Source organism: Rhinopithecus roxellana, chromosome 10 (assembly GCF_007565055.1).
Source record: "Rhinopithecus roxellana isolate Shanxi Qingling chromosome 10, ASM756505v1, whole genome shotgun sequence".
NCBI classification, from domain to species: domain Eukaryota; kingdom Metazoa; phylum Chordata; class Mammalia; order Primates; family Cercopithecidae; genus Rhinopithecus; species Rhinopithecus roxellana.
Window position 1 is genome coordinate 111,452,328 of NC_044558.1, and position 72,089 is coordinate 111,524,416.

General features: G+C 35.1%; 1 protein-coding gene and 1 pseudogene across 2 annotated transcripts; both read right to left on the reverse strand.

Moving 5' to 3' along the window:
• Positions 1-2,666: 2,666 nt before the first annotated feature.
• On the reverse strand, positions 2,667-3,356 carry LOC104655972 (annotated as a pseudogene).
• A 15,901-nt stretch (positions 3,357-19,257) lies between these two features.
• Positions 19,258-51,573, reverse strand: RASSF9 (Ras association domain family member 9). Of its 2 annotated transcripts, none has more exons than XM_030938405.1 (3): positions 51,374-51,573; positions 50,622-50,912; positions 19,258-20,671 (listed from the first exon to the last, which is right to left on the reverse strand). In XM_030938405.1, the coding sequence occupies exons 2-3, from the start codon at positions 50,666-50,668 to the stop codon at positions 19,411-19,413; spliced, it is 1,308 nt and encodes a 435-aa protein (XP_030794265.1). In that variant the 5' UTR covers positions 50,669-50,912; positions 51,374-51,573; the 3' UTR covers positions 19,258-19,410. The 2 variants fall into 2 exon arrangements, with proteins under 2 accessions (XP_030794265.1, XP_010353836.1); XM_010355534.2 differs by having other exon boundaries at positions 19,270-20,671; positions 50,622-50,671.
• Between the last annotated feature and the right edge of the window lie 20,516 nt (positions 51,574-72,089).

Sequence of the window (72,089 nt, forward strand, 5' to 3'; positions counted from 1 at the left end):
ACATAAACTATCCCAGACCTTCTTCACTCTCCTGAAAGTACATATCTCACTTTGAAACCCTAAGAAAATGACCATGTCTTATAATTTTTAGAGAATTCAAAGTCATTCTTAGAACATATGAAAAAATACGTCAAAAATAAAACAAAACTTAAAAAAAACAAAACAATACAAAAAGTCATTCTTCCTAATTCATTTTATTACCAAGAATATGGCACTATTCTATTCGCCAGGACTAATCCTCTGTATGCATTTGCATATCTCACTGTTCCTTAGCTTTCTCCAGGACTCTATTTTATTGGTCTTCTTTTGTATACCTGTTTAATCTTTTTCTTTTTCTTACCTCCTTCCCTTCAGTTTTAACTGTTCATACGTCAATCATCAGGAAATATCAAATTATTTCAATTCATTTCTTTCTTCCTCAGCCCCCAGACCACTTCTTTTCCAAAAACTAGTTCACACATACTAACTCCCCTTTTCCAACACTCATTCTCTCAATTAATAGTAATATGATCTTCACCACATTCCTGAAAGTTGATTCTCTAGTCGACAGTTAACTTCCTTTTCAACAAACTTGATACCTCTTTCAGTTCTTATCCTAATTGTGGATGAACAGTTGGCCTATTGAGTTTCCCTGATTATTTGGCTTCTTTTCTTGTTTGGCCCTCAGGATCTTGCATTATTCAGTTTTTCCTACCTCTTTGTGGTTTCTTTTTTGTCTACTTCACTGATTCATGATTCTACTGTGTGTATTTATGTACTCCACCAGCTGCTGATCTCATCCATATCCATACCTTCAATTTTCATGCTCTATGGTATTGCTTCTTAACTTTGGCTGCATATTGGAAAGATTTTTTAAATTATTAATGATTATATTTACCCCCAAGTATCCTGATTTAATTGATCTGGGTATAGCATAGATATTGGGATCTTTATAATCTTCTTAAAGTCATTATAATGAACAACCTAGGCTTAAGTAACTACTCTGTGGATTTCTCTTGGTTATAGCAATTGACTTGTCAATTCAAACAATGCCTCAAAAATCAATAAATCTAAATCTGTAATATTTTATCTGTTTGTGATCATACTAAGTTCTGATGAATTTACAATTTTATATTATTTTTTGTCTTCTAGCTCCACTATAACCCACATATTCAAATGCTTTCTTACAGATAATATTACTGAGCATCTCATATATTTTGCTCAATAACTCCAACCATAGCCACCTGTTGACACCATATTGCCCCCTGCTTAGACTTTTACTATTGTATCTATTCAGTATACCCTTTCAGAATAATATTTTCAGAAAACAGTTTGATCATATTATTGCCAATTTGTTAGCTACTAAAATTAAATACAAGTTCATGCAACATATACATTCTCAGTCCCCAAACCTGTTTCATTGAACAAGTCTAGACTCCTCAGATCTTTTGCTTCTTCACTCATCTTTTTATCCCATTGCTTATACAGTTTTTTTCTCTTTATTTCCAACTTTCCAAATCCCTTGGGGTCCAAACTAAGATCTTTGATTTAGTTTCATATCTGATCTTGTTATAGTGGGAAATTTGCTTATCCTCTTTTGGTCTCAGGTTGGTTGCTGGGGTTTTATTTTACATCTGTAAAGTTGAGATGAGATCTTTCAGAGTTGTGAAACTGTAATAAGATAGTAATTGCAAAGTTTCTAGCTAAATATTAGTCCTCAAAAATGTTAACTACCTTTCCTGATTTTTTCTTCCATACAGTCCTAAAATTTGTGTCATGTTAATTTTTATTATCCTCACTCAACTCTTTTATGGTTGTGTGTTTTGCCTCCTCAACAAGCACTTAGGGACTGTGCCCAGTCTTGAATCATACTTCTTTTGTTACTACCACATACTTAACATGTATTATATTCATTGTAGGGCTCATCAAATATTTGTTGAATGGATTTTGCTAAGTAAATTAGGAAATCTTCAATCAGAGTACAACCCAAAGCTTTACAAGTCTAAATTATGAAGGATTTTTGTGGGAGCTTCTAATTTGTGGCTGAAAGAACAGAGCCAAATAACTTCCAGTATTAAAACACACACACACATACATACATACACACACACACACACACACACACACACACACACGGAGAGAGAGAGAGAGAGAGAGAGAGAGAGAGAGAGAATAAAACAAGGAAAGGAAAAAATAAATTAAAATAATTTCTGGAAATCAAAATGCAGATATGCTTTAAAACTGGTTCTTATTCTCTGCCTACAGTTTTAACCATATGGAAATGCTGGGAGAAAAATAACTGATGTGTCTTAGTTTCAACATCACTAAATGTAGGTAAATTGTTTTTAACTTTCTTCCATATGAGTTATGATGGTTGACCAATGTCATGAATGAAATATACTTTGAGATTTCTGTAAAGCATCAAGAAACTGCTGTATTAAAGTGAGATTATTACTGTATATACTATAAATATTATGTAGGTGTGTTTCTTCCAATATTTACAATATTCAATTTCTTCTTCTAATTTTTTTTCAGTGTTTCATTTCTCTTTTTTACTTCATCAAGACAAGCAAAGTACCAGTGCTGCACATTAAAAATACACAAATACATCACTCACACCGCATCAACTCCTACAGGCAAAAGGGCTTTTACTAAACATTGCTCCTCTTCGAAGCACATAATCACAGCTAAATGTATCAAGAGCCATCTGCTGGTCCAATGTAGCCAACTCCAATTAGCAAGATGTCCATTAGTGTCCATATTTCCAGGCCACTGAAGCTGGAGAGCTTGCCAAGGCCTTCTTGCCACTGGTCGAGGTAGAAATGGTCTGCTCCAAAGCCACCAAGGGTGATGCTTAGAGCCAGAGCAATTGACCACTTACAGCCTCCAACCCAATTTCAGTACAGCATTTTGAAAAAAGTAGTTACCCAAGTCATGAATGTGTTGATCAAGCAGTTAGCAGCTTGAGGTAATGCCGTTGAGGACAGGACCTTATGCATCTGGTAGAATTGAAACATTCATATTCTGTTTCTGGAAGCTTCCAGCAAAATCAAGTCATGTTGATGATAAAGTTACTTTGGTATTTTAATTCTTAATCAACACAGGCAACTGAAGGTTTCACTGTACAGTCAAAAGTGACTAGCTTCCCATAGACACAGGGGACATTTGTTGTGCAGTCTATAAAGTCTGCAGAATATCTGCTACACAAACCATTGCTTGAACGTAAAAGGTGGAATTTCGGTACTTTCACTGCCCAACAGGAAGTAGCACTGTGAGAGTAAAAGCAGCACATGGCACAGGCAGTGGGCATCCCACACCTGAGCTGTTACAGCCACCCATAATTTTGATTTATTAGTCACAATTGTTTTTGTTTTCATATCATTTATTATACTATGATCTACTCTCCCTCCTCTGACTCTCTTTGCTAAATGCGCTACCTGAAGTTCAGGTCTATCCAAATTCAGCTTCCTCGCCCATCCCGTGTTGTGTGCTTTAGTTTACCGATGAAACCTCAAGATGTCTTTGTTATAATTAGAGTACAGTCAACTCTCAATTATCTATGATAATGGATTACTGGGAGAGCCTGAATAAACAAATTGGTTTGGAGATTTGTCACCTTGAGTGAACTCTTTCTCCCAAGCTGTCCCTTGGGAGTGGTAGAAAGGGTAGGGTGAGGGAAACAGGGAGGCCAACTCCTCACAGTGACTCATGCTCCAGAGGGTAGCTTCACAGATAACTTCTGGAATGTCCCTGTGTCACTCCTCTCTTAAAGATGAAAGGACTGAAAAAGCTGAGAGCCACTAGCAACAAACATTTACTGAGTGAATGAATGAATGACAGGATTTACTTGATGTGGTTCCTGTAGAGAAGAACTGTCATCTTTCACTTCCATTACAAGTTTGGAGTGAATAAATGCACTCACTGAAGAAACACTGTGGTAGTGCAAATGCTTCACTAAGGAGGCTCTACATAGATGAGGTACATTTCTGTCAGTGCTCATACATCATGGGCAATTTAAATATATTCACTGCAATAAAGCAACAGACCAACAAGTAAACATTTTAAAATTAATGCTATATATGGAACAATGCTTCTATAAATATTGCCCAATGTTTATAGTATTTATAACCATTTCTCTTCTGCTACTTTGGAAATAACTGGTATTTTTCCATAGGAGATACATGGAAAAATGTGAACTGTTTGTTGAAATAGATAAAAAGGTACAGATCTTCTAATTGTGCCTCTAGTTGTCAAATGACCAATGATTTGAATCCAATCAATGTTCATCAAACATTTGTCAATTGTAGGCATTTTTCTAGTGACTGAGTGTTTTTCTAGTGACTGAGCATGAAGAGATAGTTGAACAAAGATAAAGAGAGTATTGAAACTGTCCGTTCATTGTTTCTATGGATACCTGGTGTAAGTAACAGGGGAATTAAACTCCAGGCTCAAGTTCTTCCTAGGCAATGTGATACTTTCTATGCATTTTTTTTCTAAGAAAGAGAAGATTATATTTAAGGAAAATATTATAATTTAGCTACAGTTGGGTATATTTTTCAGAATTAAGACAGTAAGTGTTGCATTAACAGAGAATTGTGAGGAATCCACTTTCCTTGAGGCAATTTGAAGAAGAAAAAGCCCCTCTGAGAGTTCAAAGGTCTTAATTTCAGTAATAATTTCACTATGAACTATCTATAAATCTTCAGTTGTCTGGGATTCTTTTTGCTCTTGTAACATGATGGATTTGGAGTACCTAAACTCCCAGACCTAACTTTAAAAAAACTATGATTAAAGAAAGATTTAATTTTGGATAAATAGATGACAAAAATTAACAGGTCTTGGAGACATTCAATATGAGTATTTGGTAGAGTAGTAAGTCTAAGGAGATTCTGAAAAGGCCAATTTGAGTAACTGATATCTGGTTAACAGAGTTAACTGTTAAATCTCTGAAAATGCAGGCAAAATGAGGAGAAAGCAGCAGCCAGGGTGATTCACATATTTGACAATTGAGCACTGATTGCTTAGGAAAGCTATCATCAATCTTTTTTTTCTTTTTTCTTTTCCTGACTTGTGTATTCTTGTTCTAACCATCTAGAGAAATTTCCTTGGCATTATGCATAAAAACTCATTACTCACATAGCATGGACAAAGCAGATACTCTTCAAGCCTCATTTAATTTGTGTCTATGAGGAATGATAAACACTAATCATTGGCTCTAATTATAAATTTAAGGTAGTGGGGTAAAGCTTAAGGTAGTGACTACCCATGAGCCTAACTAATGGTGGTTTTCGGTGCAATAAGGTAGAGATGAAAACTTACAGAGCCAGTTTCAGCTGAGCTTCCATGGTGACAGAGACCTTCACAAGGTTCTATTAAGTCTATCTGTTATGACACATCATTACATCAGGCTTTGAATATTTAACTCATATCACATACTTTAATTTCATTATATATGAGAAGCTGTTTTTTTTTTGTGTATGTATGAAAAGTCTGAAAGATTTTAAGTTCAAAATAAGCAGATAAGTTTTTATTTTTATAGTAATTTGGGGATTCTTCATTTTCAGTCTTGCAATTCATTATTTTTTTGTGTGAAACAATGGCCATGTAATTTTCTTTCTAAGAATGGTATATTACTTGTATATCTAACATGTTCATTGCTAAAATAATCCTTTAAAAATTATACATTAAGATAAAAGTAGGATCTAGTCTCTTTCCAACTGTACCATATTCAAAATGTAACTCCTTACATGCCAAAGTTCAGTCATAAATTGCCTCCTCTCTAGCTTAACTAAAGTGAAGTAACATTAGAGGAAGATGGTTAAATGTTGTTGATAATTATTCACAGATATTAAAAAATGTTATAAATGTTTCTAAAGATTACTGGTAACTCACCCCTATATTAGGTCAAAATCCATGTCTAAGATGCATCTTAAATGCTATTTGATCCTTTTAAAAATTGTTTTTCTTAAATTTGTATAATCTGACTACCTCCATCTTCTTCGGGCTTCTGGAGTTATCTTTCCTTTTGATATATAAATAAAGCCACTTGAAGCTCTCCTCTCATGTGCCATAGGTAATAAGTGTTCTAATATTTCCTACGATTACCAGATGAAATGGAAACTTGCTGCTTCCATCTTTTTCCTCCAGATTTCTTTTCCTATATTAGATTTTTTGTTTTTAAGAATCACATTGGGAGATTTTTGTTAAGTAAAATTGACATTTTAAATTTTGTTTGCCAGATTCTTACCAAATATGCCTCTATTCGATACAAACTTATTGGTGCTGCTTAATATCATAGAATCATGAAGACTTTAAGTTATCAGTGTTTTGTAGTTGTTAAAACAATCCTCAAATAATTAATAAGTTATTTCATTGAAATACTTTTAGAAAGAATATTCGGGAGAGTGTTTGAAAGCTCTTTTTACAAATAGAGGTAATACGTAGTGTATTTCATGTTGAAGATAAACACTTCATATGAAACATTGATTTCATACATTTTTCTAATAATAATTCTAGGTATTAGATATATTTCCAAGACTGTAGAATAAAGCTTTAAATTCATATTAATATTTACTTTTCCCTGGCCTTATCAATGAAGAACTTTGTATCCAACTAATAAACAGGTATACTGCACATGACATTCTGTAGGAGAAGCAAAAAGGAAGGATGCAACAAAAGAAACTAGACAACTGCGTTATCCATCTTTCACGCAAACAGCCCATTGTGAACAGTAGAGTTAATTAAGTGCAGACCAGATGCTTTTAAAAGTTTGTTTGCCTAAATGGCAATTACAACCTCCACATACAAACAAGAAAATTAAAAATAATACAGGACACCATATTTGTAATGATTATAGTACACATATCACTTTTAGTCATTAACTGGGTTCTCCCATATTATGATTTGTTTTCTGCTCAACATTTTACTTTCCCCAGCTTCTCTCAACTCCACTTTTTCTGAGAGGTGGACATGGAATCTTTTTTATTCTCCAAAATATTATAAAAGAATACTTCTGCATGAAAAGAATGCTAATGAGGTTTGAGGATAATGACTCAAGTGAAGCTCAGAAAAGGAAAAATTCATTTCCAATGTGTGACCACAAAATCCATTGCCAACTTCTCACTAGGAGTTACCTGCCTACTATCACTTTATAAGGCTCAAACTCAATATTGCAGAGTTATTTTTAATTTTTGATCACTTTTTTTTTATTTTGCATCCCTTTGTTAAAATTTGAATCCTCTACTCCACCGTGGTTTCTTAAGCAATTTTTTTCAAATAAACAAAAGTAATTACTCATACAGAGTACCTAAGACAAAACAACACAAACCACTGAGATAAATTTTTACACTTGCCACAGCAAGTTTTTCTTTGTATAGCCATTTAAATTTTGTCCTGATCGATAGATTTACATAATAATTTTTTTTGTTACAATCTTTTGTATTTTTTGGAAATTGAAGTTTTTATTGTGACACTCTTGATGTTATCTGTTACAAAATATGTGTTTAAAAATAAGATATCTGTACTGTACTTGTAATAATACAGTTTTTCTAAAAACAGCTTTTGAAGAATAAAAGAAATACATGCTGTAGTATTTTTAGCCAACAACCATATGCTTTTTCTTCTGTTATATTAGCAATTTAGGTCTAAGTGTTCTCATTAAGAATTCTAAATTGTTCTATATTACTTTTAAGCATTGAGAATTATGATTAATTTGTATGTATATAAAATATTGGTTTTCATAACAAATATTTATACCCTTTATTAGTTTATTTTGAGAAAAACATGGAATGTAACAATCTGTAATTCTCCTTGACCATAACTTGATTCCTTAACATAATTAAGTATTACTGGAAAAATGATTTTTCTCTAAAAATAAGGCAGATTTTTTTTACAAATTGTCATTTGACATCTGAGCAATAGTTTTTATAATACGTAAGTTACACTAACCTCTCTTAACTTTGAAAATTCTGTGGTTTATTCTGGGATACGTGGATGTTTCTACTGCCTTTAATTGCTCAGCTTGTTTTGTGAATAGAAAATCTTTTCAATGACCATATACAGTGCAACTTTATCTTGTCTTATCAGGTGTTAGAAAACTTTTGGCTATTGCCCCAAATTAAGTATAAACATGTGGTCATCCTTCAAGGAAGAACACATGCATTGCTTATAATACCTGTGTTACATCTGATCTCATAGCTCTGTTTTTGTTCTATTTTTATCCACATACAAACTTTTTATTTCAGTGATGGACTGTAGTAAAATATTTTAAATAAACTTTTATGATGGAGTGAAAGTTGCATAAATACCCAAATGAAATATCAGTAGAATGAACAGATAGTTACTCTATAAATAATCCCCAAGAGCTAAGAGCAGAAACTGCAGCAAAACCTACTGTTCAAACTGATGGGCACTTAAATATTTTTTGACATAAGTATAGTGATGCACCCTTCATTATAAAATTAAGAAAAGGACGGGCACGGTGGCTAACGTGTGTAATCCCAGCACTTTGAGCGGGTGGATCACGAGGTCAGGAGATTGAGACCATCCTGGCTAACATGGTGAACCCCCGTCTCTACTAAAAATACACACACACACACACACACACACACCCGTCTCTACTAAAAATACACACACACACACACACACACACACACACACACACACACACACAAATTAGCCTGGCGTGGTGGCAGGCGCCTGTAGTCCCAGCTATGCTGGAGGCTGAAGCAGGAGAATGGTGTGAACCCAGGAGGCGGAGCTTGCAGTGAGCTGAGATCCGGCCACTCCACTCCAGCCTGGGCAACAGAGTGAGACTCCGTCTCAAAAAAAAAAAAACAAAAACAAACAAACAAACAAAAAATCAGGAAAATATTGGACTAATAATAGTTGCTATAATGATAAGAGTCTACTGTATACAAGGTGAGATGCTGAGTATTTTTCATGCTACATCTCCTATCCTTAAAGCATTCCAGAAAGTTAGGCATTATTATTATCACAATTTTCCAGTTGAAGAACTTCATGAACAGAATAGTTGAATAATCTGATTAAAATCATGCAAGTAACTAGGGCTTGAACTCAAATTTGAACCGAATATGTCCGGCTTCTTAAAGGAGACTTGTCTTAGTTATTTTGTAGAATAAATTACTTTTAATTTGAGCCTAGAAAAACAACACTTTTGGACAATTAACTAATATACAAGTCCTGTTAATGTCATATTTGAGGAAAATAGTGTAAGACACATTAAAAAATATCTGCAGTACTCGTATGATAACAGGAGTTTCCACAATGGTCTAACTTCTTCTATCATTTTCATCTTAGATTAGACACCATTTAAAAAAGAGACAATAAGTCTTGGGTACCTGTAGTCTTTGGAGCAGCCCTTTAACACATTTCTGTTTCCCAGTTACCCTTGGCTTGGGACATAGTGCTTTTTATGTTTCCGAGTCAATGAGCTCTATGGATCACTTTAGGAATGCTTGCTCTCCACATCCTTCATTTAGCTTGGTAAAGGGTTTAGTCATCAGCTCTGCTGAGTTAATAAACCACACTCTAATGCCATTTCTTTAGAATCATTTGGCTAGATATTTAAAATCACTAAAGTTAGGGCTGCAATCCAGACCACCTCAATCAAATTCACCAGGGCAAAGTTCAGGAATCTGCATTTTTAACAAGCACTCTTTGTGAATTTGTTGTGGAAACAGGTTTGGGAATTACCTCCAAAAGACTCATGACTTGGCTTGACCTATTTAAAACTCCAACTCAGGATATTTTCCTCCTTAGTCTGTCTTACTTTTGAACGATAGATCCCAGGTACCATGACCACCCTCATCCTCTGTGAAACTGCTATTCCTCACATTATTTGACATTTTTGTATTTTATAATTTTTTGGACGATGACTGCAGGAGTGGGGTGCTATGGGTGGATGCTAAAAGAGGGATATGTAGCTTTGATATCCATCTTCGGGCTCTTTCCCTCTAAGGTAATTTAGAGGTTTTGTGATGAGATTCGTACTTGGAAAGCAGAGCAATTACCAATCACCATGTCATGCACCTGCACTTACTTGAGAAGAGTGACTTGCAAATTTCACAGAATGCTAACAAACATTTCAAAATCTTAGTTTCAGTTCTGAAAAGGTATAAAACTTTTCTGTTCCCTTGTCTGGGATATTGCTACTTAGAATAATTTTTTGTTGTTGTTGTTGAGATGAAGTCTAACTCTATCACCCAGGCTGGAGTGCAGTGGCACAGTCTCAGCTCACTGCAACCTCTGTCTCCCGGGTTCAAGCGATTCTCCTGCCTCAGCCTCCAGAGTAGCTGGGACTACAAGCACGTGCCACCAAGATTAGCTAATTTTTGCATTTTTTTAGTAGAGACAGGGTTTCACCATATTCGCCAGACTGGTCTCAAACTCCTGATCTCGCGATCTGCCTGCGTCGGCATCCCAAGGTGCTGAGATTCCAGGCATGAGCTGCCGCTCCCGGCCTAGAATAAATTTTAAAACTTCAAAAATAATATTTGAAATGGAAAAACCATACCTTGATTGTATATCTTAGTACCAATGTATTTGCCCTGAGTAATGGAAACAGGAGAGGAAGTAGTGTTCATTTCAAACAAAGTATGTAAGCAATATTTTACCTGTAATAGACATTTAACTTTTCTTTCATTACTTACCATAATAAGGGTTAACATTTATAGAATAACTATAAAGTTCCCGGCACTATGCTTGCCCTTTAGTTATATATCTAATTTTATTAACATTTATTGGTAAATATTAGGTTCTAATCTCTGTTGAGCACTAGAGATATTAAAATAAATAATACAAGTTACTATTCTCTCCACCTCTGTTTTCAGAATAACTTTTTCTGTTCTGGAAACACAAATGCTGTTCTTTTTTCCCTAGCCATACATTGTTTAACTAACATAACCATGACTCTTTTGTCTATCATGGCCAATAATAACAACCCTACAGCCCCACCCTAACTAATCTGAAAAGAAATGAGAGATAAGAGTAAACATATCAGGAGAAGCAGAGTTTTGAGTTTTAACTCCCTCTTTTTCAGTTAGTAGGCTACTTTAACTTCTTTTTAAGGTGGCTCTATGAAGAATAAAATAAAATAAATAGAGCCATGTCCAACAAATAAACACTTAATATTTGTTGTGCATGTACCAAATCTATTGAATGCCTTATTTAATATAATTTGACCAAGCTGAAAACCTTATAGATTATCTAATTTAGCTTTTTAATATTCTTATTTTAAATTATTTTCTAGTTTGGAATCTGACATCCTAGAATTCAAATTGTTTACAGCCTTCAGGTTTCCAGTTCTCAGTTATTTGATTTTGACATTTCCCGTTACACTGTAGCTGTTTCATGTTCATAAAAGTCTTTAAAGAGCCTCGGCAAAGAAATCAGAAAGTTAGAAGGATATTATATACAGGAAACACTTTTAAAGTTTTTAAATTACATTTTTGAAATATATTTATAGTGGAAAAGAAATATGTCATCCCTGAAATCATCAAGTTAATACAAAAACTTGTCGAAAAATTTTGCATTTCCAGTTTCATATGGATATGCTTTTAGTTATGTAGGTTTTATTTTTTAGCATAGTTTGTTTATATACATTTGTGAAATAATTCCTTTTAAAGTAGATTTTACTATGGTATTGTCTTATAATGATAAATATTGATATTTGTAAATTTCAGTAATCTGAACTTACTCCAATAATACCCCAGAACCTACTTAACACTTGCTCTATTATCAGGGTTTTAATTTGCTGTTATGAATAAAGCTAAGACAAGTAATTTCATGCATATATGTTTTCACACATTTTGGAATATTTTCCCTCTACTTATGAAATGCAGGAATGCTGATTGAAAGCTATGAATAATTGTTGATCTATACTATTATTTCCAAATTACTTTCCAATATGTTACACCAATTGCCGTAAGTAAATCTAGGGGTTTACTTATCAAGGAAGGCCATTTCGTTCATTTTATTTTCAAATGGAAAGTTGTTCAATAATAGGAATGGTGGAGCTGTTGCACGATAGAAATGCACAAACTCTAGCAATGCTGAGAAAATGAGAACTAAATACCTAAAATTCTGATACTTACAGACCAGAGTCATTATAGACATATTTAGTCTTAATTTTTTGTTTGTTCTGTAGAGACAGGGTCTCTATGTTGGCCTGGCTGGTCTCAAACTCCCGGCCTCAAGCAATCCTCCTACTTCAGCCTCCCAAAGCACTGGGATTACAGGTGTGACCCACAACACCTGGCCTTAGAGACACATTTAGTATTTATGACTGCTACTTGTTCTCTAATCTCTAGTCTACATTTTTCTTTTCTGTTTGGCCGCTGTTTGAATTTTTGAGTAGTAACTTCTAAGCAACATTTTCTCATCTCAGAATAATAATTAGTGTTTTAATTTACTCCTATAGATATGAATTAAACAAAACTGAAGAAAAATGTTCTTCCCACATTGAGTCTTTTGGAAGTTTTATTTCATCCTAGTAGAAATTATGGAATACTTGTGCTGAGACAACTGTTTCAATAACTGATAATTTGATTAGCACTTTCTGAAGCACCATTCCTATGGAAGCATATTAACAAGATTCTGTAGATTTTGAAATCAACTTGGGCTGCTGAACACCTGGCAAATGAGGATGATGTCAATCATCACTCAAGAAAAAACCTAAATTGTCTCCCATCTTTATGTTTATGTCTCAGTCTCATAAATTATTATCCAGCTTGATCTACTAAGGCCCTCCTTCCTTTGATTTAAGCAGATTGTTCTGTGCATTTGTACTTAATATAACAAGCTCTTGTCATTGATTCTTCTTTTAATTTTACTTTTAAAAGATAAGTGGTATTTTATTCTAACAGTAATTGAACTCCCATATGACTTCATTATTTGCAACCAGGGACAATACTAGCCTCTAGGGAATGTTTGGAAACAGGGGTGAGAGGAGGGGTTAGAGGAAGACAATTTTGCTTGTCCCAGTATACAGTGGTACCATTGCCATTTTATAGGAGGCATCCTGGTGTGCTAAATGTTTTTCAGTTAATGGGAGAGTCTAGCAGACAAAAACATCTCCTGCCAAAGTGCTGATAATGCCACAGCTGAGAAACACTGCAGGTTAAGCATTTTTCTTATGCAAACTTTCATTTCATAGCCTCATAAAGTTCCTAACTGGACCAATGATACAATATTAATAGAAATCCTATTTGTATTTATGTCATGGCCATTACAAATATTACTAAATTTAGGTATTCTATACTATGCAAACTAGGTAAAAATTTTAGACTTCTTTGCATTCAAATGTGTTTTGATCTGAATTTTGTTGGTCAGTTAATTTGTTTTTTTAGGGTAAGGATAGTTGTTTGTTTGATATTCCAGATAATTTCCTAACTTTTTCAGTTTACTTTTCTGGTATGCAAAATAATGTAAGAGAGAAAGTCTACATGCATGAGAGTAAGAATAATTTGAATGTGTGGTTGAAAGTTTAAAACTTTAGCATGAATGTACTATAAAGAATTAATGTACTATTAATCCACTATATTCAGTGAAGTTATTGAATTCAATGGATAAAACATAGTTCTGAAGTGAGGGCTTAAAACAAGCAATGACTAGGGGATTTCCAAATTTTAACTTGGATTAAGATACTTATCAGTTGAATAATTTAATGAGGAGAGACAAACCTCATTTATGACAGTAACACAAAAGGTATGAAATTCAGAAATAAATCTTATACTGCTTGTGCAAGAAGAAAATAAAGTTTTAAATCCTGCTGAGGGACACAACTGAAGACTTGAACAAAAGGAAACACATAAAGCTTTCAAACTATAAGTCTCAATATTTAAGTAGTCAGTTTTCTCTAAATGTATATATCAATTTAGGCTGGGCATGGTGGCTCATGCCTGTAACCCCAGCACTTTGGGAGGCCAAGGTGAGTGGATCACGAGGTCAGGAGATTGAGCCCATCCTGGCTAACACAGTGAAACCCCATCTCTACTAAAGATACAAAAAATTAGCCGGAAGTGGTGGCGGGGGCCTGTAGTCCCAGCTACTCGGTAGGCTGAGGCAGGCGAATGGCATGAACCCAGAGGCGGAGCTTGCAGTGAGCCAAGATTGCACCACTGCACTCCAGCCTGGGCGACAGAGCAAGACTCCATCTCAAAAACAAACAAACAAAATGTATGTATAAATTTCGCATGATCTCAAAATACCAACAGACTATTTGTGTACCTGTGCAAGATGATTATAAATATTTCAAAATGTATAAAGCAAGAACAGGGAAAATTTAAAAACACACACAAATAGTAGGAATATATAAATAATTAAAACATACCAAATCTTAACAAGATTATAAAGTGACAAAAACTCAAATAATGTAGATCTTGAATGTGAATACCCGGCCAAATCAATGGGATGGTAGAAAAAGTCCAAAAATAGATTCAAAATATGTACCAGAATTTGGTTCACAATAAAGGGGTATTTAAAAACAGTGGCACAATGTTATTTGGTAAATAATGTGGAATAACTTATAATCACCTAAACAAGAGTCAATTATCTCCCTACTTTTAAGCGTTGTAACTAACTTAATTTCAAAATGTTGAAAGTTTACAACTAAAGCACGAATGCGCTCTAAAGAAGGATCAGATAAATTATTTTAAAAATTATTTATCATGCAGTGTAAAGGCCTGTTCAAAAACGACCAAAAAACATTTCATGACTTCTTTATCCGTACATTCAACTATATAACTTAATTTTTTGCTTTAAGATAAACAAGTTAAAAGACAAATAGCACACTCTGTGGGTGGGAAGAGTACATTAACAACTTGGGTAATAAAAGATTAATTTTTATAAAGATAAATTGTCAATGTTTATTAAATTTGAAAATGCCTTTGTCACCCTTTAAGCCAATATTCCTACATCTGGCAATCTAGTCTTACAGAAATGCATTGATAGAATGACATTGTTTCTAATAGTAAATTATCAGAAAATATCTAAATTCCCAAAAGGAGCAGATTAGTTAAAATAATTATTTTAATTGATACAATCAATTTCTCTGCTGCTATCAGAGTAAGGAATCTCTGTATGAACAATATGGGGCCATCTCCAGAATAACTACATCTCAGAGTGAGTAAGGAGTTATGTAAGAAAAGTATGAGTAAGAGGCTGTGTAATCGTCCACAATAAATTGGAACAAATATGTGTAAAACCTAATAAATAGCTTTGTTCAATCTTATTTGCTATATATTTATATTTTCACGAAATAACTAATCTTAAAATAAATTGTGCATTAGATTAGCAATTATATAATTTATGGTCGGGCACGGTGGCTCATGCCTGTATTTCTAGCACTTTAGAAGACCGAGGGGGCAAATTGTCTGAACTCAGGAGTTCGAGACCACCTTGGGCAACATGGTGAAACCCCGTCTCTACTAAAAATACGAAAGAAATTAGCCAGGCGTGATGCTGGGTGCCTGTAGTCTCAGCTACTCGGGAGGCCGAGACTCGACAATTGCTTGAAGCCAACCCGGGAGGTGGAGGTTGAAGTGAGCCGAGATCGCGCCACCGCACTCGGGTCTGGGTGACAAAGCTAGACTCGGTCTCAAAAAAAAAAAAAAAAAAAAAAGTAGCAATTACATAATTCAAACTGAAAGAAGATTTATTTTTAATACAGCCAAATAAAACACCCCCAAAAACTGTATCACATTAATGGTATAATTATTTATTTTATTATTTTGGATCAGTTACAACATGAAGAAATGATATATACTTAATATTTGTCACATCGTGTTTATTAAACCAATCAGGCAGCATGAAAAGAAATAGTCTAATAGTTAAAAACTATATATCAGGATAAAATGTATTTCTTTGTCACTAGAAAAATATGTTTTAAATAGAACAATATGTCTACTTGGAAAATAATTATAAAATGCAGCCACAGAAATATATTTTGTCATGTACAGTAGATATTTAAATAAATATAAAAATAAAATTTTAATGGATTAAAATAGCTTCTACACACTAATGAGGTGTTGTTATTTTACTTAAGAAGAAAAATGAAATAGATATTTTGTTTAGGATATTTTAAAGTTACTTTCTGTGTCTACCATTTAAAATCCAACTCTAAAGTGTGTTTCTTTTCTTATAAGCACACAATGCAATAAAAAATTCCAAAATATAACTGTTAAATCAGCTAAAAGAGACAACATATGGGTTTTATTAAGTCAGTAATTCTATGAATTAAAAATAAAAATAAAAACTGATGTCACATTTAAAAAAATCATAGTAGCATGAAGATTTAACTTTTCTTTCTCAAAATTTATAAGCTCAATTACTGTTAATGTTTTAAGTCTTCTAAAATACATATTAATTCATGTACAAAACATACAAGCATAATTTGCCGTGTATAAAACACACACACACACACACACACACACACACACAAAAGCTACAAACCTCTAAAATTTAGCAACTCACTTCAAAAAGGGAGTAGGGGGCAAAGAAGTTAGTAGAAAGAGTAAGGCTAACAAGACAGATGATAAAGTAATATAGTAAGAATTCATTGAAGGAGGGGAATTAGGTAAGTGCATAAATATATATAGCCTAAGCCAGAATAAAAACGCTTCTTATGAGAAGTACCTCTAAAATATTTCTGGGTTCAGAGATTAGATTCCAACTGATTGAATGGAAGAAACATATCATAGAAGAGCTAGCACATTAAAAAGACTGTGGAAAGGGTAAGATTTCAGAGCACTGCAGAAGGAGAAAAAGGAGAATTCCGAGTGGAAGGATGAACAAGGATGAATCTAGGTCTTGTTACAGAAATTAAGAATAGTCAGCTTTGGTTGTTTCTTCTAGCTGCATATAGCAATTTCATAGTTAACCTGTCAGGTTACTCAAGAATTTATACTTTAACATTTCTATAGATAATAACAGTATTTTCTATCAAGTTCTATACTTATAATTCTAATTCTCACTTAATTTAATAACAAATAGTTCATTATTCAGACATGACGGCATTGTATTTCAGTACTTCTATTTGTGTTAATACATTAACATATAACTGTAAATTAAGAGGTTCACCACAGTAGCTGATGAATGATTAAAACTTAATGATTGTAATGATCAAAAGCACAAATGCATTTGTATAACTAGTGAGCAAAGGGAAATTCTAAAATGAATTTAAAAAGCAATGGTACTGCTTTCTGAGACTTGCAAACATTATTTACTGTAAAATGTGGAAGAATTGACCCTTAAATGCATCACTGTGCTTAACTGTATAAAAGCAGAAGTTAATTCAAAGTTTCTAAGATGAAATTATCTCTCCAGGCCTACTTCTTATCAGAACCTTTTTCAAATTCAGATAATTAGTCAAATAGATAAGCATGTTCTTTCATTATTTTCTCACTAAAGATAAGAGTAATTCAAAGAGATTACTTCCACTGTAGGAAAATGTTACAATTGGTTTATCATTTATGATGATCTTCTGAATTTGATCCCCATTAGTGAATATGTCAGTAGCTTATATTGTTGAATAATTTTATAGACTCTTAGGCAGGTGAACTTTCCTTTCACAGATGACTATTCAATTCTTTTTTAAAAATATATATATATATAACCGATGTCAGAATTATTACTCTTTATCACTGTATTTTTCCATGAAATGGAAATTTCTATTTTTCTTTCCAGCCGACTTGAAATAAGACCTGAAAATATCTATTTTGGTGCAAGAAATGATAGTATAAATGCTCACGAAACTGAAGCAATAAGAAAAATCTAAATATCTTCCCAAAGATGAGTTAAAAGAAAGGAGAAGGCAGGAACAAATAAATATGTTAAGAAAATTTAAGGAACAATAGATTTTTTTAAATGAGTTAACAATAAAGTTGCTTTAAAAAATTAAATACTTTACAAATGTTGAAAGTAAAACAATAAGAAAACTGAGTTAAAACCTGCACTGAAGTATGCATAAGAATAAAAGAGAAGAAATGAGAAAGATTGGGATGCTTAATCAATGTCCACATATTGAAACTAACTAAAATAATATTTCTACTTACATGTGCACTGACACACAGGAAAGGTATCAGCTAAATAAAAATAAATCACCGCAGTATTCAGTTAACAACACAATAAAAAATAATTATTTCATTATTATTGCATCATGTGTTCATTGGCAGGAAGGAAGAAAAGGAAAAAAAGAAGAGGGGAGAAGGAGAGATGAAGGCAGGAAAAGAGAGGAAGTAAGGCAGACAGGAAGGCAGATAAGAAGAAAGTAAGCAAAGAAGGGAGAAAGAAGAAAGCACATTTCTAATTAAAAAACAAGCATAGTCGGCCATAATAATGATTGCCAGTCAAGATAAGACCTAAATAATCCCTTCAATTTCTTGGATTCTTACTAGTGTGTCTGGGATTTTGCTAGTACTTTTTTAGGAGCTAAGTTTTCTTAAAGCACTTTAGATGAAGAAATAAGACAATCTGAATTATGGCATAGCAGAATAACCATGTGGTTTCCTCTCTGTAGGTTCAGAGACAAAATGCTAATAATTACAGCAGATTCTATTTTATCCACAGAAGGTTTCCAAATTCCATCACTGCAACTTTTGTAGACAAGACATAAACAAATAACACTTTGACTGATTTTCTCTGTAACCCACACTGTACCTTACTCAGTGAATGAACATGGGTTTGGTCGGAGATCTGAATTGCCAGATAGCAAATACCCATGCATAGCTCTTAATAATTTTAGACTTCTTTATAAAAATTGCTGTTTGTATGCAGCACTTGGTCCTGCCTTATCTATATCCTATATATGTCTGATTCCCTGCCAGTGTTTATACATGTCCCAACAACAGCCTGTTTCATAGGCCTCAACAGGTAGAAGGGTTCAGGAAGTGATATACATGATACGTTGTATTATCAAAGGATCAGTTGAAAGAACCAAAATTTGAATTAATGCAGTTACAACACAGTAGCTTCCATATACTTTACAGATATAAAAATTCCAATGATACAGTTTTGGAAAAATACATATCACTGCACATTTTAATTCTACTTCTTCATGTTTGAATATTTGGGCTGTCCAATATGGAGGATTGCTTTTAAAGTTTACGTAAATCATTTTCCATAGATGCTAAGGAAGATTATCATATGATTCCCATCAAATTATTTCTGTGTTCTCCACCAACAAGCTATCTGTGCTGCATTCGTAGTAAGTAGTTCATTGCTTGAACTTGTAATATTTAAAGTCCCCTTGGAAATTTCACATCAAAAACAACACATTTCTCTAGTTTTTATTAACTATTGAATGCTATAATATGATTTACATTTTTTTTCAGAGTGTTATATTTAAAATAAGGTTTCCTATTAAGTTAAACAAACATTAAAACATGAAAGCAGGTCAGAAAGAAGGCATTGGAACTATGTTGACAACAGCACCACATCTCCCATGGTTGTTTCAGAGTCCTGACTGTGGTTAGAGCTGATACCAGTGTCCGAGTCTGTGTCATTTGTGTAATTGCTAAATACTCTTTGAGTAAAGGGAGGAATCTCCCCATTGCTACTGGAAACCTCAGATTCCTTCACTCTGTTTTCCTTTAACTGGCACCCATCTTTGTTGCTAATATGAAGTGAATTGAATTCCTTGGCCAGGAGTTCATATTCTTTTTCTTTCATCTGAAGCAATGAGTCACTGTATTTAATCTCTTTCTGGATGCCACTCAAATGAGAGTGAATTTTCAAACCAGCTTTCATGCTTTTCTCCAAATCACACTTAACACCCTCTAAATTAGAACTTTCCAGTTCACTTGTAACTGCCCCTTCCGCATCTTCGTTTATATCAATGCAAACACTTCTTACCTCTTTTTCTATTTCAACAGAGAGCTTATCAATGAGTATTCGGTAATATTTCAGTCGTTCTTCCAGCTGTTCAATTCCATCACTTTCGCTCAGGTCCTCCAGAGTCTGGTTTTCCTCATACTGCAAGTCCAGATTTTGCTCAACTTCACTGAAACTGGGCATTAAATATGCATCCTGAACGTAGTTTTCTCCATCATTTTCTACCCGATCCAGATGGAACTTAGCTTCACACTTTTCAATTTCCAGATCCAGCTCTTTCATTCTCTTGACTTGCTGATGAATAGTATGGTCCTGGGAAATGATGAGATGAACTAATGTCTCCATATTATCTCGCTCATGAGAAACTGTGTCCTGCTTAATTTTAGCCAGTTTCCGGAAAGTTTTTCTGACTATTCTTTTTTGTTTATCTGGTGGTAATGTCTTCATGTAGTTTGCTGGGCTGAGCTCCCACATTTTTTCTGTGTTTTGCACTAATTTGGCTTCAGCTGTCCGCCACAAAGGAACTGGAAGAAAAGCATCTGCTTTAACCAAAACAAATTGCATATTAGGCTGCTCATCTCCCCATGCTTTCCAAAGCTTCAGGATTCTAGTTAGTGGAGGAAGAACCCGTTCTGAGCCTCTCCACTTCTCTATGATGCAGTAATCACTGGGCTTCCCCAGAAGAAATCGTTTCTCTCCAAACGTAGCCTCATGTTCCTCAAGCAAAGCCTGGATGACATCAGCAGAGGTCGTGCGTTTAGTCAGCCCACAGACAATCTTCTCTTCTTGGCAAACCCAAACCACAATTTCCTTCTCTTCTGAATCCATGTCTTTAGTTGGAGATCTGAAAGAAAAACAAAAGCACATTATATTTCTGTCATCGCCTGCGTAAATTCAGAAAGACAGTTTAACATTAATACGCTTTCTAGATTTTTACCCTTAATGAGAGAGACATTTTAAAGTTGAGAATAAGAGTCAGAAGATTGGCCACGTGTGGTGGCTCACGCCTGTAATCCAAGCACTTTCAGAGGCCGAGGCGGGTGGATCACCTGAAGTCAGAAGTTTGAGACCAGCCTGGCCAACATAGATAAACCCCGTCTCTACTAAAAATACAAAAATTAGCCAGGTGTGGTGATGGACACCTGTAATCCCAGCTACTCAGGAGGCTGAGGCAGGAGAATTGCTTTAATCCAGGAGGTGGTGGTTGCAGGGAGTGGAGACTGTGCCACCGCCCTGCAGCCTGAGCAACAGAGTGAGCTCCATCTCAAAAAAAAAAAAAAAAAAAAAAAAAAAGAGTCAGAAGATTTAATGCAAGAAAAGTATAAAAACCATGGAAAGAATCTTAATTATCTTTTTATTTCCTAGTGTGCTCTAGAAAGAGCAAACTTTCATTCAAGACAACTGAGGGTATTTTAATTAAAGCATAGGTAGCAATAGTGAAATCATAGAGTTAAAAATAGTACAAAATGGAAAAATAGTCATTCTTTTTCATTAACAACTGTTTATTTCATGCCAACTATATGCCAGACACATGTAAAGGTACTAAGGATAAAGTAATAAACAAAGAAGACAAGAATGCTGACATGAATATATAACTAATGTAATATCAAATTGCAGTAAATGCTATGAAGAAAATTAAACGGGGTGAAGGAATAGAAAATGACCTGGAAGAAGGGCAATCTATTTTACGTAGAGTGCTTAGGACAGTCTTCCCCAAGGAGGTGACATTTGAATAGCAATATCAATTATCAAAAAGAGGCAATCAGAGTTCTCAGGAAAGAATTCCAGGAACAATGAGCAGAAGTATAAGGATCTAGGGACAGCAATAATGTGAATGTAGTTGAAAGCTGAGGATACCAGAGTTGGAAATTGCTGCCGATAGGAAGGAGAGATTAAATAATAGGCAACAGAGGGGATGGAGAAAAGCATCTCCTTTCTCCATCCCCTACTTTGGAGAAAGAGAAAGCTAAAGAGTTAGCTAAGATTTTCCTAAACTCAAGCAACTGGAAAGTTTTAAGCAGAGGTGAAACTAATTTATTCTTTACATATGTCTGTCTTCTGTTTGTGAAATGGACTGGAAAACAGAAAAAAATAGAAGCAAGAAGTCTATTGCATCAGTCTAGAAAAGAGATGATGATTTCCCGGACTAGAGTTTTAACAATACAGATATCATAAAGGAATCAGAGTTGGGATATAGATGGTTACACAGATAGATCCCCCTTACCCAGCACACACAGGCACACACATGTATTTATGTAAATATACATATACATATGGGCTTGATAGTACTTTCCTCTGTACTATAGAAGGGCAAGGGGGAAAAAAATCACGTCAGTTCTCTGGAGAAAAAAATGGTACAGGTAGTAAAAGCAGCAAAAATTCCACGATGTCTAGATCATACCTATCGGAAAATTTTTAAGATCATACTTTCCATCATGACTATACATCAAGTTGACTGTTTCTTTCATAATATCTCTTTAAAAGAATGCTGAGAAACAAATGACATGAAATGAATTATGCTACAATGTGATTTTATGATGGTATAACAGTTTTTAGTAGTAATTGGCTTCTTGTGAAAGTTAAGTCAAAATCATTTATCACTTTACTTATATGGTGCACTCAAAGGATATGACTACAGGAACCACTTACCAAAGAAAATTTCCCTGGCTCCTATAATAATTTAACATTTAGAATTTATAGTGTTTATGTTTTGGTAGCAATAGTGATTAATTCTATGTTGTTATCTTTATTTTAAATTAACTAACTCTTATACTTTGGTTATTAACTCACCTGAAATAAAAAAGTTATTACTAAAGGTGAAAGATAAATCAGGGATGCCAAGTAACACTGAAGATTAGGTCCAACTCCTAACAAAAAATGTCCAGGAAAATGTAAGTATTCACATGGAGGAAGTAAAATGTTATAGTTGATTACTCAAAAAATCACACTGAGTTGTGATAATTCTCTTATAAAATATTTTGCACTTAATGACTCAATATTATTATATTTTGAAGTAAGTATGATATTTGACAATGTTTATAATTCATCATTTAATAATTGCAAGCAACAAAAGAGTAGGTTAGAAATTAGGACACCAAACTTACTTTCATATTTTGATTAGTAGAGAAATAAGACACAAATACTTTGTAAACAAAAACAAGTAAGTTCTTTAAGTAAGTGATACTACTATCTGTGTTATGACTATGTAGCACAAGTCAGCTCTAAATAAATCCTTACCTTGATATGTTTTAATTAAGTACATGCAACATCCAAAATTAGTATAAACGTTTTTGTACCACGTAGAGTTAATTTACTTCAACTAGGATATTTGAAAAGCAGTAAACAATATTCTATGTACTTATTTCATGTTAAATTGCAAAATTTTATTGTAAACTTTTATAAATAATGGTACAAATAAAATTAAATAGTTGTCATAATTATCAACCTTATAATACTAGTAGTTATTATGTTAAAACTAAGGACAAATTTGTTTTATGTTATTTTTTAGTATTTAAGATTAAATTGTAAAAGAAATCCTGTTCAAAATAAATAGCATTAAACACAGTAACTATCCATCATAAAGTATCTACAATGTCCCAGGCACTGTTCAAATCTCTTACTCGTACTAAGTAATTTAATTGTCACCATTCTGTAAGATAGGTAAAAATATTACCCCCATTTTATAGATAAAGTGAGGCACGAGAGGTGTTGGTAACTTGCCTGAGGTCACACAGTGAGTGGTGCAATGAAGGTCCAAACATAGGCAAGAAAACTGGCTCCAGAGTCTGCAGTTTTAACCACTACACTATAAAAACAAATGTATAAGTCTGATAATTTGGATATGCGGATTACTTTGGAAACAAATGAACCACTTTTTTTAACAAGAACTTAAATTAGTCTTAGATACCAAGGGAATGAACCACAGTGCCCCATTAGAGCACTCAATGGATCAAGGAAGAACTTTGTCCACTAGGCAGCCATAAAGAAATGTGTGCAGAAATTATTCTCTTCTGTGACTTTTTAATTTTAGTCAAATCTTGTTTTATAACTCATGCAGTAATAAAAGATTTCTGCTGACCTGGGTATCTCCCTTAGCTGACAAAACTCTCATGTAACCAAAACCCTCTGTTGTTGTCTTCTTAGACCTATCTCCTGTAGCAGACCTACAAATTTTTCATCCCTACACTAGAGCTCTGAAGGAGACTCAGAAATTGAGCATATAATCATTTTTAATAGTAGAATAATAACGATGATGATGATGATGATGATGATGATGATGATGATGATGATGATGATGTATGTGACGATTCCCAAATACTCCCATGACCCCTATTCCTATTGGAATCCTTCCTGCTTTGGAAGGATCAAGTTCTTGTATATTGTGACCTCCTCCAGAGATCTGCCAGTTTTCAGCTCACATGGAAAGAACACTAATGATCGTCATGCACATTGGTTCTATGTTACATATTAAAAAAATAGTGCCTTATTAATAACCTCACGATCTGACTGGCTCCAGTGCTATCATTTTCTGTCTTTCTTTTTTAAATCTGCCCCAAATGTCCTTGTATTTTCTGCAGTCAGCTATTTCTCAATATTTTGGGGAAATTTTACAATCATGCAAACAGAACAATTTTTAAAACTTCTTCTGAACACATTTAAAAGTAATAACCATCTGTTACTGAATTTAGGCAATAAATCATCCACAGCTATTATATGCTTTACCAGGCCTAAAGTCTACTTTATAGCAGAATTAGGATTTATTTAAAATAAACCATATTTATTTTATAACGTGGCTGTGGCTGAGTTTCTATTCATTTATTTCACACATGTTTGTTAAGCACCTCCTCTGTGACTGGCACTGTCATGGGAAATGTGTATGATACAAAGACATGCGTGATTTATAAGAAAATGTTTCTCTCTTATTGTGGGGAAAGTGCCAGGATTGAGAATGGAACATTTGTTTGTTTATTGGTGGTTTCAGTGCTGAATTCCTTAATACATTAGTAGCACCCAGTTGCTAGACTGATATAGACTTATGACCCTCAGTATCATTTCATAAAGTTAAAAAAATTTAAAAATGTAGAAAGGATATGGAATAAATATCCATCAAAATTAAATCAGTTTAGAAATCTTAAATAATCATTACTTTATAGACATAAATGTTTTCATTTGGTCACAGCCCCATGAAAACCTAGTCATCTGATATAATAAATATTTTAACACTCGAACTGGGCCTAAATAAAATGTTCCCACCTCAACCTTTCAAAATGTACTGTTTAGTAGAAATAATGATATCTACAAATGCAAACACAACAAAAGGTTACACATACAAATTTAGATTAGATAGCTTGGTTTGTTATGTAATACCATGTAACAAACAGTTCTTATCTAATGGATTCAGATCTAGTAGTTGAGACACATAACCTCCAATTCTAATGCAACAGCGGATTGCATAAAATATACACCTATATTGCATGTGTAAAATTGTTATTTGTTCTGTGTTACTTTGCTTTATGTGTGTGTTTCTTGGGGCTGAGCAGATAAACATTGCTTTTTCTGTTTTTAATTTATAAAATCTCATATCCCAAGATGTATGTCTATTTTCTATTCTTACCTGTGTTTTGGTTTAATTGATGAACAATGCCACAAGCCAATTTGATTGTTATTGTTCCTTTTTTTCCTTTTCAGCTCACCATACTCTGCTCTTGCTCACTCAATATTTTTCAATACTTCAAATATTTTTCCTGTTCATTGGAAATACATTTATTGATATTTACTATTTTCAATCCAATGAAGATATTTCTATTTTAGAGGTTGATTGGGCAACAGCCCTGAAGTTAAAAACCCATGTATAAGGCATTACTAATGTTATCCCCATTTTACAGATGACATAACTGAGGCAAGGAGAGGGAAAGTCACTTGCCTAGTCACAAAGCTAGGAAGTAGGAGTTTTCCTTCCAGCTCTGGCTTTATACTTTAACCTATAACTAATCCTTGAAAGTGGATTACAATAGCTATTAAGGCTACTCACTTATAAATATTTTCCAATTTATATGAATTGATTACATGTCAATAGTTACTTTTAATTTAACACTTGGAACTCAATGTACTTTTCTTCATAAAATTAATGTTTTACCTACTATAGTTAATCAAACTCCTGGGTTGAATGCTTTTAGGTAAAGTATAATTTTGCCTTCCTTTAACTCAATTATCTTCTTCATGAACATTCGGTATAAAGGCAAGCATTGAGAGAGTCCCCTGTATCTGATTCTGGAATACTAGATGAATAGGGGCTGAGATTGAAGGCAGATGGTAAGACTGATACTGATGTTGGTTCCAGGACTGATCCTCACTAGATACTCTGGAAGGGAGTAACCAACAGGTGGATATCCTGATGGGCACCTCTATAGGAATACCATAATTTGTTTGCAAGTGTAGATTTGTTTAAATTAACTGGTTATAAAATAGATATTTCCTGGATTATGGGATTCCAAATGTATTACTCCCGTATTACATTTCAGAGGAAAAGCTTTTACTCAAAAAATTGTACATTTAACAGAATAAAGTAACTACCACACTCACACTTAATTCATGCCAATTTCAGTTTAGAATTTTAGGTTAATTTGATAACTGTTATCTTCACAATTTGCAAGTGGATATAAAATTTCATAAGCCAGAATTCAGTGGGGTCATGTCTTCAAAGTATAGTAGTTAGCATGCTAATAGCTTATTATCCATGAACTTTCTTTAATAAATTATATGGTCAAAAAGATTTGAATCAGTTATCTACATCATTACTTATAACAAGGTAATGTACCAGATGTCCACTTTAAGCAGGTAAAACAATGAATAAATAAAAACTCAGTGTATCACCTTACACAATGTTAATTACGGTATGTTACATTTTGTTTCTGATTAAAACACATCACAATAGATAAAACTTAAGACATTTTACAATGAAATATACGTTCAAAATTGAATAACATTATAGCTGTGATTGCACTTGATTTGAACTAGTTTGTCCATTTCAAGAATGGTTCCTAACAAAAGAGAAAATGCTTTTTACTCAGATTTAAACTATGACTCCCACCAATTCATAACTACTTCACACAATTATCTTTTACTATGTTTTAGTTATTGGAAATTGGATGAAAAACAATTCAAAACATAATTCAAAATATTTTGTTACACTATATACATATATTATGCTACAACTATAATTACGTAGTATACATTTATAAAATTTCTTATGCATATAACTATCCTTAGTTGTATATTTGAAACCTTGTTAAATTTGAAAACATTAAATACATCCTAAGGTTTTCACAGAAATATTTTGTTGTGTTGCTTAACATACTTCTGTTGATTTCAAAGATAGTTTATAATCACATAGTATGGTTGAAAATTATCAATATATATACAAGAAAAATGTTTAATGTTCATAATGCTATATAATGTACATTATAATTTAATAACCCCTTAAATATTAATGAGATTCATTTGCAAATATTTTGAAATATATATAGCAGGGATGATTGGACTTGAAAATTTAAATTTATGATTTTATCTTAATTTTTATGAACAGATTTACAAAATTCAGCTACATTATTTTTTCTAATTCTATATATTCTTCACTATAAAACTGCAATGTAGATATATGACATATTTCTGCAAGTAAAAATAAGAGTAATAGAGGTAGAAAATTGTGGAAAATATACTGTATAAATACAGGTATTAAGAATGATAATAAAATTACCACTATTATTATTTAATACACAGAATGGTATAGTGTTTTTAGTACTCTTATTCAGTAACCTTCTTGAATTTACTATAGTAGTTAACAATATTATTTTATAAATATTTTCTAACCTATACACAATATTTTTTTCACCTGTTTCAACCAGTCTATTTTTTTATTGGCATGTACACTACCAAAATAAAATAACTCTTAACCAAATAAGAGACATTGTAAAAAATCATTAATATACACATTGGATCAAAGATGAGCCAAGAATATTTTTAATCTTCCCTGATTTATAGTTTTCTGGTTTTGATTAAATTTGTGCTAATGAGACACATTTCACTGAAAAGATAGATATATACCTGGTTATTCGTCTACACCAGTTTCATTATTCAGGTTTTGCCTTTTTCGAATATCTCCATCATAAATTCAAGAGGATTTATATACTACATGAAACTTTCAACAACATGTGTTAGCCTCAGAGGTATTTTTCCAAAACAACTTTGAAATATTAGTGAAAAATTGAATATGGGACTTTTTACATTGACTCTATTGTGAAGCAAGCACTTAAAATAGTTCTCCACTGATAATTAGCATTAATAACACAGAAACAATTACACAGAATTAAAATGAGTTGGCTTCTAATAAAAAAGACAACATTCATACAATCAAATATTCTTTCAAAATACTTTAATTGACTAAGCACAAAGCATCAAGAAATAAATTAGCAGTTTAAATCTTGAAGTTTTAAGATAAAATATTGTCTATGATATTGTAGCATCAAATTGGAGATTCAACAACATTTATATTTACAGAAAAGGAATTTAGTGTGGAGGTAGAGACAAATGAAGATAAGTGGATAAATGTATAAAATTTGGCCATCTTTATTCAGTGTCCCAAAGATAAAAGGCACAAAAGTTGGCCCTGGAAAATCAATCAAAGAGCAAAATTTCTTCCTGGTGTATCATAGACATTAAACTTTGGCTAAAATTTTATATATAAAAGCAGGAACCCACTTTCAAAACAGTAAGAATAAATAAAATATTAAATTATTAAGAATAATTACAAGATATGCTTCTAAAACCCAGTATATGAACACTAGGATGCAATCTGTAAATATTTATGGAAAATATTTGGAACTCTGAGTGTATTTTTCCATAGAACATGTGAAACAACTCTTGATTTCCCAGGCCAGCCTGGAAAGTATAATACTAACACAATGTAGCTACTATGTAAAGGAGTGATTCCAAGGGAAATGCTTTTATTGCTTGTGTCTCTGCAGAGCAAGACTTCATGCTTGAAAATCAGAGTCTGGACTTTTTCAGTTTCAACCTATTGGTTGAATAGGTATGAATAGGTATGAATAGGTTGAATAGGTGGTACCTATGCCTAGAGATTGTGAGGGAAACTTCAGATTGAAGGATGAGACCTGTGAAACTTTGGGGGCATATCTGAGTCTTGGCCAGCTTCCCAAAGACTAGTCTTTGTTTCCTTCTTATTACCATTGTTTATTCTTTAAACTGAAATTTATCTCAGTGGTTCCCTACCAAGGGTGATTTTGCCCCCGGGAGATATGTGACAATGTATAGACACATTTTGGGTTTTCACATCAGGTGACACTGTTGACACACCCTCTTCCAGATTTTAAACAAAACAGAATGTATCCAGTGGGTAGAAGCCAGAAAGATAAATATCCTACAATGCACAAGACAGATTCTCATATCAAATAATTATCTGGCCTGAAATGTCAATAGTGGCACTGTTGACAAGCCCTGTTCCAGATTTAAAATAAAACATACTTTCAGCACAGCTCCCCTTTTCCCTCTTTTTCTTACCGCTTCTAGGGAATCTAATAGTAAAATGTATTAAAGCAAAAATAACAAGCCAGGGAGATGCAGCAATCTCAAGTAGTCTAAAACATATGATGAAAGTTGGCATTCTATTTAACGAAATATGAATAGGACTTTTTTTTTTTTTTTTTGCTCCTTTTCATCCACCATCAACCTTTATGCTTGCTATAATTAATTCTACCCAACTGGGCCTCTTTGTTAACTCCAGAGCAGGTTCTAAGGAATAGGATTAATTTTAGTTCATGGAAAGGCTTCCATTCATAGCCTTGTAAATTTTTCTTTTTGATTAAGAAATTGTATTTGAATATATGGCCAGTATATATGGGAAATGAGCTATGGGACAAAAAGATGTGTGGATGACATGACATACTTGGAATGGTTTAGACCCATGCAGTGATGGTTGTGTTAGGGCTGGGAGTCAGCACAATGGTTTATTGCAATTCTCTTATATGCCTTCCTTGAAGTTATTTCTGTCCTGGACAGAAGGGACAAACATAAATCAGAATTAGGAAGGAAGATTTCTAGGCACTCAAAGTTTAAGGAAAGAGGTGGCCAAGAAATTATTTGTAGTCTTTACAAGGTGAAAGGGAAACCCCACAGACAACTGTAGGAAATAAGAGAGAGAGAAAAAAAAAACCAAAAACCTCTAGTTTAGGGGAACTGTAGGCATAAAAGATAGGTCTAAACAAGTCAGGGACAACCTTTAAAAATAGCCTAGCAATAAAATTAAACTGAATATAACATTATTTTGCTTTTGTTGTGCAGAAGACATTCTGGAATCTAATATGGTCACAAAGTCACCCTTATTCATGTGAATTGGTGACATGCATTATTCCATGCATTGTGCTTTCTGATTGCTGAATATAAAACAATGGTTACTCCTTTGGGTATACACCCAGTAATGAGATTGCTGAGTCTAATGGTATTTCTGATTTTAGGTCTTTGAGGAATTGCCACACTGTCTTCCACAATGACTGAACTAATTTGCACTCCTCTGAAAAGTGTATAATCATTACTTTTTTCCCACCTTACCATCATCTGTTATTTTTGATTGTTTTTTAATAGTAGCCATTCTGACTGGCATGAGATGGTATGATATCTCATTGTTGTTCTGATTTGCATTTCTCTAATGATCAATGATATTGAACTTTTTTTCATATGATGGTTGGTTGCATGTATGTCTTCAAAAAAAAAAAAAAAAAGAAAAGAAAAAGACATATACATTACATTAAACCAAATAAAACTGCCTATATTCTGACTTAAAAAATAAAGTATCTGTTCATGTCATTTGCCCACTTTTTTATGGGATTGTTTATTTTTTACTTGTAAATTTGTTTAAGTTCCTTATAGAGGCTAGATATAAAAACACATGTACACATGCATATGTTCATTGTAGCACCAGTCACAATAGCAAAGACATGGAATCAAACTAAATGCCCATCAACGGTAGACTGGAAAAAGAAAATGTGGTTCATATACACCATGGAATACTATGAAGCTGTAAAAGAATGAGATCATGTCCTTACAAGGATATGAACAGATATGTCCATTATCCTGGACAAACTAACATAGAAACAGAAAACCAAGTACTGCATGTTCTCACTTGTAAGTGGGAGCTAAATGATGAGAACACGTGGACATATAGAAGGCAACAATACACTGGTGTCTTTCAGAGGGTGGAGGATAGGAGGAGGGAGAGGTTCAGGCAAAATAACTAATGGGTACTAGGCTTAATACCCAGGTGAGGGGATAATCTGTATAACAAACCCCCATGACACAAGTTTACCTATGTTACAAACCTGCACTGGTACCCCCAAACTTAAAAGTTAAAATAAAAAAGCAATGGTTACTAATATTATACATTTCATCAGTATTTGACTAAGCTAAGATTAGTGTTATAGTCTGATTTTTTTCATGCTGTGGAAGGTAAATAAATGTTTTCAGCCAAAATTTTCTTTCCATAGAGAAATGGGGACTATCTTTCTCATATTTTCTTAAAACACAGCGCATATAATTCCCTTCAAAATCTTCATTAAATGTCAGTACATTTTATAATAATATAATCCTCAGTAGATAGAAGCTGATTTTACTCTAACACCATTACAGAATTTTTTTTTTGAGACAGAGTCTCACTCTGTCGCCCAGGCTGGAGTGCAGTGGCAAGATCTCAGCTCACTGCAAGGTCTGCCTCTTGGGTTCACACCATTCTCCTGCCTCAGTTTCCTAAGTAGCTGGGACTACAGGTGCCCGCCACCACGCCCAACTAATTTTTTGTGTTTTTAGTAGAGACGGGGTTTCACCTTGTTAGCCAGGATAGTCTCAATCTCCTGACCTTGTGATCCGCCCTCCTCGGCCTCCCAAAGTGCTGGGATTACAGGCGTGAGCCACCGCGCCTGGCCAAATGTGCAATTTTTAATAAAAATTTTATACAAGTAAATTGCATTTATTCTATGTCACTTTGCCTCCAAATTCACTGTTCATTTTAAGCTATGGTATATAAATTATTATAATTTGTTTCAATATGTATTTGTTAATGGAACTTCAGTTTTAACAAATATGATTTGGTGTTAAGGATGTAAGAGAAATGGAAGATAAAATGATCTTTATATTCAGAATATTGTCATATAGCTGGAAAGAAAAAAATACATGTTTAGAGAAATAGATTTTTTAAATTCAAGACCATGCTAAGCACTACTAGAAATCATAAGATATGCTCTGTACAAATGTACTATACAATTTCAGAGAAGAAAGGCAATAATAAAGTTAAGTAGTCTTTAATAAATAATAAAAAAGGCATAGAAGTTGTTCTCAATACCTTCAATTCATTCACAACCTCCGTAACCCTTTGTAGAAAGAGCTTCAAGAGATTTAATGTGGTACGAAGGTGGTAATTTAGATCTTGTCTGTAAAGGGGACCTATTCAAATTGTGCCTTGCCTTAACATGATTAATGTGGGCCTGGTAGCTGAGGAACAGCTACTTAAAAAGTGGTAAGATAACTAAAGAACAGTTGAGGATAGGTAAAAGATACATTGGCTAATAATAACTCATATTTATTGTATGCTTAGTAAACGTCAGCAATTGTTGTAAATGCTTTATGCATACAAATTCAGTTTTCATTACAACCATATCAAATAGGTTGTATTATCAAACCCATGTTACAGATTAGAAAACTGAGGTACAAGAGATTGTTTGTTCAATGCTACCCTCAGCTAATAAGTGGAGTAAAATAAGTTTAGATAAATGAATTAGAATTGAGTCAGACCACTGATGAGCTCTCTAGTAAATCTAATAATCAATATGTTTTAGTAAGTTTTTTTCTGAAAACAAAATACAATATCTGAGTTAGATTTGAGCTTATTTAAAAAATATGCTTTGTGGTATCATAAAAACACAAGACAATATATATTTATTTATCAACTACATCAATGTATTATCAACATACAAGCTTATCTATCAATATTCAATAATAGATTTTCTTGAAATCAGGTGGCTTCTCATACACAGACTCCTAATTTTTTAAATCAGTTTAAAAAGGAACTATAAAATTGACTGGGCACTTTGGGATGCCTAGGCAGGAGGATCACGAGGTCAAGAAATCGAGACCATCCTGGCCAACGTGGTGAAACCCTGTCTCTACTAAAAATACAAAAATTAGCTGGGCATGGTGGCGGGCGCCTGTAGTCCCAGCTACTCTGGAGGCTGAGGTAGGAGAATGGTATGAACCCAGGAGGCAGAGCTTCGTGGAAAAAAAAAAAAAAGAAAATATAAAATTATTTTGTAATTTCCGTGGTGAACAACTGAATAAAATATTGAATTGACAGTTCAATTCAAATTTCTAAAAATATTTTTAAAACTGGATTAAACAAAATTTCTTCATGGTATTCTAAACCTCCAAAACAATATAATGAGTAACTAGGAAGGAATTAAAAGCATGTATGTTTGATTACTGGCTTTTTCACATACTAGGCAATTTTTTTTTACTGCCTCGAGCCTTTTTTTTTTTAATTTTTTTTATTTTTTTTAGAGACAGGGTCTCACTATGTTGCTGGAGCTGGTCTCAAACTTAAGTGATCCTCATATCTTGACCTCCCAAGGTGCTGGGATTACAGGCATGAGCCACGGTTCCTGGCCGCTTTAATGTTTATCATAAAAATCAGCAATATACGGATTTTAAATAAGAAAATTTAAAATGACTTATTCATTCCTGCACCTGGAGATAATTAATATTTAATTATTTTCTAATAAAAATACCAATATTTAATGAACATTTAGTATGTGCTATGCTGTAAGTGCTTTATATGTTTAAACCTATTTAATCCATTTCCCAAACCAATGAAGATGTACTAAAATTACGCCCATTTTATGGATGAGTGCATCAATAAGTACAGAGAGATCATTATGCACATCTAAGCTTCAATTTTCTCATCTACACAACACATCCAAATCACAAGTTTGTGATAAATATTAAATTACACAACATATGTGAAGTTTCTAAGCCAGTGACTGATACATAGTTAGCATTTATAATGACTAGTTCTCTATCTGCTTTAGAAAAAAAAACAAAAAAAAGAAGACAACAATAATGTGGTTATATGAAGACCAGCAGAATGCCAAGTTCATATTTGTAAATATTAGTACTTTGTCTAGATATTTAAACATACAAAGCTAAAATGTCTCTGCTAGTTTTAGAAATGGAAAATTGAAAAGGACAACTGGTTCAGTTATTTTTCTAGTTTTCTTTAGACTTGTTCATTAGTCAATAAATAGGTGATAAGTCAATGTTTTGATGTTCAAATAAATTTGGAAATTATTTGGCTACCACAGTGTTGGCAAACTATAGCCCTTTGATCACATGCAGGCCACCACCAGTTTTTGTATGGTTCATGGTCTAAGAATGTGTTTTACATTTTTTCATGATTTTAAAAATCAAAAGGAAAATAACCAGCTTAGACATGAAAATTATACGATTCAGATTTCAGTGTCCATAAAGTTTTATTGAAACACAGCCATGCTCGTTTGTTTACATATTGTATATGACTGTTTTCATGCTGCAATGACGAAGTTGAGTATGTGACAGAGAGTGATCTTATGGTTCACAAACCTTAAAATATTTACTATTAGTCCTTTACTGAAAGTTTGCCAACCCCTGGATAAACACAGTGAAACAGATTTCTTTACTTTAGGAATTCTAGGGCATTTAATATGATGATGTTACATCATAAAACCTCAAGAAAAGGAAAATGATTTCAGTATACAGTACTTTCTAAATGTATTTGACCTTGGCACAACATTTCACAATATTTAAGGTTTACATGAAACGTCTGTAATGCACAAATTAAACTATTTTTTTACCATATAAAATGAAAAATGTCATCTTTATTCCTCAGAAGCCACCTGTATTTGCTAACAATAAATTAAATAATATTTCCCTCATGTAAATAATGTATGACTGCATAAAATTGTATTACAATGCCGATGGGATCTCTTACATAAAACATTAAAATTTTTTTCAGGAATACGTATAGGATGTCAGTCTAGGAGACCTTTGACTGTCTTCTTTAAGTTTTAGAGAATTGTTCAATTTATTTTTAGTAAGTTTCAATGTTCCCCCACTTGTTCAGCCTTTGAAAGCTACATTGAGGCCCAACGCAGTGGCTCTGCCTGTAATCCCAGCACTTTGGGAGGCCAAGGTGGGCAGATCACGACGTCAAGAGATCCAAACTATCCTGGCCAACATGGTGAAACCCTGCCTCTACTAAAAATACAAAAATTAGCCGGGTGTGGTGGTGGGCGCCTGTAGCCCCAACTACTCTGGAGGCTGAGACAGGAGAATGGCGTAAACCTGGGAGGCGGAGATTGCGTGAGCCAAGATGGTGCCACTGCACTCCAGTCTGGTGACAAAAAAAAAAAAGAAAGAAAGAAAGAAAGAAAGAAAGAAAGAAAGAAAGAAAGAAAGAAAGAAAGAAAGAAAGAAAGAAAGAAAGAAAGAAAGAAAGAAAGAAAGAAAGAAAGAAAGAAAGAAAGAAAGAAAGAAAGAAAGAAAGAAAGAAAGAAAGGGAAAAGAAAAAGAAAAAGAAAAAGAAAAGCTACATTGATCAATAAATTCTAAGTTTGTCTGGCTATTTCCTACACTTAAAAAATAATGACCTCAGAAAAACTGAAGGCAGTTTAGGTAAAGCAAATATGCTACACTTGAAATAGGAAGCTCTGGCCCACAACTAACTCTGCTTAATTTTACCCAGTATGTGGCAAATGTCTTCTGAAGTAACATTTGTTTTTGGATCATACAGCTGCAATACTAGGGAGAGATAAATACAGAACTCATAAATAATACAGCTCTTTTCTTAGGTTGCTAAGGAAATTTGAATCACTGTTTTGATAGATAAAGCATGAAAATTAGTGCTATGAAAACAGTTTCCTCCAAACTCAAACCATTAACATTTTTTAAAAATAGTTTGAAAATTGGAGTCTTTCAGAAAATTAATGACTCTATGAAAACTTTGGACAGTCATCACTTAATAAAAACAAAAGAAGAAATTATCTTGAAAATAAAAATTTGATATATATGTTTGTGTGTATACGAGTGTGTGTATGTATATTTGTATTTATTAGTTCTGAGCTCTACTAATGCCACTTTAATTTTCTAAGAAGTAATATTATAAACCAGACATGTGGGATAAGAAAAACCCTAGACATTCCATAATGGCAGGGTAGCTATACAATATAATTCCCATGTACAGAGAAAAGGGAAGAGAATGTGTAAAGAATGTGTATTGGAAACCACTTGGGGTTAAGTAAACTGAGCTCATAGTTCAGATTCCGGACAGTGATTATAATCAAAATGCAAATATTTAACATGTGGTATTTACCAGATGAAATGGTGAGAATATATCTAATCTTGTTGAAAATTTGAGTGTTCACTTCCCAGTATTACCTGCACCTGCGAGGTTGCTAAAGTGCCCTTACTGTTTGGTATTTTGTAAAGAAATATTTCGCAACAAAAAATAAGTGCTTATTAAAAGGAAAGTCACCTACCCTTAATGTTTTGTTTACTGATAACTATTGTTATTTCAGCTATTAGTACGAGATTTTCTTTTGACAGCCGAATTCATATTGGCTTTGCCTTCTTAGTGCAAGATATTTCCTAATGATAATGATTTTGAGCTTGTATTTACATGCAACCACCTGCTCTTCCCCTCTAAATGTATTCCGAGATAAGCTGGTAAACTTGAAGGGCATAAGTCATATGAAAGAATTTCAGTTATCCAGTTGGATAGCTGAAAACATGAGGTGAACCCCATTATCCCAGCCTTTCATTTTCTGAATATACCCTGTAATGAACTGCAATAAAATAACTTCCAATTGGAAGCTTCATCTGAATAATCAACTATTTACATTAATCACAAATAAATTTCTTGAAGAGAAAAGAAAATAATTAACTTGTAGAAATAAGAGTATATCAGGGCCTGCCATTCTATTTTGTTAAGGAAAAGGAGAGATATTATACTCGGGAACATTATTGATAAGAGAAAAACATGAATCATCTATATCAAAAGTATTGTGCGTTTATTTTTCTTCCCTAGGTTTTAACTCTTTAATATGCTTTGAATTTTACCGTCTCTACCTCTTCTAGGACTTTGCTTTATAATTTACCCCTTCATAAACTCTTTTTATCTTCTACCTTTTTCTCTGGTTCTTTCTACTATCTTGTCATATTAAAAGAACCTTTGCTTGACCACATATTTCCCTCCACTATCTTTCCTTCACACACCAAATAGCAATCCATCATTATTCTCTCTAGTACATCACTTTGCAGAAACTCCTCAACCCACCACAAAATGTCTACTGCCTCCACTCATCCTCAGTAGACACATGTCTTCTTAGGGTTATCAGAAATCTCCTAACTGCCACACCCAATAGCCACTTGCAGAACTGTGGCTTGCAGACCTCTTTGTAACATCATACATTGTGACCTCCTCCTTCCATTCTTGCAACTCTCCTCTCCTTGACTGTTACGATGCCATTCTCACATAGGTCTCCCTTTACTTTTCCAGCTGCTTCTTCCCATATCCCACATGAACGTTGCTTCTTCCACATAGTCAATAGATGTGGATGTCATGCAAGTTAAGATTAGCATGGCCACAAATACTTGGCAGTTCTTCCCATTAAGAGAAGCTGTCTATTTCTTCACCCCTTAAATAGACCTTAGAACTTGCTATGACCAATGGAATGTGACAAAAACCATGTTTGCAAGTTCTGGAGTTCAGGCTTCAAGAAGCCTTGTAGTCTCTGCTTACTTCTTTTAGGAATGTAGTCCTCAGACTGCTATTTGATGAAAAAAGCCTGAGTTCAAAGATTATATGGAGAGAAAAGAGGCAAACCATCAAAATCAAGTTGCTCTACCTGAACTGAGCCCTCAGCCAATCAGCTGCTCATGAGAGAGCCCAGGTGAAGCCAGCAGAAGAACCAGTCCTGCTGACCCACAGAATTATGGAAAATAATAAATTGTTCTTTCAGCCACTAATTTGGAGAGTGTTTTATTATGCAGTAAGTGATAACTGATACAGTTGGCATCCCCTAGGTTTTCGACTGTGACTCATTTCTTGTCTCACTAAACACATTCTTGTGTGTGACTGCAATAATAGTTGCAGTGTGTAAACCAGTTGTATGACGATGGTTCTCAAACCTAACTATTAACGACCTTGAGCTCTAGACCTATATTCTCAGCTGCTTCTTCTTCTTTTTTTTTTTTTTTTTTGCATCTTGATATTTTCATTTTCATAACTTATAGGTACCTCAAATTTGACCCATGAAAACTAATTCATCATATTCTTCCTGCAAATATCAAACTATTCCATTACCTGAGTTCCCATCCTACTGAATACATTATTAATAGTGTTCCCCATCTGTCTACCCAGCTTGAAAAATGAGTTTTCCTAAACTCTTTCCTTTGCCTCTCTCCTCTTCAACAACCAATCACTGCTTATCTTTTCTCTTAAATAACCCAAATATCTGCCCTCATATTCATCACTACCACAATTCAGACAACTCTTTTACTATATATTACTGTAGTAAGATATTGTATATTCTGTTATTATAAAATCTTTCCCCTTCACATTTGTGCCCCATAATCTTACCAGACTGTCATTTTTTTTTCTTTTTTTTTTTTTTTTTTTTTTTTTTTTTTATTATACTTTAAGTTCTAGGGTACATGTGCATAACGTGCAGGTTTGTTACATATGTATACTTATGCCATGTTGGTGTGCTGCACCCATCAACTCGTCAGCACCCATCAATTCATCATTTATATCATGTATAACTCCCCAATGCAATCCCTCTCCCCTCCCCCCTCCCCATGATAGGCCCCAGTGTGTGATGTTCCCCTTCCCGAGTCCAAGTGATCTCATTGTTCAGTTCCCACCTATGAGTGAGAACATGCGGTGTTTGGTTTTCTCTTCTTGTGATAGTTTGCTAAGAATGATGGTTTCCAGCTGCATCCATGCCCCTACAAAGGACGCAAACTCATCCTTTTTTATGGCTGCATAGTATTCCATGGTGTATATGTGCCAGACTGTCATTTTTAAACTGCAAATCTAGGTTTTTTAATTTTTTTGATTGAAGTCTTTAAATTATTTCTGAGTCTTGCATTTTAAATCTGTCTCTGTCTCCCTTTATCCCACTTTCTATCTCTTGTCTGCTCCTAGGATTCCTTCCATAATCTGACTCCTCTAACTCATAGTCAAGCATTAATTAATATACACATTGAGTTAGCCATTCCTTACTTCTTGCTGATCTCTGACAGGTCTACTATGAGAACAACCTGCTGTTACACATATCACATTATTGATTGCTAGACTGGAATGGACCACATCTGCTATGCTTTTATTTTGACTTTGAGCTTTTCCATAACCTGTTGCCTTATCCTGAAACATCCTTGGATCCCTTCTCCATCTAACTCTTACTCTGCTTTAAGTGTTAAGTGTTGCTTTCAGGAAAGTTCTCTGACCTTCTCTGAATAACCTCACTCCCACAAACTCAAATGGAAATGTGTGCTTATTTATTTATTTATTTATTTATGATAGGAAGTGTCACTCTGTCGACGAGGCTGGAGTGCAGTGGTGTGATCTCAGCTCACGGCAACCTTTACCTCCCAGGTTCAAGTGAGTCTCCTGCCTCGGCCTCCCTGGTAGCTGGGATTACAGGCGCATGCCACTATGCCTGATTAATTTTTGTATTTTTAGTAGAGATGAGGTTTCACCATGTTGATACTTCTACAAAATGTAATATACACTTAGTAGCAGCACTTTGTACTTTAGATAATGCTTCCTTTTTTGCTAGTTTGCCAGTCAAGTCCTGGACTAAGTCTCACTTTTGACTAAATGCCTAATACAGTAGGTATTAAACTTGGGAGTGGGGTGGAGATGAGAAAGGGGAGTTGTAGGGAGATATATAAAGGGAATTTCTCAGTCAATAATCTAGATCGAGTGTCTGAAAACTAAGGGCCTCATGGTTATAACTGCCCCACCACCTGTTTTTGTAAATAAAAGTTTTATTGGAACACAGGCACATCAATTTCATTATGTATTGTCTATAGCTGTTTTCATACTACAAGGATAGAGTAGTTGAGATGGAGACACTATGTCTGGGAAAATATAAAATATTTATTATATTTTTTACACAAAAAGTTTGACAGCTCCTGTCCTAGATAATTTGGCTGCCCCAAAACTCTACACTATATTTATTTAAATAATAAAATGTTTATTGAACTTCAATATCTACACAAGTTTTCTCTGTACCATTCTCCAAGAGATAAAAAGGTAAAAATCATGTGATCTTTACACACACACACACACACACACACACACACCCCTTTACAGTCCATTGGAAATAATGGTTATGTTTGAAAGCAATTTCAACCAAAGGTAATAATTAAAGGATCACTAAAAGGGTGACTGCCTCATGTGGCCTGACTGTGATTCATGTAAGATTAGTCAACCTGACAGCCCTGACTGGGAAACCAGTTTGTGTTTTGCCTTGAAAGCCCCACTCCAGGTGCATTGTGCTATTCTCTATTAATCAGCCCCATGTGGATGTCAGGAGGGACAAGAGTAGGTTGGATGAAAGGCTGCTTTCACAGTCCCGTCTCAGGTGCAGTGTATCCAAACACCAGGTGTTTACAGGTGGAATATTTGGAAACATTAAAATCATACCTTAATTTTCTTCACTCTTCACCCTGATGTTCTTCTCTCCCAAAACCTATCTCTGTCATATTTTCTGTTCTTTATGATGACACACATGTATCTCCAGTTACTCAGAACCAAAATCTAGTCATCAATGGTTCTTTTTTTCCATCCTGATACTGGTCCTATGCATTGAATTTTGAATTCCTATAAATTCTGCCTCCATGGTGACTCTTAAATCGTTCTTCTCTTTCTGTTTAAGAAAGTCCTTCAACTCTCCCATACCTGGCCCACTCGTATTCTTTCTCCATTCCTTCCAATATTTTTAAATATATTTCTTCAAGTTTAATATTTATGTGACATAATGATCATATCATTTTCTTGCTCATAGCCCTTCAGTGGTTCCCACCACAATCTAAGGAAAAATTAAATTAAATTTAAAAGTAAAATAATCTGTTTGGCCATTCACAAACTCACTGATACTATTATGCCAAATATTTTACATTTCCTCCTCTTTCTCCTTTACCTACAATATTCTTTTTCCCAACTTGTTATATTCTAACCTTCCCTCTCATTTAGATGCCAGGATAGACGCTGTTTTGTAAAACCCACAGAGGTTGCTTCTCCTTGTCACCTAACATACCACTCTATCTATATGTCAGTCCTGAGTTTCAGGCCCTAATATCTTACTGAATACCTCTGCTTTGTATATTTAACTAATCTGAAACTTAGCAAGGCTGGAGAAGAATCATTAATTTTCCACACATTCTTCCCAACATCTGCTCTTTGACAAATGTCTTCAGAATCATCCCTGTTAAAACCCTCAGAGTCATTCCTCATTTTTCATCTTCCCTCACTCAGTACAAATTTAAGTTCTCCTTCCAAACTGTATCCATTTTGTCACCTACATTCTTTCTCTACTATCATTACACTAGTCATCACCTTTTGCCTGTACTACTGTAATGTCACTGCAACTAGATTCCCTGCTTTCACTCTTTGTCCTACTACAATTACCTCTCTACATACTAGCCAAGTTGACCTTTTGAAAAATGTAAATAAGATTATATAATTCCCCCTGGTTAACACCCTTCAGTGGATTTCCCTTGCATTTAAAGTACAATCAGCATCCCTTATGATCCACAAATATCTAAATAATCACACTCCACCTAGGTCTTCAACTACTTTCCCTACTAGTTAAGCCCCTTACTAACTGGTCTTCCATGTTTTCCACAGCTCCAAACCATATTCTGTCTTAGTGACTTTATACTTTCAGTTCAACCTGGCTGAAACAGTCTTCTACCACAAACCTGACATGCCTGATTTATTTGGTTCATTACAGTCTTTTTTTTTTTTTTTTTTTTTTTTTTTTTTTTTTTTGAGACGGAGTCTAGCTCTGTCGCCCAGGCTGGAGTGCAGTGGCGCGATCTCGGCTCACCGCAAGCTCCGCCTCCCGGGTTTACGCCATTCTCCTGCTTCAGCCTCCCGAGTAGCTGGGACTACAGGCGCCCGCCTGGTCGCCCGGCTAGTTTTTTGTATTTTTTAGTAGAGAGGGGTTTCACCGTGTAGACCAGGATGGTCTCGATCTCCTGACCTCATGATCCACCCGTCTCGGCCTCCCAAAGCGCTGGGATTACAGGCTTGAGCCACCGCGCCCGGCCCATTACAGTCTTAACTAACAAGCCAACTCTTCCCAGACCACTCTCCACTCTCCACTACACGAGTCTATTTTTTCCTTATAACAGTAATTACTATCTCAAATGTCTAATTCATGTATTGTTCTTGCATTGTCTATCTGTCTACCACTGCATTACACATTTGATCAGAGGAAAAACCTTGATTATCTTTCTCACTACTTTATCCTTAGCATCTAGAAAAATATATGGCACATACTACAAGGTAAATAAATATTTATTATTCAACATGTGGATTTTATTATGACACTTTAAAATGCTTGCTTTGTATTTCAATTGTTTACATATGGCTTGTGTGTCTTGTTAATCAGCAAGCTCCTTAAAAACATAATCCATACCTGATTTATCATTAATATTTCACAATATAACTCAATATAAATATATCTGTGTGTGTGTGTGTGTGTATTTAAGTAGGTCACAAGTCTGATGGAGTGAGATTTGTGATCTCCTTAGAACATCATGTATATTTTTTCTGAAAGGATAAAATAAATTTTCTAGTATCTAATAGCACAAGAGTGTGGTTGTAGCAGTAATAATTTAATTGTACATTTAAAAATAACTAAAAGAGTATAATCAGATTGTAACACAAGGATAAATATTTCAGGTGGCAGATACCTCATTTACCCTGATGTGATTATTACGCATTGTATGCTTGTATCAAAATATCTCATGTATCACATAAATATAAATATACACTTACTATGTGCCCACAAAAATGAAAAATAAAATATTATGAGCGTATTCTGTAAAACACTACATTCCAGAGTCAATCATTTTACTGAATCTTCTAAATTGTGATTACAGCAAATCCTCCTAATTAAAAGTAAGACCACAAAAAATGTTTAACATTGTTAAAACAGTAACTTAGTCTAAGTCTCATGGCTATTAGTTATAGTTCTAGGAAGAAATTCCTTGACTTTCACTGCTGGAAGAACAGGCAGTCAAGGAATAAAGTTGAATGCTTTGTGGTCTACTTCTGTAATGTGCCTAGTTTCCTGCACTATTAACAAAGATGAAACCTCAACATTTTACTATGGCCTTTTAAATGTTTTTACTAATCATGTACAATTCTTCTCCATATGAGAAGGTAGTTATTACATGTCTACTCCATAAAAAGTTCCATGGTTTACTAATAGCATCTCTCTTATCCTCCAGGCAAACACAAGGTCTTATGTGCAGAGCTGAAATAGGTATCCTTTTAGGCTTTACTGTGGAAGACTGTGTTTTGTCAAAACAAATGCTCTTCTACTGAATGCTAAATTACCACAGTTAAGCATAATTTCAGGGATTCCAGTGGGATTGAAAAAGATCAGAATAAATAAGGAGCATTAAGAGTAACTAAAGATATATGAGGTGGCCACAAAACGTCCCAACCATTGGTTGAGAACAATAAACATGCACTAGAGGGCATATCAATAGGCCTCCGACGCAAAGCTTCTACCAATCATACACCATAATTAATGAGCCTGAAAATGTGCTGAAGCTGGACCACTATCTGCATCAATGGAAATAAAATTTAAAAGACTCATAAAATGGTAGAGTTATTCAATTTCAAGATCTGATAAACTGACCAATTTAATGTGATGATTAGAATAAACAGAAGTCAACTGCCATTGACTTTCAACCTGACAATGTTATATAAATAAATGAAATTATTTTAAACACTTTTATTGTAATTGTAAAATATTGTTTTCCATCAACTCAACTAAGGTTATGGATTATTGCCAAACTGACCATATTATTGCCCACTTCTTGGATTCTTCTCTTTTAATTATCACATGTGAGTCAATCTTAGCCCTGTGTGATTCAGCCCCCTCCTACATATTTTTCTAAATCTTATTGCATTCCCTTCTCTTGTTCAAGCCTGTTGCCTGTGGGAGTTTAATAAATGCTAGCTAATTACGATGATGCTCATTTTATTTTCCTTTACCTCCATTTACTCCTTTCTTAAATATTTCTACATAGAGTTAATCAACATTTATTGAGCACCTACTCTACAGAGGAATAGCCTTCATCACCTCCAAGAGATTATACTCTAATTTTCTTAATTGTATTACAAAGATTATGATTTTGTCTACCCTGTCAAAGATAGTTTTCCATGGAAGAGTGATTTTTAAAAAGTTCTTGCATGAGCTATTTTACTATAATGCTGTTTTCTCAATTAGGAGTTTAATCTCTTAGGAATGGGGTTGTGTCTTTGCATGCCTGGTACAGTACTAAACACAGTTTACCTGTCCTAAAGAAATAAAACTAAAAGGTAGCTACTCAGAACATTCCTATAACTGTGTTGCTAAACTATCTCAAATAAGGAGGAGATATGCTCCATATTCAACAGTGAGGTCTTTAGAATAAGCCATTCAGTCTCACCCACCCAACTTCACTCATATGCCTACCTGGCTGTGCTCTAGGGGGATGAGGGGAGGTAAGAGCATCCCTAGAGAACAAATGACCATGCTCCTTGATTTGTTTTTCTACCAAACATCTGGTAAAGTCTCATATCATCGATTTATTAGATATGGCCCTTTACCACTTGAAAACCAGGAGCTGAGCGTAGGACCAGGGAAGATGAGAGGTCAACCTTGCATTAACGTATCCACTTAACATAAATACACTACTGACCAGCTGTATTTTGAGAGTATATGTTGAATGTCTTTATTCAATCAACAAATATTTTTTGAGCACTTACTCTCTGGCTATCTAGGAAGGAAAAATACAAGTAAGATCCCTGCTCTGATTGGACCTATACTCAATGATTTTTTTTTTAACAAAATGCTTAAATCACTTTATTTATAAAAGCAGGGTGCATTCTAGTCTGAAGATATAAACTTCTGAGCATAATTTTCCTTGTTTTTCAGCAGATTTAATTTACATTGCTCATTCTTATACTTGAAATATCTTATTACTGCCAGTGCTAAACATCTTTGCAAGGCTCTACTCCATTCTCATAAATACTTTGTACTTGTATGATCATTTATATTAATAATTGCTTTCAATTTTATCCAACAAATACACAAACTTTCTCTAGAAGGTATAGTACTACAACAGACTCCACGAGCATGGAATCACAATCTATTAAAAATAGTAAAGAATTAGCACTTAAGAAATCAGTGTTGTGTTTTGCCAATGTTGTGTTTGGATGTCAAGAAATTAATTAAGCAACCATATATTAAAGTCATTATAATGCAGAAGTAAGCTGAACTTTTTCCTCTGACATATACCTGGTGCAGATATCATGAGGTTTCACTTTAGAAAGCTGATATGTAAGAGGCAAAGAGATTCCTTGTCAAGGACTGGTATTCATATACACCTGCAAGAGGTAAACACATACCCCTACTTCAACCTTATTTCATTTTTGGAACTAGTATCAAAAGAATAGAGCCACACATTTGTGAATTATTTAGGGTTATCATCAGATCTCCTGGAACTACATGACAATAACATAACATCAAAACTTTCTGAGTTATACAGCCAATAAATACATTATCTAAATTAAATTATTAGACAGCTTCAAACTTTTTAAAACTTTTCTCCAAAAATTGATTTAAGTACTTCTCACCTTGACATGTGTCCAGGCACTGATACTGTATATAATATATTTTATATAGTACAAAGCTGGCTTAGTTTTTCTTGAGAAACAATTCAGGTTTAACCTAGAGCTCAATTTCACCCTTGCCACAGCTCTCAGGATATTTTTGCTAGGGATAAAGCATTCCAGTCATTGTTCCTAATGAGCTATCCACTGCCAACTAATAACTACTTGAGTTACCAGATATAATCAGGGGAAATCACTTTCAGGAACTCCTGAGAACTGTGAAGATTTATATACTCAAATATCTGGCACTTCCCCATACAATTTTGGGAACATTTTGAATCTTGATTGGAAGGATAAACAAAATAGTGCATAATAATTTCCCACTCTGCAGAATACACAAATTACCATACTTCTAATTACAGACAGAAGACATCCTTCTTGTCAGCAACTTTTACCCTAACCACAAAACTTAATTCTTTCTTCTGATGAAGCAATCATTGAATGATTTACTTCTAGTGACAATATAATGTACTTGGCTTTAAGAACTTTTGGCTAAATATGTTCTAATTGATTAAAAAGCAATCTGGAATGCAAATTTTATGTATCAATTATGAGACAATAAAGCTATAATATTTTATGCTCATAAATTCAGGACAAGCAAATTTTTTGGAGTCTTTTAATTTTAGGTTGATATTACAAGTATGTCTGCCATAACCTGTAGTGGATATTCATACATCAGTACGTTTTGTGAAAGTCGAAGGAAACCCTTGAGATGAAATTAAGGGAAAATGAAGACAAAACTAAATAGTACTTCAAAATAATTTTAAATGCCCTTTAAACTGGATTCAATATTTTTATATTCATTATTTTTTATCTTACAAATCACCTATGCAAACTATTCTCATTTCCTATTTTGAAAAATACATTAGACACTATTTCGTTATGGTAATGTTGTACTTCCAGCAAGGTTTGGTGAAAGTACCAAACAATTCTCTGTCTCCAAACTTTATGAATTAAAACACTACAAAATCATACCTTACAACCAAGTGTTACGAAAAAGCTTTATAATAACATTCCAGTTATCTGAACTTTTACAACATTTCTGACTGTTATTTAGACACATTAACATTAAAACAATCTTTACCTTGAAAACATAATCTAATATAAAGACAATCACATGCACAAATGGAATCTATGTGAATGGTAAATAGGTTAATAATCTAAATCCAATTGCTGAATGTCCACATGAATCTCAAATAGATTGGTGTTTCATTATTTACTTCTTTAGCTTTTATGTGAGGATCATTGGCTCCCTAGTGACTTTTAGAAAACACTTTCAGAACTTGAACAGCTTGTTGAAATATATCTATACTCTCAAACATCTGTATTCTTCATGTTGAACAAAAAGTCTGATGAAGAAGATATGCATCAAGAATCTTTGGAATTCAGTCAGCGAATATTCTGTTTTTCTGGAATCAAAGTAAATAATTCATCTCCTAAAATCAACAGATTCTCTTAAAACTGAAGTCTTCCAATTAAACATTATTACACTTAGAAAAATTTAAAAGATTAACTCTCATTGTAAACAGAAAAAATTTTAGATTGGTTCCATGTCTTTATATGAAAGTTTGAAATGAAAAACCTGATTATATTTGGGCATACAAACTTTTTAGGCTTTTTATTTAGGCATCTATTATTTTCAAATTTCCTGAATAGTATTTCCTAAATTGTTGAACTAAATAATCTTTAAATTTGGGAAAAAATTATCTAGTATGATCAAATTTGCTTGGTTTCAAAATCCATATAACTATGTGTCTATCTCTTTAGGTTTTGAATTACATTAAGTATCAACTAACTCTTTAAAAAGTATTCACTTTTATGTAATACCAGCTAGTGTCACATGATGAATAGAGAATACAATAATTAGTATATTTATAGTTTGAGTACAAATTATAATTCAATTTACAAAATTGATAATTGTATTGTAGTTCTACCACATGGCAGGCACCGTCCTGGACATGAAAACACAATGGTGTCTAGACAGATATGGCCCCACCTTCTCCAAGCTTTATGGTTTGTATTTTCTAAAATTTTGTATTGCCTCATACTTTGAAGTTTTAATTGCATCCTATTTGTCTCTAAAGCTCTCAACTATCCATTTATTATAAGAACATTTATAGTACTATCTCATGAGGTTCAATTCTGGGTGATTAAGTATCACTCCAAGAGTGACCAAAAGTGAAAAGAGAGGCAGAGAATAGCATGCAAAAAAATTCTGTAAGCAGACTTTCTCAAAATTTTATGATCTTTAATCTCCAAATGTTCCTTCTAACAGTACATATATTTTCCTGCTGATAAAGATGCAATTATGCTCAAGTAGTTTTTTGTTATTGTTGCCTGTCATATATCATAAGGCATATAAATATATTTGTTATCCAAATTCTTACTTTACATTGTACAAGAAATTTTATGTCTGTATTTGAAGAATATAGTGACTCTTATCAGATAACTATCTTATCATAAATCACATTTTCCATGAAAGGATAAATCACTCATCATTGAAGAAAAGATATTTTGTTTCTGTGCTTTAGAGTGTGGTTATTCAAATCATTATGAAAACTGTAAACAAAATGAGCAAACTTAATCTTTCAAGTAATTTTCACCTGTGGTCTCACCTCTGCTAAGGTGAAAAAACAAAACCAAAGACCCCGTGTATAGCATTACTAAATACCAAAACAAGTATTAATTCTATTTCAATACACTCTGTAATTTATTTACTGCTTAATTTGAAATACCCATATTTTTGCGTCCTAGACCACTGCTGTGGTTTCAATCTTTCTTAAGGATTGAAAAATACAAATCTGTAGAGGGAAACACTTTCATTAGAGAAGCTTACGCATATCCTTACTTTTGCCACCTTTTCCAAAACTCTTCCGTTTATAACAAAGCATCATCTTCGGGAGCCATTCCATTTTCTGAGAAACTTGAAACACTATTAAACTCTCTATTTTTTATCTTTATTTTCACCTTTTCATAATTTTGCATAGAAAACTTTTTTAAAATGTTTGTATACTCACCTCCTCGAAAGAAAGCTAATTTTATAGATAAAGTAGAGAGTAGAGTGGCAGAACTGATGTAATGAAATTGAAGAATGCACTTCCCTGAGGGAAACTCAGGGGCACATGCAAAGTTTTATTGTCCTGTATTTGGCATACCAATGACAGAAATCTCAAATTGCTAAAGCAAAACAATAAAACCTCAAACAAACAAACAGAAAGCCCTGACTACAGGGATAGTATGCCAGAAACACAACTAGATTTATGAAACCATAAAGTTTTCCAGAGTATTTTTGTATATTTTGATGACATTTAAACAAATGCCAAAATAATACTACAAAAATACCACTATAAAAATATCATTTAGAAACCAGAATATTTTTATTTTTGGCTTGGGGGAGGCTTTTCTGGAATATTCTAGAATATTTTAAAATACATTGTCACCATCAAAACACAAATTTTAAATACTCACACCACTTTATTTTAATATACAGTTTCATTATCTGCAATTATCATAAATACCATATTTGTGAAATATTGTCAAATTATTAGAAAATAAAGCTTACTTAGAAACTTTTACAGTATTTATCAAGGCCATTTAATTTCTAAAGGAAATTTTGTCAACTAAATCATGAATACATTTGGAATGAGTTAAAAACAGGATTTTCAAAGTAGACATGTGTGCACAAAATAAAGTATGGAGATTTACTTTAAAGTTGTATTACTCTGTATCGTCATGTAGACACTTTAAAATAATTATATCATTTCCCACCATGTAATTGTATCCTTTTAAATCTGTACTGAGCAAATTATGACAAGTACAAACAGGAATGATTGAGAGAAAAGTGGTGGACAAGTCCCTATGCCAAAATAAATATATCTTAAAAAATATAGCCCATGTCTAAATTTATTCTCAAGTTTTTGGCATGAAAACATAACATTTGTTGTGTAAATAAAATATTTAACAAGACTAAAATAGACATACTGTCCCTAGGAAAATATGTGTGTGTATGTGTGTTTTAAGTAACTGATTTATACTACAGGCATTTCAAGCTTGAAATATCAAATCAAATAAAAGTAAAATAGTAATAATAAGGATTAGAGAGGATAGCTGCTTGAATCCTTCTTTAGTGCTTAAAACTTCCTAACATTCTCAAAGATTTCCGAAAGAATCAGTTCACACAGAGTTTCTCTCCAGAGTATTTTCACTTTGGGAACATTCCAGCTTTCAGGAATGCCCCGCTCTCAGGGGAGCCAAAGCATTGTTTCTGAATTACATCAGCAGATTTACTTTTCATCCTATTTAGTGACTATAAAGTTTAGTTATATCTTTATCAAAGTTTTAACTCTTTCTATAATATTCTAAAGCTCTGTTTGAAACAAAATGACACTTTTTATTCTACTACCCTCAAATGTCCAGGACAACAAAAAGAGAAACTGTTTGTCTTGCTAATTGTGGAGTCAGGACTGGTCGAAAGGGGAGAAAGGAGTCAAAAATAATCACTCTTTATCCTCTGCGATCCTTGAGCTGGTAAATGCCATCATCAATACTGGGTGAATATCCTTACCATCTAGGTATTCATACTAGCCTAACTCTTTAGGCTAGGGCTTTGTCCCCACAAAGCCTTTTTTATCAGAATCTAACAACCACAAAACACATGCTTTCACAGGTAGGGTCCAGACTACACATACCAGACACATACACACACACACACACACACACACACACACACACACTTTACCTGTTTTTATGCCGAGTCTTTAGCAAGTTTCTTCCAAAGGGAGCCATGGTCTGTCGGGCAAATGAATAAAGAAATTATCTTAAAGCGATCTGGGGGTAGGGGTGGGGGTGTCTGGATTTCCAGGGTAAAGGGAGGAGGGCTGGAAGCTTTCTCTTCTCCTCGAATGTTCCTGGCTTTCAGCTCATTAGTAGCCGGCTGAGAAAGTTGCTGGAAGTTGTGCAACTGCTGCTTAACTTTGAACTGCGGGATTGTTGTGGCTGCTGCACCTTTGGAGACCTGCCCGGCTTCAGCCTCGAAGAAGGCGTTTGGAAGCAGGAAAAGAAAAAAAAAAAAAGAAAGAGAGAGAGAGGAAGGGAGGAGGACTCTATTGTGTTCTGTAGTTATTTGCAGACTAGCTAAACTTAAAGAACTGCCAACCCCACAGGCATGGTAATACCAATGGAATGGGAATTTCACTCCATCTGGAAACCCCCATCCCCCTCTTTCCACACCCAACCACACAAGGTGTACTGAAAGCACATAAAAGGATTTAAAGTAAATATCCCCCAACTCCTGCTCAGCTCCAGCCTGTGAAAAGTCATCTCATCATGGCAAGCATGAGGGAGAGCCGAGAACTCTGTTTGCCAACGCATTCGACCCCCAAATTCCCTGCCAGGGTGTCAGGACTTTAAAATATATTAGGGAGAGCGAAGCTGGAAACCAGATCAAGGTGGACTCACAGACAATTTAGGATTTTAAGTCCCTGCACTCACGGTCTTATGAGCTTCTTCCAGGTCCCTCCTCCACACTCTCAAGTTCGTCTTGCAAAAGTTGAAGGACCTGAAGGACCACAGGCCTCCAGGGCTGATGCATCACAGTTTGGTCTAGGAACCAGCTGGAGTTTAGTGTTTGACTTCCAAGGAGTTTATGTTGACCCCTACCCCATGTTTGACATTCACTGGGCCTTTAGAGCCCTGGGAATTTCAGAGGAAAAGCTAACTGCTCCTGCCCTCAACGAGTAAAGAAGACACACCTAGGGAATCTGCTGGAACTCGAAACGTGAAGGGAAGTCTAAGGGAGGGAGGGTTTCGCCAGGTCCCAGGAGAGCTCCAACCCAGAAGCAGGGCAGGGGAATGGAGCTGGGAGAGTTCAGGGGCCTGCAGGAAGCCCAGCGCAGCTCCCACCAGGTATCTGGCACTATGGGAAAGCGCTGTTTAGGGGCAAGGGCCAGGAGAGCTTTCTCACAGACGTGTTTTACTGGGATTTTGCCCCCCTGAAACCACCCCACCACCCTCCACCCCACCAGCCTTCCCAGGCTTCTCAGGCAGAGGATGAGGGAGGGAGGGAAAAGAAAGTCAACAAACCTGTGAGTTCCTTCTGAGCCTTGGCAAAGAATATGAATGGCTCACACTTACTTTGGGAGTATATCCCCTGCCCCCAACAACACCAAACAAAAAAGTGATCTCAAGGGCTTCCATGATTCTGATACACACTGATTTATGCAGTGCTCAGATAAATCATGTTTTTCATTATTTCTTATTATAATCTTTCTCTATTCATCTATATTTCATGTTTCTGTATGTACATATACACATGTGTCACATACTATTTTATTATTTATATTTATTTATAATTTTATATAAAAATCATATATTCTATCTATATATACATCCAAATCGTTATGAAGTGAGAAACATTACAATAGCTAATGTTATACAGTTTAGTTACCTTTTTATATCCCTGGGAGTTAGGATAATTAAAAAATACATACCCATCTTAATTTGATATGGTCAGTGATTCCAGAGAAAATCAAGGCACCAAAAGTAGTAATGACATGTTCTGTGTATATGTATGTATAAATGTACACATATATACATGTATAAACATCTGTATGCACATCTTCATCTTTGTAAACGTAAGTGTATATATGTGTGTTTGTGTTTTATATATATTACATACTGTGTATATATGCACTTCTGATGCAACATAAGTTACCTAATCTTGGGTGTATTTCTGTTTTGGTTTTGATTTTGTTTTACTAGCACCTCACAAGAAATGATTTAAACTATTATGGAAGTTTACCTAGTTATTCTAAGTTGTTCAAAATGTAATCCCTTAAAGCTATACTGTTTACTTATTAATATAATTGTTGCAGTCAATTTGCAAATAATTTCACATTTACAAATATCCCTATGCTTCCTTTAGTTTCGGTTCTCCACGCTTATTAACATTTTATATACATATATGTATTATATTTTTCAATAAAAGAGTTTTAATGGGGAATGAGGAAACGATACTGTGTCTTTACTAGCATAATCTTACTTTGAGTTTCAGGTTATCACAAATGAGTTTCATTTAAGTGTCATTAATCCTCACATAAAATGCCCTATTAATACTTTTCATGGCAAGCTCTTTGATGTATAAGAATTACACATAAAAAGGTTTGTACTCACTAAACACATACCATTTTTATTTGACAATTATACCTTAATAAAGCTGAAAGAAAAAGCATAAAGGGTTAATGTCTCTCAGATAGTAGAAGTGAAAAGGAATAAAAAAACATGAATACTAATGCCTTAATAGAAAAATGAGCAAAAGCAATCCTACAAGAAAGTAACAAAACCACTGTGTATTTTTTTAATTTTTAATTTTTTTATTTTTTTGAGTTAGGATCTTCCTGTGTGGCCCAGGCTAGAGAACAGTGGCTATTCACAGACACAATTGTTGCACACTACAGTCTCAAACTCCTGAACTCAGGCAATGCTATTGTCTTTCCCATCTAAGTAGCTAGTACTACAGGTATGCTCCACCATGTCCAGTTAAAAACATGCTTTTAAAAATTGACTACAATCAGCAACAATTTGTTGGATATTTTAGAATAATGAATAACTTCAATTTAGGAGTAAATTTAAAATGTTTGGAACACAAATAATGAATGCTTGAAGGAATGAAAACCTCATGTACCCTGAGGTGATTATTACGCACTGTATGCTTGTATCAAAATATCTCATGTACCCCATAAATATGTACACCATATATGTACTAATAATGTTTTTAAAGCAACCTCCACTAGTAACTAGATACTGTATAGTTAAATTGAAATAAGATTTTGTTTTACCTCTACCAAGCTGACTACTTTTTAAAATGATGATGCTCAATAGTGTCAATACAATGAGCATAGTATACTACTCTGCATAAATATTAAAAATTGGCATATCATTTTTCAGAAATGAATTTGGCTATGTAGAGCAATAACCTTCAAAATAGTCAAACTCTCATTCAAGTTTTTCTCATAAAAACTTTTTGTAACAAAATAACAAGTTTCAGAGAAAGTCTTATGCTAATTGATATTAATTCTGAGAACGAAATTAAATAATGCATACCAATTGCTGACATATAGTGTTAACCTAAGTAGTGTTTTTATTATAGGGTAGAGGTGGTTAGGAAAAATTATCTCACACTTGAAACTAAAACAAATGGATGACTGCATGTTATCTCAAACATATAATGGAGCATTGTCTAATAGACTTTTTCAAAGATTATTTAATTCTCTGGAAGAATGCATTGTTTCTTTTACTTACTCTTTTTTTATTTGGCTGAGACTCTATGAGATTCGATGTTAAACTGGTTTTTAAAAAAAGAGTAAATTTTGTTGTTCAGAAGCAATACAAATTATTTTATCTAATAGAAAAGATAACACAAACGTTGTAGTTTTATTGCATTGTAGAACATCAACCAACTTTACATCTATTTAATTTTCTCTCAGCATTCTGTCTTTAATTCACTTTCTATCCATAACAGTCTTTCTTATTCTCTTTTAGACCAGCTTTATAATTCTGCTGGATCCCTCACTAATGAGTTAAGTCAATTTTTGTCACTTGCTCACTACACATTTGTATTAAATTCATATTTTGGCTTCCTGAAAATTATACCCTGAAAAACTATGAGAACACAGTAGTCCTTTATAGAAGAAGTCCTTTATAGAAGAAGTAGTCCTATATAAGAAGTCTTTATAGAGGAAAGATGGCTATTTAGCTATATAATTTCTACTTTTCTTAAAACATAAAATGTGCAAAAAGGGTTTTGATGGTAGAAAATAGAATGTCCTTTCATTCATTTATGATATGAAGCTCAGCCAAAATAGATAGAAAAGATGTATTCCCTTACAAATAGATTAACATATGAAAAATCAACATTGAAGATGATACATTATACTTGATAAAACAATAAATGTATACTCTCTGCAATTAAATGAAAATGATTTAATTTTTGGTTGACTTGATATCAAAAGCTAAATATTGTTAAAACATGTTGTCTGATAGAGACCCAACCTGTTTCCATATGAGGTCTTGTTTGTTTGTTTGTCTGTCTGTTTTGAGACAGTGTCACTCTGTCACCCAAGCTGGAGTGCAGTGACACCAATCTCGGCTCACTGTAGCCTTGGCCTAAAGGGCTCAGGTGATTCTTCCACCTCAGCCTCCTGAGTAGCTGGGACTACAGGCATGCACCACCACACATAGCTATTTTCTGTATTTTTTTGTAGAGATGGGGTTTTGCCGTGTTGAACAAGCTGGTCTGGAACTCCTGGGATCAAGCGATCCACCTGCCTCAGCCTCGCAATGTACTGGGATTACAGGTGTGAACCACTGCACCTGACCCATATGAAGAGGTATTAATTTCCTTTCTGACAACTAAATTTCAAAATTATCTGGGCTGATCTAACACATGCAAAGAATGGAGAGCAAAGTCTTTGCACAGCTCCCTGACTGTTTACATCGATGTCTTGATTTTCTTCCTCCTACAATATGTTATAAAACTAAAGTTTTAAAAATACGACTCTTATTTTCGTCTTAAATCCTTTAAAGACTCTTTTAGAATTCAGCACAAACTCTGTAGGTTATCATTTAAGGCTCTTTATTACACAAGCTTTTCTGACTTTTAGCTTTAGTATACACGACTTCGCTAAAAGGGCGGCAGATATAGCGCGGGAGTTTAGAGTGCAAGTTTTGGAGCTGCACAGACAAGGATCCATGTCACGGCTCTGTCACTTTCTAGTAGAGACCTTGGGTAAATTATTTAACTTTCCAAGCCCCAGTTTTCTGATCCGATAAATGGATAAAATGATAATAATTCAATCTCATTTCTTATTAAATATAAGTCTAAGATAATTTTTTCTTCTAAAAAACTCTTATAAAGATGTGCTCTCTTCTTATTGCTAGAAATTTACTTTTCACATTTTAATTATTAAATTGGCTTACTGGTATAATTACAATAGACATCTGTGATAAGAGCCACTTGTTCCCAGGGCTTTCATAAAAAGAACAGCAGAGCTGAAATTCTTCTGATCACACAGATACTTGACTGTGAGCCAATCTGTCGACACTTACACGGTAATCTGTGAGGAAATAACATACTAGATAGCTTGTTATAATCAATCAGTTTGTCTGATTTACTCAAAACCCCATTCTCAATCAAGTGAATAGTAATAAGATAGAACTTCTTTTGTATGGAAAAGAGAGAGAAGAACTCAAAAATAATTAGAGCTGGCCAGAGGGTAGGATCATAATTTGAGTGAGAATCTTTGTACAACAGGTTGTGGCAAAAGGGCATTGTGCAAAACAGAGTTGTTTACAACAAAAAATAGGAAAGCCCCCAAAAGTCAGTAAAAGTAAATTATTAAATTGAATACCGAGCTACTACAATTATTATTATTATCTACAAGTACCTATCTTCAGCAGTTCTTTCCTATCTTAAATTTGCTCATGGTAATAGGAAACTGTCTGTAAAAATTGGAATGGATGAGGCTTTTCTCACAAAACCTTTTAAATATGGATGGTAGGTGTCATAGGTTGTAAATTAACCTCTCTAAGAGGTTTTAAGAATAGAAGAAACGGCCGGGCGCGGTGGCTCACGCCTGTAATCCCAGCACTTTGGGAGGCCGAGACGGGGGGATCACGAAGTCAGGAGAAGGAGACGATCCTGGCTAACATGGTGAAACCCCGTCTCTACTAAAAATACAAAACTTAGCCAGGCATGGTGGCAAGTGCCTGTAGTCCCAGCTACTCGGGAGGCTGAGACAGGAGACTGGCGTGAACCTGGGAGGCGGAGCTTGCAGTGAGCCAAGATCGCACCACTGCACTCCAGCCTGGGCGACAGAGCGAGACTCTGTCTCAAAAAAAAAAAAAAAAAAAAAAAAAAAAAAGAATAGAAGAAATAACTATCTTGAATGGATTAGGTGTATCTCAGAAGCCGGGATTCCATTTCAACTCTAGGTTTCTATGGTGTCAATGCTCTTTTGATTCTCCATAAAAGTTCAGAATGGCACTACTAAGTTTTGTAGTACTTACACAGACTCAGGTGGTATAATTAGTCACCCAGCTTTAATAGATGATTCCATTAAAAATATTTTTTAATAAATTAAACTTAATATTTGAGTAGCTGACTGGCTGAGTGTTGGTCAGATACCTGTGTCCTAAATAAAAGTCCAAATTTCCTCACTAAGGAGCTATGACTGTTATTAACTCTAATTAGATAAATCCACATAAGGCTGGCTACTGGCGGAAATTGCTCCACTTCAAAGAAAGTTTTGAAGGCTATGAAACACCAAGTATGCACATAACACAAAATATGTGCATATAAGTATATAAATGCCACCAAATATACATTCACCTTCTATGGTAAATGATATAATATTATGTTGTAGTGCTTTACATAAGGCATTTTTATATTTGGTGTCTTATTTGATCATAGCATGCTGAGCAGGAAAGAAAATAGAATCTCAAATTTGTGGATAAGAAAAGTGAGGTTGAGAGCTATGTGATGATTGAATAATTAATCAAAACCAAATCAAGGCCAACCTATTGTTGTTAACAAAAATAATAATTTATAATTATAATATAATCACTTAATTGCCTTTGGAAAATTTCCTTAAGTGATACTTTACTTCTATTAAGTAGATTTGGGGCTCTTTCCTTTTTAAGACTTATTAAAGATTTTGTGAATGTAATGTGAATTCACCATGGTACAAATTTTATTTCCTTATGATATGGAGACCATCATAGGCTCAAATGTATCAGAGCACTAGTACTAATTGTTACTGATTGAATTGTGTCCTCCACAAAATTCATATATTGAAGCCCTAAACCCAATGGGACTGTATTTGAAGAGAGAGCCTTTGTGGCAATAGTTAGAGTTAAATGAGGGTATATGGGTGGGTCTCTAACCTGATAGGTCTGGTGTTCTTACAAGAGGAGGAAGAGACAGCAGAGTTCTCTCTCTCATTACTCATAAACAAATAAAAAGTCATGTAAGGATGCAGCAGTCAGAGAAGGTGGCCATCTACAAGCCAGGAAGAGAACCCTCACCAGAAGCTATTTTGGACACTTTGATTATGAACTTTTAGCCTCTAGAACTGTGAGAATATGAATTTATGTTGTTTAAGCCACCCAGTCTGTGTCATTTGCTCATGACAGCAGACTAATACACCAACAATATGAAGCAAATGAACTTGGACTGACTTTCCTTGGAGAAGGACACCATAGTACCATTTGCCCTTCTTTGTAAAAGCTACCTCCTCTTACTATCCCTTTGTGTTCTGGAAGAAGAGGTGGATTATTTGCACCTGCACGTAGAAGCCTCCTGGGAAGTGCAGAGTTCTGAATCCACACTTGTCCTTTGAGCAGCAATGTTACAGAATTTTTCAATGAATTAAGGTTTTCCTATTGAACTGAAAAGATACCAGTGATGCTAAAAGTGATCCAAATCCAAATGTAAGTGACGGCAATGGCAGGCCATCTGGAGCAGCCGCTGCCAAGACGCAGGCTGCAACGGGGAGGCACAGTCGGGGCTGCATTCTCCACAGAGCCAGCGGAAGCCAGGAACAAGTGGGAAACCCACCGCTACCAAGGTGGCAGGGCAGGAGCTCCCCGGGTGCAACTGCAGCTGTCCAAGCCATGGCTGCAGACCCCGGCCTCCCTGTGCTCTTGGAGACTGGGAGCAGGCCTCCTGCCTGCTCTCCTGGGCACTGCTGAAGTCACCCAAGTCACAGCTGCAGACCTGGGCTTCCCTGTGCTATGTTTCCTGGGGACCGGAAACAGGCGGAAGCCCTGCCCTCCCGGGTCCAGATGCAGTCACCTAAGCCGTGGCTGAGGACCTGGGCATCTCTACAGTCTTGGGGACCCAGAAAGTACCCGACTTCCTGCCTCATCGGTCTTGAAGGTGTCTGCTCCAACTGCCCGGCCTCTTCCCGCTCTCGGCACCGCTCTGATCTCGGGGCAAGATTGCGGCTGAGCCCTGGTGCTGTCACAGCCCAGTCGGGTGTGTGCACGCTTGGGGCAGCACTGCCATGCCAGACCTCTGCTGTCTCAGACACCTGTGTACTTTGGGCTCTGATAAGCACAAGAGGGAGGCCCAGTGGGGACTGAGGGAAGCTCGGCACTGGCCTGCCTGTACCTTCTTCATGAACTGCCTGGGCACCACAGAAAGCAGTAGAAGGCAGACAGGCTCCAAGGAAGAAAGGGATGGGTCCCTTGTGAAGCCCCGCCTTCAGGCTGGGGAAAGCCTAAAGCCTGGGGGCCAGGCGCCAGTCTCCTGGACCAGAGAGGGAACTTGTGGTGTTTTTTCCTGTGCCCACCCATGGCTGCCCTTGGACCAATCAACAGGTACTTCCTCCCCTCTGAGGCCCATAGAAACCCCAGACTCAGTCAGATTTGGGAAAACAATGGGATGACTTGCCTGCAGAGAGGAGCTACCTACTCCAATGCCTCCTCTCAGCCGAGAATTGAACCCTCAATGGGGCAACCTGCCTGCAGAGAGGAGCTATCCACTCCAGGGTCTCCTCTGAGCTATTCTGGCACTCAGTAAAGCTCCTCTTCACCTTGCTCACCCTCTACTTGTCCACATACCTCATTCTTCCTAGAGGCAGGACAAGAACTCAGGACCTGCTAGATGGCAGGGTTGAAAGAGCTATAAGAGGGCTGAAACACTCTCCTTGCTCACCACATTGCAGGTGAAGGGGAGAGAAGAACAGTGGCCCTTCGGAGAGCCCAGACCTGGGAAGCTCCCTGAGCCAGGGCTGTTACTCCCTCTTTGGGGCCCTGCAGGTCCTGGAGTCTCCAAGCTTCTTGGCACCACAACATTCCCCAGTGTCAGACATGGAAGCTGCTTGCCGTCTACCTGGTCCAGCCGCAGCCTCTCAGTGAGCTGGTGTCCATGCCAGCACCTGGAGCTGCCATCCGCTGCAGCAGCCAGCGTGCCTGACTTTGTGCAGTGGTCGGACTTGCTCCCTTGCTTACACAACCCTCACCACTCCACATCTGGCTCGCCCGTGGCAGGAATGGAATCCAGGCAGGTAGCGTGAGCCGAGCACAGCCTGACAGGCTGAGTGGACAGAGCAAGCCCAATGGGCCTAAGCAAAACTCAGGCAAGGGTACCACTGTTCATAGAGGTTTCTGGCCAGAAAAGTAACATCCCAAGGACGGTGTGACATAAGAAATTTCTCAGGTTACAGCTTTCTCTCTAGAGTTCAACAGAAAAACCTGCAGGCTTATGAGCAAGGATTCTTTCTGGAAACCACTCAAAACACAACCACTATGGATCTTCAAATTCTAGCCAAGTGTGCGAGTTTCTGAGAGTACATCAGGAAGTAATGTTTGACTACATGACCTTAAGGTTACTTCTTCTACACTTGCCGGTGTCTGAGCTTCTTAGGGCAGTGGTCGCAGATCTGACTTTGTTCAACTAGTTTTTGAGACTGAAACCTTTGAGAGCAATAGAAAACATGGCAGCTAAAAAGCTAGAACTGCAGGTAAGCTGTTCACATTTGTCAATCTCGGCTCATGGGAAACCTCCACCTCCCAGGATCAAGCAATTCTCCTGCCTCAGCCTCCTGAGTAGCTGGGATTACAGGCATGCACCACTACAACCCAGCTATTTTTCGTATTTATGGTAGAGACAGGTACGGCCAACTATGTTGGCCAGGCTGGTCTTGAATCTTGACCTCAAATGATCCACCCTTGTCAGCCTCCTAAAGTGCTGGGATTACGTGTGTGAGCCACCATGCCCGGCCAAGTGTAGAAGGTCTTATTAAAATACTTGTAATGAATAAAAGTGGGTTAGTTTCTAACAAACACTGGCAGAAGTGGTTGTGAATCATTTTCGAGTATTAGGTTTTAAAAGACTGGCTTCTGTCTTGCTCTGGGGGAAGCCATTTTGTGACCAACCCTATGGAGAGATGCACACGGTGAGGAACTGAAGCCGCCTGCCAATAGCCATAGGAGTCAACTTAGATACTCCAGTCCCTTCAGAGATTGCAGCCCTCATCTACAGTTTACCTGCAGTCTCATGAGCCACCTTAAGGCCTTAGCATCTAGCAAAACTGCTCCCAGATTCTTGACTCTTACAAACTGCTTTAGTTAATAAATGTTCCAAGATGCTAAGTTTTGGAGTAAATTGTTACACAGAGTTAAATAACTGTTACAATTAGATTTAATAGGTATCAAAGAAAGGCAGCACAAAACAACAAAAGCAACTCACTTTTTAAACATCAGATTGGCCAAATTTTAAAAGAATAATACTCCCCAGTATCTACCAGGCACACGTATTGAATTGATGTGTATTTAATTGAAACTCCCTGCTTGGGGAATAATTTGCCAAAATCACATCTGTAAAACTTTAAAGTGCACATTTCTTTTTTACTTAATGGTTCTAATTCTAAAAATCTAACCTAGAGGAGTTCAACATTGTAAATGCCCCAGAAGGTATATTTTGGCATCACTACATGCAATAGTAAAAAATGAATTGTCTAACAACTATCTATCTATTATAACAACTCTCTAGTGTCAGACACTATCTCTATAACAACTATCTATTATATGTCAGATACTTTTCTTAATGCTTGCAAAAGTCTATGAGATAGGCTCATGTTCAAATCCATTTTATGATAAGGGAAACTGGGAAGAGAGATGTGAAATAACTTACTTGTGTTTACAAAGCTACTAAGAGGAAGAGAAGAGATATAAAGCCATGAAGAAGAGATATACAAAGTACATACATTGAATGTACTTTAATAAGTGAATGTTTAAATACAAAAACACACTTCAATTATGAACCGTTTGATACAAATGTTTAAAAGAATAAGATATTTCTATAGACAATTTTACAAACTGATATCAGCAAATTTTTTCTTTCAAGTGAAACTACATTTCAATGGCTGCTAATTAAATTGCCAAAGGGTGTTAAACAGGTTATGCTAATGAATATAAGCTCTAGCAGATTGCCCCTATGTGGAACATGGGTCCATTATTTCTACAATTTCTGATTTTTTTTATTTTAAGAGAAACCTAAAAATCTGACTTTTTAAAAGTAAATTTTGTCGTATTAAATGAATGGCAATAAATTATATTCTTAAAAATCTAAAATCAAATAAGACATTTCTGAATGCAGACTCCCCCTGCTGTGATCCAGATTGCAATCTCCCTGTGCATTAACAATAATAAATTAAGAACCATTATTCAAAGTCACCTGACAAAATTTCACTGAAACATGATTGACTCCGTTATCACATTTAAATGAATAATGCCTTAATTAAAATGACATTGGCCACACACTGGAAGCAGAGAAAAGGAGAGAGAAAGAATTGCTGCATCCAAGCAATCTCAATACAAATATTGCCATCCCAAGAATCTATGTATCAGGTACTTACATATTGTGGACTCTGCGTATGGTTGTAGCAGAATGGTTGAGAACGTGGACTCTTGAGCTAGAATACATGTGTTTGAAGCATAGTTCCACCACAAACCACTATTCAAACTCTGGGCCTCCGTGTCTCTATTTGTAAAACAGGATATAATTGAATCCCATAGAGATGCTGTAAGAAAGCAATGACTCCATAAATACCAGCTATTATTAATGTGGAGATAAAGTATTGTATTACCACAACCAGGTGCCAGAAAACATTCTTATTATTTACCAGCGTTTCTGCTGACTTCATTCTCACAAAACAATTCCTGATTATAATCACTTGTGTGCAATGAAAGAATGTCTTGACCTGAAGGTGTGAAAGCAAACACTGTAGTAAAGATCTTAGTATATTTTTAAAAATTGCTACATTTTACTTTTATTTTTTAAATATCAACAGATAAAATTGTATGTTCTTACTATTTACAACATATTTTTGGAGTATGCATCCATTGTGGAATGACTAACTTGGTTAATTAATATATGTATCGCCTTACATAGTTATTTTTGTCATAAGGACCCTTTACATCCATTCAGTATTTTCAAGAATACAATATATTGTTAATTATGGCCAATATGTTGTACAAGAGATCTCTTGACATATGTTTCCTAATTGAAACTTTGTGTCCTATTATCAACATTTCCAAGCACCCACCCCCAAAACCATTCCAGTCCCTGATAACCATCATTCTACTGTCTACTTACCTGAGTTCAACTCTTTCAGATTATGCAGTATTTTTCCTTTTGTACTTGGCTTATTTCACTTAATGTAACATCTTCCAGGTTTATTCATGCTGTCAAAAACTACATAATTCCCTTATTTTTATAGCTGAATACTGTTTTATTGTGTATATTTATCACATTTTCTTTATTCATTCATCCATTGATAGATATTTTGGTAGATTCCCCATTTTAGCTATTGTGAATAATGTTGCAATAAACATGGAGGTGCAGATATCTCTTTGAAATACAGATTTATTTTCCTTTGAATATATGCCCAGTAGTTAAATTGATGGATCAGATGGCAGGTTTTTTTTTTTTATTTTTTGAGGGACCTCCATACAGTTTTCCATAATTACATTGTCACTAACTGTATGAGGACTTATTTTTCCCCACATCCTAGTCAACACTTGTTATCATTTTTTTATAATAGTCCTTCTAACAGGTGTGAGACAATATCTCATTGTGTTTTTATTTTGCTTTTCCTGACGCTTATGATGTAGAGCATTACATACAGACAGAGAGACAAATACACACACACACACACACACTTACATATGTTGGGCATTTTGTCTTATTGAGAGAAATAACTATTCAAGTACTTTGCCATTTTATTTTATTTTATTTTATTTTATTTTATTTTATTTTATTTTATTTATTTTATTTTTTTGAGACAGAGTTTCACTCTTGTTGCCCAGGCAGGAGTGCAATGGTGCAATCTTGGTTCACTGCAACCTCCATCTCCTGGATTCAAGTGATTCTCATCCCTCAGCCTCCCTAGTAGCTGGGACAACAGGCATGCACCACCACGCCTGACAAATTTTTTGTATTTTTTTTTTTTTTTTTTTTAGTAGAGACAGGGTTTTTCCACGTTGGTCAGTCTGGTGTCAAACTCCCGACTTCAGGTGATCCACCCACCTTGGCCTCCCAAAGTGCTGGGATTACAGGTGTGAGCCACCGTGCCTGGCCCTTTTGCCTATTTTTTAATTGGTTTATTTATTTACTTGGTATTGAGTTGAGTTACTTACATATTTTGGATATTAGCACCTTTACAGATGCATAGTTTGCAGATATTGTCTCCCATTCTATCAATTGCATATTCACTGTTGATATAGTCTGGCCCTGTGTCCACAACCAAATCCTATCTTGAATTGTAATCCAAATTGTAATCCCCACATGTTGGGAGAGGGATGCCGTGGAGAGGTGATTAGAACATGGGGATGTTTCCTCCTGCTGTTCTCATGATAGCAAGTGAGTTCTCATGGATTTATAAGGATCTCTGCACTTTCCCCACTTTGCTCTGCAATTCTCCTTCATGTCGCCATGTGAAGAAGGACTTGTTTACTTTCCCCTTTGCCATGATTGTAAGTTTCCTGAGATCTCTACAGCCGGCAGAACTCTGAGTCAATTAAGACTCTTTCCTATATAAATTACCCTCTCAGGCAGTTCTTTATAGCAGTGTCAGAATTGACTAATACAACTATGTTGATTGTTTCCTTTGCTGTGAAGCATCTTTTTAGTTTGATATAATCTTATTTGTCTATTTCTACTTTTGTTATCTGTTCCTTTGGCATCCTATTAAAGAAATCATCGCCCAGACCAATGTCATGAAGTTTTTCCCTTATGTTTTTTTCTTGCAGTTTTACAATTTTAAGTGCTACATTTAAGCTTTTTGTTCATTTTGAGCTGTTTTTTATATATAGCATGATATAAGAATCTAATTTCATTCTTCTGCATGTGCATATCAGTTTTTCCAGTACCATTTATTGAAAAATCTGCCTTTTTCCTATTGTGTATACTTGGTATCTTTGTTGGAAATCAATTGACTGTAATAAATGGGTGGATTTAATTTTGAGCCCTCAATTCTTTTATTTTTAATTTCAACATTTATTTTAGATTCAGTAACTACCTGTGCATGTTTGTTACATAGGCATACTGCATGAAGTTGAAGGTTAGGGCACATTTGATCCCATCACCCACGTTGTAAGCATAGTATACAATAAATAGTTTTTCAACCCTTGCCCTCTCTCTCCCCTCAGACCCAAGTAGTTCCCAGTGTCTATTGTTGTCATCTTTAGGTCTGTGTGTACTCAATGTTTAGCTTTTTCTTATAAGTGAGAACATGCGGTATTTGGTTTTCCATTTATTCAATAATTTGCTTAGGATAATGACCTTTAGCTACATCCATGTTGCTGCAAAGAAAACAATTTTGTCTATATTTATGACTGTATAGTATTCCATGGTAAACGTGTACCACATTTTCTTTATTCAGTCCATCATTTAATGGACACCTGAGTTGATTCCATGTCTTTGCTACTGTGAATAACAATACGATAAACATATGACTGGACGTGTCCTTTTGGTAGAATAATTGATTTTCCTTTGGTTATATAATAAATAATGGAATTGCCAGGTTGAAAGGTAGTTCTATTTTTAATTCCTTGAGAAATCTCCAAACTGCTTTCCACAGTGTCTGAGCTCCTTTATATTCCCATCAACAATATATAAGCATTCACTTTTCTCCATAACCACACCATCATCTGTTATATTTTAACTTTTTAATAAAAGCCATTCGGACTGGTGTTACTTATATCATTGTGGTTTTGATTTGCATTTCTCTGAGGATTAGTGATGTGGAATATTTTTTCATGTTTGTTGGCTGCTTATATGTGTTCTTTTAAGAAATGTCTGTTCATGCTTTTTGCCCATTTTTTAAAATTGGGTTATTTGTATTTTACTTGTTGATTTAAGTTCCTTATAATAAGAATCTGGATACTAGACCTTTGTTGGATGCATAGTTTGTGAATATTTTCTCCCATTCTGTAGCTTATCTATTTACTCTGTTGATAGTTTGTTTTGCTGTGCAGAAGTTCTTTAGTTTAATTAGATGCCATTTGTCAGTTTTCATTTTTGTTGCAGTTGCTTTTGAGGACTTAGTTATAATTTTTTTGCCAAGACCAATGTGATGTCTAGAAGCGTATTTCTTATGTTTTCTCCTAGGATTCTTATAGTTTGAAATCTTACATTTAAGTGTTTAATCCATCTTGAGCTGATTTTTGTATATGGTGATAGGCAAGAGTCCAGTTTCATTCTTCTGCATTTGGATAGCCATTTGGATATCTTCTGCATACGGATAGCTATTGCAGTGTCATTTATTGACTAGTGAGTACTTACTGTATTGCTTATTTTTTGTCAACTTTGTGGAAGATCAGATGGCTGTAGGTGTGTGTTTTTATTTCTGGGTTCTCTATCATGTTTCTTTCATGTATGTATCTGCTTTCATATCAGTACTATGCTGTTTTGGTTATTATAGCTTTGTAGTATAGTTTGAAGTTGGGTAATATGATGCCTCCAGCTTTGTTCTTTATGCTTAGGATTGCCTTGGCTATTCAGGCTCTTTTTCGGTTCCATATGAATTTTAGAATAGTTTTCCCTAATTCTGTGAAAAGTGATGCTGGTAATTTGATAGGAATAGAATTCAATCTGTTGGTTGCTTTGGGTAGTTTGGCCATTTTACAACACTAATTCTTCCAATCCATGAGCCTGGAATTTTTTTCCATTTGTTTGTATCATCTCTGACTTTTTTCAATAGTGTTTTGTAGCTCTCCTTGGAGAGTTCCTTCACCTCCTTGGTTTGATTTATTCCTAAATATTTTAGTTTTTGTGTGGCTATGGAACTGCATTTCGATTTGGTTCTCAGTTTGAACATTGTTGGTGTTTAGAAGTGCTACTACTTTTTGTACGTTGATTTTGTAAACTGAAACTTTACTTAAATTGTTTTATCAGCTCTAGGATTATTTTGCAGAATCTTTAGAGTTTCCTAGATATAGAATTATAACTCAGTGAAGGGAGATTATTTAACTTCCTGTTTTCCTATATGGATGCCTTTCATTTCTTTTTCTTGCCTGATTACTCTGACTAGGACTTCCAGTTGAATAGGAGTGGTGAGAGTGGGCATCCTTGTCTTATTCTAATTCTTAAGGTGAACACTTCCAGCTTTTGTCCATTCAGTATGATGTTGGCTGTGAGTTTGTCACAGTTAGCTCGTATTACTTTGAGGCATGTTCCTTTATGCCTAATGTGTTGAGAGTTTTCATCATGAAGGAATGTTTGATTTTATCAAACACTTTTTCTGCATCTGTTGAGATTAACATATGGCTTTTGATGAGACACACAGATAGAGGGTGTGGGCCAACACAACAAGCGATGAGAAGTGAAGAGGATAAAAAGAAATCCCTATGGACATTTTAACAATATTAACTATTTAAATCTGGAAACACAATATATCTTTCAATTTATTTGTGCCTTCTTTAATTTCTTTCATCAATTATTTGTAATTTCCTGTGTACAGATCTTTCACCTACTCAGTTAAAGTTATGACAAAGTATGTATTACCAATAACATAAATAGTCCATTAATACATATTTTGTATGCTATATATATATATATAATATACTGTATTCTTACAATAAAGTAAGATAGAGAAAGAAGGTTATTAAGACAATCACACGCAAGAAAAAATATAGTTACTCTTTGTTAAGTAGGAGTGATCATCATAAACACCTTCATCCTCATCATCTTTATGTTGAGTAGGCTGAGGAGGAAGAGGAAGGAAGTCCTTCTATCTGGAGACAGACAGAGACAGAAGAATATTTGTACATAAGTGGACCCCTATGTTCAAACTCACATTGTTTAAGAGTCAACTACAGAAGGAAATAAATAATGTCAAGAATATAAATGAATAAAATTGAGAGTAAATGATAGAGAAAGTCAACAAAAGCCAAAAGCCAGTTTTATAAAAAGATGAAGAAAATTGATACATCTCTAGCAAAATTCGTCAAGAAAATAAAGAGAAAAACACAATGTCAGAAATGATTAAGAGAATGTTACTATAGATCCTACAGAAAATATGATAAAATAACTAAATATTATGAGTAAATACATGTCAATAAGTTTGATGACTTAGATAATATAGGAAAACCAATAAAGGATACAAGTTACTAAAATAAGGATTATCGACCCAGGTCCTATTAATGCATTTAAAACCAAAAATACTTATCTGAGGCTGCATCTCAAGCTGGTGTTGTGACCATGTTGTCAGAATTAGTAGAGAGCTTCTTAGAGTGATCATGTTGAAAGATAATTATTGGGATGTGTGAATTTTATCACTTGTATTTTCTTAAGCCATTGGTTGTCCAAGTCTTAAGTAATTTGTGGTGTACCATGACATCTTGTAGGCATACATTAAAGGGCTTAAAAATAAGCAGAGGAAAACTTCTGTCATCCTCTGTGATTAGTTTTTGACGAAAGACAGATTAGATAAAAGAAGCAGAACACATGAATAGGCCTAGATTTGTTTGGAAAAAAAAAAAATTTACAAGTTTGAACTTTCCCACCAGGTCAAGGTGTTTTCACTGGTAGACTCTAACTACTGGTAAAGCAATGATACCAATCTTACACAAATGTTTCATCTATAAAAGGAAAGAGATCACTTTCTATATAATTTTACGAGGCCAAACTAATTATGATACAAAAATTAGTTGCATATATTTCAAGAAGCAAATAGCACAGAACACAATCTCTTATGAAAAGGCATGTAAAAATCCTTAACAAAGTACAAAATACATTCTACATTATATAAATAGTGTAAGACACGACATTATGCTGTTATCCCAACAATATAATGTTGATTTAATAGTTAAAACCATTATCAAAATAATAAAAAGAAAGGACAAAATTCGTATGATAATCGTAATACATGTGACAAAAACATTTGACAAAATTGAGCACCCATCTATGATTAAAAAATAAAAACCTCTCAGCAAACTAGGAATATAAAGAAAAACCTACAGTAAGTATAATGCTTAATTGTAAAATACTAACTGCTTCCACTTTAAATCAGAAATCAGATAAGGATTTCTGCTCTCACCACTTCATCAACACCTTTGTACTGGAAGTGTTGGCTAATTCAGTAAGAAACAACAACAAGTAACTAACCAAATGACTTATGGGTTAGAAAGAAAGAAAAAAGAAGTGTCTTTATCTGCATACAATATGGTTGTTTACGTAGACAATCCAAAGGAATCTACATAAACATAGCTAATAGATCTAATTAATGAATTTGACAGCATTGCAGTGTACAATGACAATTTATAAATATCATTTTGCTGTCTACATGCTAACAATTATTAGAAATAAAACTTGCTAAAACAGGCCTCTAGTTTGAAAACATAAAATATTTCTGACAGAAGTTACGGTTTATAAGATATATACAAATTATCTCTCTCTTTTTTTCTCTCTCTTATTTAAGAGACAAGATTTTGCTATGTAGCACAGGCAGAAGTGCATAGGGTAGGGTGACTATTTACAGGAACTGTCATCGTTCACTGCAGCCTGGAACTCCTGGGCTCGAGGGATCTTCTTGCCTCAGCTTTCAAAGTAGCTGGAACTACAGATGTGCCTCACCATGCCCAGCAGAAGTTAAGTGTAAAAAGATCTGAAGTAATGGAGAACATACTATATTAATGGATCAGAAGACTAAATGCATTGAACATATCAATTATCTCAAATTAATCAGTTTGATTTAATGCAACCCAATCAAACCAGGCTTTTAAAATATAAACAAAAAACCTGACTTGAAAATGTCTGTAGAAATGCAAAGAATCAACAGAAACCAGAATGATTTTGAAGAAAACAAAGCTGAGGAACTTAAGCTTGTTGATTTTAAAGTTACTACAAAGCTACAGTAATCAAAATACTATACTATTTACATAAGGCCAAATAAAGAGACCATTCAAAGAGAGTAAACTTATATGAACCAATCAATGGTTTTTCAAAGGAGGCACCAAATAATTTCAATGGGGAAACAATATCTATTTAACAAATAATGTGGAGGAATGAAATATAAAAATGAAAAATATGAACCAGACCTCAACAGCCTGCACAAAGATTAATTTGAGAACACTTCATAGAACTATACTGTAAAAGCTAGATTTATAAACCTTCTAGAAGCAAACATAAACATTTTTGTGACATTGAGATATGCAACGATTTCTTAGGCTATTAGGAGCACTAATCAGAAAGAATAAAAATGGTCAATTGATTCCATCAAACTTAAACACTTGCTCTTTGAAAGACATTCTTATGAAAATAGGTAAGCTGCAAATTGGAAGAAAATATTTGCAGTGCATATACCTGGAAAAAAAAAAAACCTTATAACTCAACAATAAAAAGTTAGCCCAGTTAAACAATGGGTAACGATCTGAACAAACATTTTCCAAAGAAAAATATGAGAGTAGCCAGGGCTGGGTGCGCTAGCTCACACCTGTAATGCTGTCACAGGATCATTAGAGTGTCGCTTTTCCAGTTTGAAATTTCTGTGGCTGGTGGCACTTTTGCCTGAGTTTTTCTTGGGCCCACTGAGCTTGTTCTGCCCACACTGCCTGGCAGGCTGTGCTCAGTTCATGCTACCAGCCCACATCCCATGCCTGGCAAGGGTGAGCCAGGTGTGGAGTGGTGAAGAATGTGTGAGCAAGTACAGTCTGGCCACTGCACACAGTCAGGCATGCCAGATTCAGTGGGATGGGTAGCTCCAGGCACCACACAGGTACCAGCTCCCTGTGATGCTGTAGCTAAACCAGGCATACTGCAATGGACTTCCACTGTAGGGACCAGGGAACACAGTGTAACCCGGAAGTCTGGGGATGCCAGGAACTGCAGAGCCCCAAAGATGGTGTTACAGCTCTGGCTTGGGGAGGTTCTAGGTCTGGGTTCCCCAAAGGGCCTCTAATATGGTTGTGCTGTGTGTCCCCATCCAAATCTCATCTTTTAGCTCCTACAATTTTCATGTGTTGTGGGAGGGACCGGGTGGGAGATGACTGAATCATGAGGGCAGGTCATTTCTGTGCTGTTCTTGTGATAGCGACTAAGTCTCACGTGATGTGATGCTTTTAAAAATGTGAGTTTCCCTGCATGAGCTCTCTTTCTTTGCACACTGCCATCCATGGAAGATGTGACTAGCTCCTCCTTGCCTTCCACCACGATTGTGAGGCCTCCCCAGCCACGTGGAACTGTAAGTCCATTAAACTTCTTTTTCTTCCCAGTCTCAGGTATGTCATTATCAGCAGTGTGAAAATAAACTAATACAGCTGCAGCTTTTCTCTCCTTCTCTCCTTCTTGTCACCCACAAAGTTGTGAGCAGGAGGATGTTTCAGTCCTGTTTGTGTTACAGCTCTTTCAGTTCTGTCATTCGATGGGTCCTGAGTACTTTTTCTGCATCCAGGAAGAATGAAGTATGCGGACAACTGGAGGGTGAGCAAGGTGAAGAGGAGCTTCATTGAGCTAAGGAACAGCTCTCAGGAGATCAAAAGAGCAAAGGTGCCACTGGCCACAGACATTTTGAGCTGGAAAAGTGACACCCTAAGGATCCTGTGACAGCATTACAGGTGTGAGACACTGCACCCAGCCATGGCTACTCATATTTTCCTTTGGGAAGTGTTTGTTCAGATCATTGCCCATTATTTAACTGGGCTGTCTTTTTATTGTTGAGTTATGAAGTTTTTCAGATACATGCACAGCAAATATTTTCTCCCAGTGTGCAGCTTATCTATCTTCATAAGAATGTCTTTCAAAGAGCAAGTGTTTAAGTTTGATGGAATCAATTGACTGTTTTTATTCTTTCTGATTAGTGCTCCTACTAGCCTGCAAAATAGCTCCTTTCCACAGGCAGGGCATCCTGACAAGTGTCCAGCTCTCAGCAGAGAAGAGATTCATAGTGGGTAGCTCCTTTCCACAGATAGGTAGTCCTGATGAGTGCAGCCCTCAATGGAGACGAGAGCTGGAGTGGGTAGCTCCTTCACGCAGGTGGTAGTCCCAGTGTCTGGCTGAGTCTGGGGTTTTTATGGGCTCAGAAGGGAGGAAATGTGTGCTAATTGGTTCATGGGCAGCCATGGGTGGGTCCAGAGAAAACAGCATAAATTCTCATTCTGACTCAGAACTGGCAGCCCAGGCCCGAGGATTCAGGCTATCCCTGGA

What these genes read in the sequence shown, in the direction of transcription:
- RASSF9 (XM_030938405.1), bottom strand. Translation starts at nt 50,668, where the DNA reads ATGGCTCCCTTTGGAAGAAACTTGCTAAAGACTCGGCATAAAAACAG. An exon ending in AAGACTCGGCATAAAAACAG is followed by an intron (nt 20,672 to 50,621) that starts GTAAAGTGTGTG and finishes TTTTTCTTTCAG; the next exon opens with ATCTCCAACTAAAGACATGG.